Source organism: Lolium perenne, chromosome 6 (genome assembly GCF_019359855.2).
Source record: "Lolium perenne isolate Kyuss_39 chromosome 6, Kyuss_2.0, whole genome shotgun sequence".
In the NCBI taxonomy this organism is placed as follows: Eukaryota; Viridiplantae; Streptophyta; class Magnoliopsida; order Poales; family Poaceae; genus Lolium; species Lolium perenne.
This window is the reverse complement of record NC_067249.2, coordinates 234,630,646-234,702,734: the sequence shown is the minus strand read 5'-3', so window position 1 is coordinate 234,702,734 and position 72,089 is coordinate 234,630,646. Positions and strand designations below refer to the sequence as shown.

Sequence of the window (72,089 nt, the reverse complement as noted above, 5' to 3'; positions counted from 1 at the left end):
TATTGCAACAGCTGGTTCAACTTTTATTTGTTCTTCAGGTTCTATAGGTTTCTTTTCACTTTTATGAACCGCACTATTTATAACAGAGTACTCCTTCATTTTAGCAGGAAAAGGAGTTCTTTCAATATAAGCTTCAGGAATAACATGATCAACAGTTTCAACTACAACACATTTATTTATAGATGAATCAATTTTATCTTTATACGGTTCATGAAACTTATCAAAATTCTTCTTAGGCAATTCATAATGAGAGGCAAAAGCTTTATAAAGATTTGCAGCAACTTGAGAATCAAGACCATAAGTAGCACTCATATTACGAAATTTATCAATATTCATAAAAGCTTCAATGCATTTGTAATCATAATTTATACCTGATTCTCTATCTTTGTCGTTCTCCCATCCTTCAGTATTTTCTTGGATCCGATTAAGAAGGTCCCTTTTAAACTCTTCTTTGTTGCGCGTAAATGATCCAGAACAAGAAGTATCCAGCAAGGTCTTGTCTTCAAAAGAAAGTCTTGCATAGAAATTATCAATAATAACATTACCAGGAAGCTCATGAATGGGGCATTTGAGCATTAAAGACTTCAATCTCCCCCACGCTTGGGCAATACTCTCTCCATCATGAGGCCAAAAATTATATATGCGGTTCCGATCCTTATGAATTTCACTTGGAGGATAGAACTTAGAATAAAACCGGGGCACAATATCATTCCATTCAAGAGAATCCCCATCATCCAGTAATTTATACCAATGCGCCGCCTTACCAGACAACGATATAGAGAATAGTTTCTTCCTCACTTCATCCATAGCAATACCTGCACACTTGAATAAACCGCATAATTCATGTAAGAACAGTAAATGATCTCCAGGGTGGACAGTTCCATCTCCTGTATAACGGTTATCCACTACACGTTCAATAATTTTCATAGGTATTTTGTATGGTATCTCTTCCTCACCTGGCGCCTTATCCACTACCTTTGCAGTAGTAGTAGATTTTCCAAACAAACATTCGAGAGAAGATCTCTCCATAATGAATTATAGTAGCAGGCAGAAAAAAAATCAGCACTAACATTAAAAGTTTCCCTTACCAATTCCACTTACCAATAGCGCTTCACTCCCCGGCAACGGCCCCAGAAAATAGTCTTGATGACCCACAAGTATAGGGGGTGTATCGTAGTATCTTCGATAAGTAAGAATGTCGATCCCAACGAGGAGTAGAAGGTGTTGACAAGCAGTTTCGATGAAGGATTCACTGTAAATGCTCACAGACAAGTATTCAGGGGGTTTTGATGTAACAGATGAATAAAGTACGAGTAAGTAAAATGCGAGAGTAACAATTGCAGCGAGTGGCCCAATCCTTTTTAGCACAAAGGACAAGCCGGTTTGATTACTTATAATGACCAAACGTTCCTGAGGACACACGGGATTTCAGTCTAGTGCTTTCGCTACATACGGCTAATTAATCTTCATTGTTTTGATAAGTGTTGTGTGGGTGAACATATGCTAATGTACCGCCCTTCCTAGGACTAATACATACTTGTGATTATACCCCTTGCAAGCATCCGCAACTACAAGAAAGTAATTAAGATAAATCTAACCACAGCCTTAAACTCTGAGATCCTGCGATCCCTCCTGCATCGATATACCAACAGGGGCTCAGGTTTTTGTCACTCCGGCAACCCCGCAATTGGCAAACGAGTACAAGATGCATTCCCCTAGGCCCATAAAGGTGAAGTGTCGTGTAGTCGACGTTCACACGACACCACTAGAAGAATAACACCACAACTTAAATATCATAACATTGAATATTACTCAACCATACTTCACTACTAACATTTAGACTTCACCCATGTCCTCAAGAACTAAATGAACTACTCACGAGACATCATATGGAACATGATCAGAGGTGATATGATAATGAATAACAATCTGAACATAAACCTTGGTTCAACGGTTTCACTCAATAGCATCAATAACAAGTAGAAATCAACACCGGGAGAGTTTCCCCTATCAAACAATCAAGATCAAACCCAAATTGCTACAGCGGTGACGAGGTGCAGCGGTGGAGATGGCGGTGATGATGATGAAGATGATGGTGATGGTGATGGAGATGATGTCCAGCTCGATGACGGTGACGATGGCGTCGATTTCCCCCTCCGGGAGGGAATTTCCCCGGCGGATCTCAGCCTGCCGGAGAGCTCTTTTCTCTCTGGCGTTCTCCGCCCCGCAGAGGCGGCTGTAACTCTTCGCGAGGTATCCTCTGTGGCTTAGGTATTCGGGACGGAGGATTTCGCGAAGAAAAGGAGGCGAGAGGGGCTATGGGCCCCCTCCTCACTGGGAGGCGCGGCCAGGCCTTGGGTCGCGCCGGCCCATGGTGTGGGACCACCTCAGGTCCCTTCGGCTCCGCCTTCTGGCTTCCTTCGTCATCTGGAAAAATAGGATTTTTGGTATAATTTCCCTCGACTGTTGATCTTCCGAAATATTGCATTCTGACGGTGCTTTCCAGTAGAATCCTGGCTCCGGTGCTCGATCCTCCAATAATCATGAAACATGCAAAATAGATGAAATAACATAAGTATTATGTCCAAATATGAGATATATCAATGAATAACAGCAAATTATGATATAAAATAGTGATGCAAATTGGACGTATCATAACCCAATACACCACTGGTGCCATCCTCGATTCATCTACCCTCCTTCTTCCGGCGGCTCGACAGAATCCGGGCACCGACAATGCACCAGAGGATACTCTCTGATGGCGTGTAAGACACACGTCCGTTGGGAACCCCAAGAGGAAGGTGTGATGCGTACAGCAGCAAGTTTTCCCTCAGTAAGAAACCAAGGTTATCGAACCAGTAGGAGCCAAGAAGCACGTTGAAGGTTGTTGATGGCGGAGTGTAGTGCGGCGCAACACCAGGGATTCCGGCGCCAACATGGAACCTGCACAACACAATCCAAGTACTTTGCCCCAACTTAACAGTGAGGTTGTCAATCTCACCGGCTTGCTGTAACAAAGGATTAGATGTATAGTGTGGAAGATGATGTTTGCAAAGAACAGTAAGAACAAGTATTGCAGTAGATTGTATTTGATGTAAAAGAATGGACCGAGGTCCACAGTTCACTAGTGGTGTCTCTCCAGGAAGATAAATAGCATGTTGGGTGAATAAATTACAGTTGGGCAATTGACAAATAGAGAGGGCATGACAATTGATACGTCCATTTTGCATCACTTTTTCACATCATAATTTGTTGTTATTCATTGATATATTTCATATTTGGAGATGATACTTATGTTATTTCATCTATTTTGCATGTTTCATGATTATTGGAGGATCGCGCACCAGAGCCAGGATTCTGCTGGAAAAAGCGTCGTCAGAAGGCAATATTTCGGAGGATCAACAATTGCCAGAAATTATCTGAAAAATCCTATTTTTCCAGAAGACGAAGGGAGCTAGAAGGAGGAGCCGAGGAGGTCTGCCATGGGCCCACCTCATAGGCTGGCGCGGCCCAAGGCCTGGCCGCGCCGCCCTGTGAGGAGGGGGGCCACAGCCCACTCTGGCCCCCTCTCCTTCGCGTACATCTTCGTCCCGAAAACCTAAGACCTGGAGGATAGTTGCGAGGAGTCACAGCCGCCTCTGCGAGGCGGAAAACACCAGAGAGAAAAGAGCTCTCCGGCAGGCTGAAATCTGCCGGGGAAATTCCCTCCCGGAGGGGGAAATCGACGCCATCATCACCGTCATCGAGCTGGACATCATCTCCATCACCATCATCATCATCTCCATCATCATCACCGCCATCTTCACCGCTGCACCTCGTCACCGCTGTAACAATTAGGGTTGAATCTTGATTGTTTGATATGGGAAACTCTTCCGGTATTGATCTCTACTTGTTATTGATGCTATTGAGTGAAACCATTGAACCAAGGTTTATGTTCAGATTGTTATTCATCATCATATCACCTCTGATCATGTTCCATATGATGTCTCGTGAGTAGTTCGTTTAGTACTTGAGGACATGGGTGAAGTCTAAATGTTAGTAGTGAATTATGTTGGGTAATATTCAATGTTATGATATTTAAGTTGTGGTGTTATTCTTCTAGTGGTGTCATGTGAACGTCGACTACATGATACTTCAACTTTATGAGCCTAGGGGAATACATCTTGTACTCGTTTGCTAATTGCGGGGTTGCCGGAGTGACAGAAACCTAAACCCTCATTGGTATATCGATGCAGGAGGGATAGCAGGATCTCAGAGTTTAAGGTTGTGGTTAGATTTATCTTAATTACTTTCTTGTAGTTGCGGATGCTTGCAAGGGGTATAATCACAAGTATGTATTAGTCCTAGGAAGGGCGATGCATTAGCATAGGTTCATCCACACAACACTTATCAAAACAATGAAGATTAATCAGCTATATGAAGCGAAAGCACTAGACTAAATCCCCGTGTGTCCTCAAGAACGTTTGGTCATTATAAGTAAACAAACCGGCTTGTCCTTTGTGCTAAAAAGGATTGGGCCACTCGCTGCAATTGTTACTCTCGCATTTTACTTACTCGTACTTTATTCAACTACTACATCAAAACCCCCTGAATACTTGTCTGTGAGCATCTACAGTGAATCCTTCACCGAAACTGCTTGTCAACACCTTCTGCTCCTCGTTGGGATCGACATTCTTACTTATCGAAAATACTACGATACACCCCCTATACTTGTGGGTCATCAAGATGATACGTCTCCGACGTATCGATAATTTCTTATGTTCCATGCTACTTTATTGATGATATCTACATGTTTTATGCATACTTTATGTCATATTTATGCATTTTCTGGAACTAACCTATTGACGAGATGCCGAAGTGCCAGTTCCTGTTTTCTGCTGTTTTTGGTTTCAGAAATCCTAGTAAGGAAATATTCTCGGAATTGGACGAAATCAACGCCCAGCACCCTATTTTCACACGAAGCTTCCAGAACACCCGAGAGAGGACAGAGGGGGGCCACAGGCCCACCACACATGGGGCTGGCGCGGCCCAGGCCCTGGCCGCGCCGCCCTAGTGTCTGGTGGCACCAGACCCCCTCTGACGCCTCCCTTCCGCCTACTTAAAGCCTTCGTCGCGAAAACCCTATCACGATCGACGAAACCCGCAAAAAACCTTCCAGAGCCGCCGCCATCGCGAAGCCAAGATCTGGGGGACAGGAGTCTCTGTTCCGGCACGCTGCCGGGACGGGGAAGTGCCCCCGGAAGGCTTCTCCATCAACACCACCGACATCTTCATCAACGCTGCTGTCTCCCATGAGGAGGGAGTAGTTCTCCACCGAGGCTCGGGGCTGTACCGGTAGCTATGTGGTTCATCTCTCTCCTATGTACTTCAATACAATAATCTCATGAGCTGCCTTACATGATTGAGATTCATATGATGATGCTTGTAATCTAGATGTTGTTATGCTAGTCAAGTGAATTTTACTTATGTGATCTCCGGAGACTCCTTGTCCCACGTGTGTAAAGGTGACAGTGTGTGCACCGTGTGGGTCTCTTAGGCTATATTTCACAGAATACTTATTCACTGTTATGAATGGCATAGTGAAGTGCTTATTTATATCTCTTTATGATTGCAATGTGTTTTGTATCACAATTTATCTGCATGCTACTCTAGTGATGTTATTAAAGTAGTTTTATTCCTCCTGCACGGTGTAATGGTGACAGTGCGTACATCCGTGTTAGTACTTGGCGTAGGCTATGATTGTGATCTCTTGTAGATTATGAAGTTAACTATTGCTATGATGGTAGTGATGTGATCTATGCCTCCTTTCGTAGTGTGAAGGTGACAGTGTGCATGCTATGTTAGTACTTGGTTTGGTTATGTTGATCTGTCGTGCACTCTAAGGTTATTTAAATATGAACATTGAATTGTGGAGCTTGTTAACTCCGGCATTGAGGGTTCGTGTAATCCTACGCAATGTGTTCATCATCCAACAAGAGAGTGTAGAGTATGCATTTATCTATTCTGTTATGTGATCAATGTTGAGAGTGTCCACTAGTGAAAGTATGATCCCTAGGCCTTGTTCCTAAATACTGCTATCGCTGCTTGTTTACTGTTTTACTGCGTTACTACTGCTTGTTTACTGTCCTGGGCAAAGCACTTTTCTGGTGCCGTTGCTACTACTTATTTACACCACCTGTATTTCACTATCTCTTCGCCGAACTAGTGCACCTATTAGGTGTGTTGAGGACACAAGAGACTTCTTGCTTTGTGGTTGCAGGGTTGCATGAGAGGGATATCTTTGACCTCTTCCTCCCTGAGTTCGATAAACCTTGGGTGATCCACTTAAGGGAAAACTTGCTGCTGTTCTACAAACCTCTGCTCTTGGAGGCCCAACACTGTCTACAGGAAAAGGAGGGGGCGTAGACATCAAGCTATTTTCTGGCGCCGTTGCCGGGGACGAATCAAGACACTCCATCAAGCCCGTCAACCGCCATCAAACCTCCCACGTTAACCACGCGCCAGTTGTGGACAGCAAGCTATTTTCTGGCGCCGTTGCCGGGGAGGAAAGGTAAAAGGTACTCACACTCCGGATCTCGGCTACTAAGCTATTTTTCGGCGCCGTTGTAAGTACTCGAAGCTATTTCCTTTAGATCCTGCAATTGCAACTTTTTGTTTCTTGTTTACACTAGTTAGGCATAATGGAAAACAACAAAAATATGAGAGATCTTTATGAACTTTATCTTGAATTAGGACATGATGTGTTTGAAGAGAGAATTAAAAAACCCATGGAACTTTATATGCATGCTAATGGGAATGTTATTAATATGAATGCTTTGAACACTATTGTTGCTAATGCTATGGAAAATTCTAAGCTTGGGGAGGTCGGTTTTGATGAAAATGATCTCTTTAGCCCTCCGGGTATTGAGGAGAAAGTTTATGTTGATTATGATATGCCTCCTATTTATGATGATTATAATGATAGTAGCCTTTTGGTGCCACCTACTATGGAGGATAAATTTGATTATGATTACAATATGCCTCCTATATTTGATGATAGCTACTATGTTGAATTTGCTCCCACTACAATTAATAAGAATGACTATGCTTATGTGGAGAGTAATGATACTTTTATGCATGAGACTCATGATAAGAATGCTTTATGTGATAGTTATATTGTTGAGTTTGCTCATGATGCTACTGAAAGTTATTATGAGAGAGGAAAATATGGTTGTTGAAATTTTCGAAATTTTTGAAACTACACTTGTTTTATCTTCCTGATCTTGTCACTTTGCTCTTCATGAATTTATTTGTGTACAAGATTCCTTTTCATAGGAAGCATGTTAGGCTTAAATGTGCTTTGAATTTGCCTCTTGATGCTCTTTTTTTTTGCTTCAAATACTATTTCTTGCGAGTGCATCATTAAAACTGCTGAGCCCATCTTAATGGCTATAAAGAAAAGAACTTCTTGGGAGATAACCCATGTGTTATTTTGCTACAGTACTTTGTTTTATATTTGTGTCTTGGAAGTTGTTTACTACTGTAGCAACCTCTCCTTATCCTAGTTTTGTGATTTGTTGTGCCAAGTGAAGCCTCTAATCGAAGGTTGATACTAGATTTGGATTTCTGCGCAGAAACAGATTTCTATCTGTAACGAATCTGGGCTGTTTTCTCTGTAGGTAACTCAGAAAAATATGCCAATTTACGTGCGTGTTCCTCAGATATGTACGCAACTTTCACTAGTTTTGAGTTTTCTTATTTGAGCAACGGAAGTATTTAATAAAAATTCGTCTTTACGGACTGTTCTGTTTTGACAGATTCTGCCTTTTATTTCGCATTGCTTCTTTCGCTGTGTTGGGTGGATTTCTTTGTTCCATTACCTTCCAGTAGCTTTGAGCAATGTCCAGAAGTGTTAAGAATGATTGTGTCACCTCTGAACATGTGAGTTTTTGATTATGTACTAACCCCTCTAATGAAGTTTATGAGAAGTTTGGTGTGAAGGAAGTTTTCAAGGGTCAAGAGAGGAGGATGATATACTACGATCAAGAAGGGTGAAAAGTCTAAGCTTGGGGATGCCCCGGTGGTTCATCCCTACATATTTCAAGAAGACTCAAGCGTCTAAGCTTGGGGATGCCCAAGGCATCCCCTTCTTCATCGACAACATTATCAGGTTCCTCCCCTGAAACTATATTTTTATTCGGTCACATCTTATGTGCTTTACTTGGAGCGTCTGTTTGTTTTTGTTTTTGTTTGAATAAATGCTTGTGTGGGAGAGAGACACGCTCCGCTGGTTCATATGAACACATGTGTTCTTAGCTTTTAATTTTCATGGCGAAGGTTGAAACTACTTCGTTCATTGTTATATGGTTGGAAACGGAAAATCCTACATGTAGTAATTGGTAAAATGTCTTGGATAATTTGATACTTGGCAATTGTTGTGCTCATGTTTAAGCTCTTGCATCATATACTTTGCACCTATTAATGAAGAAATACATAGAGCATGCTAAAATTTGGTTTGCATAATTGGTCTCTCTAAGGTCTAGATAATTTCTAGTATTGAGTTTGAACAACAAGGAAGACGGTGTAGAGTCTTATAATGTTTACAATATGTCTTTTATGTGAGTTTTGCTGCACCGGTTCATCCTTGTGTTTGTTTCAAATAACCTTGCTAGCCTAAACCTTGTATCGAGAGGGAATACTTCTCATGCATCCAAAATCCTTGAGCCAACCACTATGCCATTTGTGTCCACCATACCTACCTACTACATGGTATTTCCTGCCATTCCAAGTAAATTGCTTCATGTGCTACCTTTAAACCTTCAAAATGCTTCTCAATTTGTGTTAATGTTTTATAGCTCATGAGGATGTATGTGGTGTTTTATCTTTCGATCTTGTCATTTACTTTTGACAGACTTTCACAATGGACTAGTGGCTTCATCCGCTTATCCAATAATTTTGCAAAAAGAGCTGGCAATGGGGTTCCCAGCTCCAATTAATTACAACTTGCATTAATAATTCTCTTCACATGTTTTGCTCTGATTCATCAGTAAGCAACTTAATTTTGCAAATAGACACTCCTTCATGGTATGTGAATGTTGGAAGGCACCCGAGGATTCGGTTAGCCATGGCTTGTGTAAGCAAAAGGTTGGGAGGAGTGTCATCAATAATGAAACTAAAATACATGTGTAAACAAAAGAGAAGAGGGATGATCTACCTTGCTGGTAGAGATAACGTCCTTCATGGGAGCCGCTCTTGAAAGTCTGGTTGACGAGGTAGTTGGAGTACCCATTACCATTCGTTGACAACAACAAACACCTCTCAAAATTTTACTTTTATGCTCTCTATATGATTTCAAAACTTTAAAAACTCTAGCACATGATTTAATCCCTGCTTCCCTCTGCGAAGGGCCTTTCTTTTACTTTATGTTGAGTTAGTTTACCTACTTCCTTCCATCTTAGAAGCAAACACTTGTGTCAACTGTGCATTGATTCTTACATACTTGCTTATTGCACTGTTATGAATGGCATAGTGAAGTGCTTATTTATATCTCTTTATGATTGCAATGTGTTTTGTATCACAATTTATCTGCATGCTACTCTAGTGATGTTATTAAAGTAGTTTTATTCCTCCTGCACGGTGTAATGGTGACAGTGCGTGCATCCGTGTTAGTACTTGGCGTAGGCTATGATTGTGATCTCTTGTAGATTATGAAGTTAACTATTGCTATGATGGTATTGATGTGATCTATGCCTCCTTTCGTAGTGTGAAGGTGACAGTGTGCATGCTATGTTAGTACTTGGTTTGGTTATGTTGATCTGTCGTGCACTCTAAGGTTATTTAAATATGAACATTGAATTGTGGAGCTTGTTAACTCCGGCATTGAGGGTTCGTGTAATCCTACGCAATGTGTTCATCATCCAACAAGAGAGTGTAGAGTATGCATTTATCTATTCTGTTATGTGATCAATGTTGAGAGTGTCCACTAGTGAAAGTATGATCCCTAGGCCTTGTTCCTAAATACTGCTATCGCTGCTTGTTTACTGTTTTACTGCGTTACTACTGCTGCGTTACTATCGCTTGTTCTTGTCTGGGCAAAGCACTTTTCCGGTGTCGTTGCTACTCGCTTATTTACACCACACCGTATTTCACTATCTCTTCGCCGAACTAGTGCACCTATTAGGTGTGTTGGGGACACAAGAGACTTCTTGCTTTGTGGTTGCAGGGTTGCATGAGAGGGATATCTTTGACCTCTTCCTCCCTGAGTTCGATAAACCTTGGGTGATCCACTTAAGGGAAAACTTGCTGCTGTTCTACAAACCTCTGCTCTTGGAGGCCCAACACTGTCTACAGGAAAAGGAGGGGGCGTAGACATCACAAGACTATTTTCTGGCGCTGTTGTCGGGGAGCGAAGCGCTATTGGTAAGTGGAATTGGTAAGGGAAACTTTTACTGTTAGTGCTGATTTTATTTCTGCCTGCTGCTATAATTCATTATGGAGAGATCTTCTCTCCAATGCTTATTTGGAAAATCTACTACTACTGCAAAGGTAGTGGATGAGGCGCCAGGTGAGAAAGAGGTTCCATACAAAATACCTATGAAAATTATTGAACGTGTTGTGGATAACCGTTATACAGGGGATGGAACTGTCCATCCTGGAGATCATTCTTGTTCTTACATGAATTATGCGGTTTATTCAAGTGTGCAGGTATTGCTATGGATGAAGTGAGGAAGAAACTATTCTCTATATCGCTGTCTGGTAAAGCGGCGCATTGGTATAAATTATTGGATGATGGGGATTCTCTTGAATGGAATGATATTGTGCCCCGATTTTATTCTAAGTTCTATCCTCCAAGTGAAATTCACAAAGACCGGAACCGCATATATAATTTTTGGCCTCATGATGGAGAGAGTATTTCCCAAGCGTGGGGGAGATTGAAGTCTTTAATGCTCAAATGGCCCATTCATGAGCTTCCTGGTAATATTATTATTGATAATTTCTATGCAAGACTTTCTTTTCAAGACAAGACCTTGCTGGATACTTCTTGTTCTGGATCATTTACACGCAACAAAGAAGAGTTTAAAAGGGACCTTCTTAATCGGATCCAGGAGAATACTGAAGGATGGGAGAACGACAAGGATAGAGAATCAGGTATAAATTATGATTATAAATGCATTGAAGCTTTTATGGATACTGATAAATTTCGTAATATGAGTGCTACTTATGGTCTTGATTCTCAAGTTGCTGCAAATCTTTATAAAGCTTTTGCCTCTCATTATGAATTGCCTAAGAATTTGTTTGATAAGTTTCATGAACCGTATAAAGATAAAATTGATTCATCTATAAATAAATGTGTTGTAGTTGAAACTGTTGATCATGTTATTCCTGAAGCTTATATTGAAAGAACTCATTTTCCTACTAAAATGAAGGAGTACTCTGTCATAAATAGTGCGGTTAATAAAAGTGAAAAGAAACCTATAGAACCTGAAGAGCAAATAAAAGTTGAACCTGCTATTCCAATAGTTAAAGATCTTGTGACTGAAAATGTGGAAGATGGTCATATTATTTTCTGTGAAGATGCTTCTAATATTGTTTCACACCCTAATAAGTCTAGGAAAGCTAGTGTTCCTATGCTATCAGTTAGAATTGGTGATCATTGTTATTATGGTTTATGCGATATTGGTGCAAGTATTAGTGCTATTCCTTATGAGCTTTACACGGAGATTATGCACGAAATTGGTTCTTGTGAACTTGAAGATATTGATGTGGTTATTTGGCTGGCTAATAGAGAAACTATCTCTCCAATTGGTATTGTTCGAGGTGTGGAAGTTCTATGTGGTAAGATTAAATATTCTGCTGACTTTTTGGTACTTGGTTCTGCTGCTAGTAAGTATTGTCCTATCATTTTTGGTAGACCTTTTCTAAATACTTGTGGAGCTGTTATAGATTGCAAGAAAGAGAAAATTTTGACTAAATTTGCTGGTGAATCTTATGAGTTTAATTTCTCCAAATTTGCCAAAACTCCTTATAAAGCTGATTCACCTAATAATGATTTTAGAGTTGAACAGTGTGCATCTATTGCTCTTGCTCCTAATAATCCTTTGCAGCAACATTTGGAGAATAGTGAGAATGAAGTTTTTAGGGAAGAAAGAAATGAGCTTGATGAAATTTTCCTTCGTCAACCTATACTTAGACATGATTTACCCGTAGAGGATCTAGGTATAACATTGCCACCAAAAGAAGATCATGTTTTTGATTTAAAACCATTGCCTGATGATCTTAAATATGCTCATATTGATGATAAGAAAATATATCCTGTTATTATTAGTTCTAAGCTTTCAGAGATTGAGGAAGAAAGGTTATTGGAAATATTGAAGAAACATCAAGGAGCTATTGGCTACACTCTTGATGACTTGAAGGGGATTTCTCCCTCTATTTGCCAACATGCCATTAATATGGAAGACGATGCAAAGCCTGTTGTTGAACATCAACGTCGTCTAATTCCTAAGATGAAGGATGTGGTAAGGAATGAGGTATTGAAACTTCTTGAAGCTGGTATTATATATCCTATTGCTGATAGTAGATGGGTTAGTCCTGTACATTGTGTTCCTAAGAAAGGAGGAATGACTGTTGTGCCTAATGATAATGATGAGCTCATACCTCAAAGAGTAGTTGTAGGGTATAGAATGTGCATTGATTATCGAAAAGTTAATAAGGTTACTAAGAAAGATCATTACCCTTTACCTTTTATTGATCAAATGTTAGAAAGGTTGTCTAAGAATACTCATTTTTGCTTTCTTGATGGTTATTCTGGGTTTTCACAAATTGCTGTTAAAACTAAAGATCAAGAGAAAACCACTTTCACTTGTCCCTATGGAACTTATGCTTATAGACGTATGCCTTTTGGTCTATGTAATGCTCCTGCTACTTTTCAAAGATGCATGTCTGCTATTTTTCATGGTTTTTGCGAGAGTATTGTAGAGGTATTAATGGATGATTTCTCTGTCTATGGGAATTCTTTTGATAATTGCTTGCGAAACCTTGATAAAGTTTTGCAGAGATGTGAAGAAACAAACCTTGTTCTTAATTGGGAGAAATGCCACTTTATGGTTAATGAAGGAATTGTATTGGGACATAAAATTTCCGAGAGAGGTATTGAAGTTGATAGAGCTAAAGTTGAAGCAATTGAGAAGATGCCCTATCCCAGGGATGTTAAAGGTATTCGTAGTGTTCTTGGTCATGCTGGATTTTATAGGAGATTTATTAAAGACTTCTCCAAGATTTCAAAACCTCTTACTAATCTTCTTCAAAAAGATGTACCTTTTGTTTTTGATGATGATTGTAAGGAGGCTTTTGAAACTCTAAAGAAAGCCTTAACAACTGCTCCTATAGTTGAACCTCCTAATTGGAACTTACCTTTTGAAATTATGTGTGATGCTAGTGATTTTGCTGTAGGTGCTATTCTAGGACAGCGAGTAGATAAAAAATTGAATGTTATTCATTATGCTAGTAAAACTCTTGATGCTGCTCAAAGAAATTATGCTACAACTGAAAAAGAATTGTTAGCTGTAGTCTTTGCTTGTGATAAGTTTAGATCTTATATTGTTGATTCAAAAGTTACAATCCATACTGATCATGCTGCAATCAGATACCTTATGCAAAAGAAAGATGCTAAGCCAAGGCTTATTAGATGGGTACTTTTGTTGCAAGAATTTGATTTGCATATTATGGATAGGAAAGGTGCTGATAATCCTGTTGCTGATAATTTGTCTAGATTGGAAAATATTGCTTATGATCCTGTTCCTGTTAATGATAGTTTTCCAAATGAACAATTGGCTGTAATAAAGGTGAGCTCGCGAGATAGTCCTTGGTATGCTCATTATGCTAACTTTATTGTTTCCAAGTACTTGCCTCCAACCTTTTCAGCTCAGCAAAGGAGGAAATTCTTTTATGATTTGAGGCATTATTTTTGGGATGACCCACACTTATATAAAGAAGGAGTGGATGGTATTCTGCGAAGATGTGTTCCCGAATATGAACAACAAGAGATATTGAGTAAATGTCATGGTAGTGCTTATGGAGGACATCACGCCGGAGATAGAACCGCGCAAAAGGTTCTACAATCAGGTTTTTATTGGCCAACTCTCTTCAAAGATGCAAGGAAGTTTATTTTATCTTGTGATGAATGTCAAAGGGTTGGTAATATCTCCAGACGCAATGAAATGCCTATGAATTATACTCTTGTTATTGAACCATTCGATTGTTGGGGATTTGATTTCATGGGACCTTTCCCCTCTTCAGAAGGTAACATTCATATACTTGTTGTTGTTGATTATGTTACTAAATGGGTGGAAGCTATACCCACAAAAAGTGATGATGGTGAGACTTCTTTAAGAATGCTTTTAGATATTATTTTTCCTAGATTTGGAGTTCCTAGATATCTTATGACTGATGGAGGTTCTCATTTTATTCATGGTGGTTTTAGAAAAACTCTTGCTAAATATGGTATTAATCATAGAATTGCTTCCGCTTATCATCCTCAAACTAGTGGGCAAGTAGAATTATCAAAAAGAGATTAAATCTATCTTGCAAAAGACTGTTAATAAATCTAAAAAGAATTGGGCTAGTAAATTAAAGGAAGCATTATGGGCTTATAGAACTGCTTATAAAAATCCCATGGGTATGTCACCGTATAAAATGGTCTATGGGAAAGCTTGTCATTTACCTTTAGAACTAGAGCACAAAGCTTATTGGGCTGTAAGAGAACTAAATAAAGATCCTAAACTTGCCGGTAATAAGAGATTGCTACAATTGAGTTCTCTAGATGAATGGAGGAGCGAAGCTTATGAAAATGCTAAGCTCTTTAAAGAGAAATTTAAGAAATGGCATGATAGATGAATTATCAAAAGAGAATTTAATATTGGGGATAAAGTCCTATTGTATCGGTCTCGTCTCAGATTTTTTGCAGGGAAATTACTCTCAAAGTGGGAAGGACCATATGTGGTTGAAGAGGTGTGTCGATCAGGAGCAATTAAAATTAGCTCTCTCCAAGGCAATGCCACACAAGTGGTGAATGGACAAAGACTCAAGCATTATATCTCAGGTGATTCTTATAATGAAGATGTTGATGTTATTCAAGTGGTAACTCCGGAAGCCTTCATCAAAGGTCAAATTGACAGTCCGGCAGAATTCGACTTTGAATAGGTAACAGTACTGGTAATAAAAGTTCGCGTTTTACTTTCCGAACAATGTTTTTGCTGTTTTTGGAAAATATGAAAAATTACGAGATCGAAACGGAGTGGAAGAGACGCACGAGGGGGTGCCCCCATAGGCCGGCGCGGGCCCCATCCTGGCCGCGCCGACCTATGAGGAGGCCACCTCGTTGCCCCTCTCCGGCTCTGGTCCGACCTGGTACTTTCCGTTTGTTGTAAAAACTCCTGCTATATAACCCCCCGGACCCCTGGAGGTCCGTATATCGTTTTCTCGACGTGTTTTGTTTCGAGCTGTTTCTGCCAGGATCTGTTTTCAATCTAGAAGCACCATGGTCTCCGACAACAAGGGCAAGGGGCTTTCGGATGAAGATATTCAAGATCCCGAGTGGAAAGAGGTGGACGAGAGCATCAATGAAGAAGATGAAGAAGAAGTGGAGGAAGACTCGCGTGCGCACCCGCATGTTACCATCGCAAGCATCAGGGTGGTGGAGAACCCTCTCAGTGCCAAGAGGAGCGCAAGAATTCGCACCGGAGGAAAGGTTCCACGTCACTACCTAGCTCCAAAGACATCTTCTCCAGGCACCTACAACCCCTTCCGCAATCTAATTTACAATAGTCAAATTGAAAGGACTCCCAAAGCAGCATTGCCTAGCAATTGGGATATAGATCGTTCTAACACTGTAGGAAGGATGAAGCCTGAAGCTGAAGAGTGGGGAAATAACTCTAAGAGTTGGGATTCGCCGTCGGACATACTTCTTAACCGCGTCGAGCACAATTCGGAGATGATCCGCAACCTCATGTACAAGATTGATGAGCTTCAGGAGCTTGTTGAGAAGCTTGTCAAGAATTCATCACCACCACCGCCGAAGGAGTAATTCATCATCGGTATTGGCATCCCCTTGGTTTGTTCCAAGCTTGGGGGAGTGCCGCGGTATCACATCATCACTATCTTTTACCTTTTACTATCAAGTAGTGTCATATCATGAGTAGGAAAGTTATCATATAAGATGGGTTGCAGTGTGGAAGTATCTCTCCTTTAGTTGGTTGTCTATGTATCCCTTGGTGTGAGTTATCGTTATGGAATATTAATGAGAAGTCTTATCATTTACATATTGCACATCTCATTTTAGTTTGCAATCTCTATTATATGATTGATCTTGTTATTAGTATTGGTATGACTTTGGGAGTATTGAGTAAATCTATTTGGTTTTGGCAAACTTAGCATTGGTCAATAGCAACAACGCTTTGAGGTTTAAGTAGAAAAGAGAAGTACATGTAGTTGTTTCATTGTCTTCCTTTCTTGCTAGCTTATAGCTTTTTATTCTTAAGTTAAAATTGTTTGTGCTTACAAGGAAGATGCATGATTGTTTCTATCACATGTAAATTTGTTTGTTTCCCTGAACTCTTATGCTTGCTAATTAACCTTGCTAGCCAAAGACCTTTACTGAGAGGGAATGCTTCTCGTGCATCCATACTTTAACCCAAACCTATGCCATTTGTGTCCACCATAACTACCTACTACATGGTATTTCCTGCCATTCCAAGTAAATACTTCATGTGCTACCTTTAAACAATTCAAAATTTACTATCTCTTATTTGTGTCAATGTTTTATAGCTCATGAGTAGTTCACCAATGGACTAGTGGCTTCATCCACTTATCCAATAACTTAGCAAAAAGAGCTGGCAATGGGATTCCCAGTCCCAAATTAATTGACTTTCATAATTTTACAAATAGACACTCCTCCATGGTATGTGATTGTTGGATGGCACCCGAGGATTCGGTTAGCTGTGGCTTGAGAAAGCAAAGGTGGGGAGGAGTGTCATCCAAATAAAACTAAAATAAAAAGGCACTCCTTCATGGTATGAGATTGTTGGCAGGCACCCGAGGATTCGGTTAGCCATGGTTTGTGAAAGTAAAGGTTGGAAGGAGTGCCAACTAAAAATAAAATTTATGGGAGCCGCTCTTCGAGAGTTTGTCTGGCAAGGGGGTTAGAGAACCCGCTACCATTCGTTGACAATAACGAACACCTCTCAAAACTGTACTTTTATACTGTCTATATGATTTCAAAAACTGAAAAAGCTCTAGCACATGATTTAATCCCTGCTTCCCTCTGCGAAGGGCCTGTCTTTTACTTTATGTTGAGTCAGTAAACCTATTTCCTTCCATCTTAAGCAAGCATTTGAGTTGTTGTGATCAAACTATTTATATTGTGATTTACTTCATCATGTCTTTTATTCTCCCTTGTTTAGTACAAGTTTTATCCGAATGAATATAGCTTTGAAAGTTATCAATGATTATGAGAAGATTATTATAATTGAGTATGCAAGTTGTGCCATATTAGCTTTAACATAATATGTTAATTGTTCTCTGACCAAGAACGAAGTTTGCCATCACCAACTATGATTTCTTATGCACCTTTATTTGTGATTACCCTCTACTTGTTTCAAGTTGAATTATATGAGGAAGTTGTTCATTAGAATGTCTTGTGTGAATTGATATGATGCTTCTTGTCCGTATTTCATTTATCGACTCTTCACTCCATAAACATGTGGTCCTGTTTACCGAGTTCAGTTTCGCTTGGGGACAAGCGAAGTCTAAGCTTGGGGGAGTTGATACGTCCATTTTGCATCACTATTTCATATCATAATTTGCTGTTATTCATTGATATATTTCATATTTGGAGATGATACTTATGTTATTTCATCTATTTTGCATGTTTCATGATTATTGGAGGATCGCGCACCGGAGCCAGGATTCTGCTGGAAAAAGCGTCGTCAGAAGGCAATATTTCGGAGGATCAACAATTGCCAGAAATTATCTGAAAAATCCTATTTTTCCAGAAGACGAAGGGAGCCAGAAAGAGGAGCCGAGGAGGGCCGCCATGGGCCCACCTCATAGGCTGGCGCGGCCCAAGGCCTGGCCGCGCCGCCCTGTGAGGAGGGGGCCCACAGCCCCCTCTGGCCCCCTCTCCTTCGCGTACATCTTCGTCCCGAAAACCTAAGACCTGGAGGATAGTCGCGAGGAGTCACAGCCGCCTCTGCGAGGCGGAAAACACCAGAGAGAAAAGAGCTCTCCGGCAGGCTGAAATCTGCCGGGGAAATTCCCTCCCGGAGGGGGAAATCGACGCCATCGTCACCGTCATCGAGCTGGACATCATCTCCATCACCATCGTTATCATCTCCATCATCATCACCGCCATCTTCACAGCTGCACCTCGTCACCGCTGTAACAATTAGGGTTGAATCTTGATTGTTTGATAGGGGAAACTCTTCCGGTATTGATCTCTACTTGTTATTGATGCTATTGAGTGAAACCATTGAACCAAGGTTTATGTTCAGATTGTTATTCATCATCATATCACCTCTGATCATGTTCCATATGATGTCTCGTGAGTAGTTCGTTTAGTTCTTGAGGACATGGGTGAAGTCTAAATGTTAGTAGTGAATTATGTTGGGTAATATTCAATGTTATGATATTTAAGTTGTGGTGTTATTCTTCTAGTGGTGTCATGTGAACGTCGACTACATGATACTTCACCTTTATGGGCCTAGGGGAATACATCTTGTACTCGTTTGCTAATTGCGGGGTTGCCGGAGTGACAGAAACCTAAACCCCCGTTGGTATATCGATGCAGGAGGGATAGCAGGATCTCAGAGTTTAAGGCTGTGGTTAGATTTATCTTAATTACTTTCTTGCAGTTGCGGATGCTTGCAAGGGGTATAATCACAACTATGTATTAGTCCTAGAAAGGGCGATGAATTAGCATAGGTTCACCCACACAACACTTATCAAAACAATGAAGATTAATCAGCTATATGAAGCGAAAGCACTAGACTAAATCCCCGTGTGTCCTCAAGAACGTTTGGTCATTATAAGTAAACAAACCGGCTTGTCCTTTGTGCTAAAAAGGATTGGGCCACTCGCTGCAATTGTTACTCTCGCATTTTACTTACTCGTACTTTATTCAACTGCTACATCAAAACCCCCTGAATACTTGTCTGTGAGCATCTACAGTGAATCCTTCACCGAAACTTCTTGTCAATACCTTCTGCTCCTCGTTGGGATCGACATTCTTATTTATCGAAAATACTACGATACACCCCCTATACTTGTGGGTCATCAACAATGCACATACATATCATGATGACTAGTGTGGAATTCAATTGGGCATTACGACAAAGTACATAGACCGCTATCCAGCATGCATCTATGCCTAAAAAGTCCACCTTCAGGTTATCATCCGAACCCCTTTCAGTATTAAGTTGCAAACAATAGACAATTGCATTAAGTATGGTGCGTAATGTAATCAACACAAATATCCTTAGACAAAGCATTGATGTGTTATCCCTAGTGGCAACAGCACATCCACAACCTTAGAACTTTCTGTCACTGTCCCAGATTAAATGGAGGCATGAACCCACTATCGAGCATAAATACTCCCTCTTGGAGTTACAAGTATCAACTTGGCCAGAGCCTCTACTAGCAACGGAGATCATGCAAGATCATAAACAACACATAGATGATAGATTGATAATCAACATAACATAGTATTCCATATTCATCGGATCCCAACAAATGCAACATGTAGCATTACAATTAGATGATCTTGATCATGTTAAGCAGCTCACAAGATCGAACAATGATAGCACAATGAGGAGAAGACGACCATCTAGCTACTGCTATGGACCCATAGTCCAGGGGTGAACTACTCACACATCAATCCGGAGGTGATCATGGCGATGAAGAGTCCTCCGGGAGATGATTCCCCTCTCCGGCATGGTGCCGGAGGCGATCTCCTTAATCCCCCGAGATGGGATTGGCGGCGGCGGCGTCTCTGGAAGGTTTTCTGTATCGTGGCTCTCGGTACTGGAGTTATTTATCGACGAAGGCTTCTTATAGTCGGAGAGGTAGGTTTAGGGGCGACGCGAGGGGCCCACACAACAGGGCCGCGCGGCCAGGGCCTGGGCCGCGCCGCCCTGGCGTGTCGCCGTCTCGTCGCCCCACTTCGTTTCCCTTTCGGTCTTCTGGAAGCTTCGTGGAAAAATAAGACCATGGGCGTTGATTTCGTCCAATTCCGAGAATATTTTCTTACTAGGATTTCTGAAACCAAAAACAGCAGAAAACAGCATAAATATGACATAAAGTATGTATAAAACATGTGAGTATCATCAATAAAGTAGCATGGAGCATAAGAAATTATAGATACATTTGAGACGTGATATGAGAGCAGTAGTAACAGTAACACAGCAGCAGTAGTAGTAACACAGAGGTAATGGCACCAGAAGATAGTTAATACTACTTCTAATGACATGTAGAACGAGTATATGATGATGAGAGATGGACCGGGGTTCCCAGCTATCTACACTAGTGGTAACTCTCCAATAACAAGTGTTGGGTGAACAAATTACAGTTGGGCAATTGATAGGATTGAAAAAGCATTAAGAAAGAACATCAAGATTATTAATTATGTAGGCATGTTTTCCACATATAGTCATACGTACTCGCAATGAGAAACTTGCACAACATCTTTTGTCCTACCAGCCGGTGGCAGCCGGGCCTCTAGGAAATCTACTGGAAATTAAGGTACTCCTTTTAATAGAGTACCGGAGCAAAGCATTAACACTCCGTGAAAACATGTGATCCTCATACCTAAGCCTTCCCCTCCAGTTGTCCCAATTTCTGTCACTTTGGGGCCTTTGGTTCCAGACATAGACATGTGCATACAACTTGTAGATACAATCTAAGCAATAAGTATAGAGCTTAAATCTAAGATCATGCCACTCGGGCCCTAGTGACAAGCATTAAACACAACAAGATTGCAGCAACAATAACTTCACAAACTTTATAGATATACTAATCATAATGTAACAATCCATCGGATCCCAACAAACACAACACCGATTACATCAGATGAATCTCAATCATGTAAGGCAGCTCATGAGATCATTGTATTGAAGTACATGGGGGAGAGAATACCAACTAGCTACAGCTAGAACCCGTAGTCCATGGGGAACTACTCACGGAGCATGATGGAGGCGATGGCGTTGATGGAGATGGCTTCCGGGGGCACTTCCCCGTCCCGGCAGGGTGCCGGAACAGAGACTTCTGTCCCCCGAATTGGAGTTTCGTGATGGCGGCGGTGCCCCTGGAGTCTTTCTGGAGTTTCATCAATTGGTATCGTGTTTTTAGGTCGAAAGGGCTTAAATAGGCGAAGAGGCGGCGCAGGAGGGGCGACAGGGTGGCCCCACACCAGGCCGGCGCGGCCAGGGTGTGGCCCGCGCGGCCCACACGTGTGGTGGCCCCCTGGCTCTCCTCCGACTCTCCTTTGGTGTTCTGGATGCTTCCGGGAGAAATAGGATGTTTGGCGTTGATTTCGTCCAATTCCGAGAATATTGCCCGAACAGCCTTTCTGGACCCAAAAACAACAGAAAACAGGAACTGGCACTGTGGCATCTTGTTAATAGGTTAGTTCCAGAAAACGCATAAAAACATTATAAAGTGCAAGCAAAACATGTAAGTATTGTCATAAAACAAGCATGGAACATCAGAAATTATGGATACGTTAGAGACGTATCAGCATCCCCAAGCTTAGTTCCTACTCGTCCTCGAGTAGGTAAACGATAAAAAGAATAATTTCTGTAGTGACATGCTACTTACATAACCTTGATCATACTATTATAAAGCATATGAGATGAATGAAGTGACTCAAGGCAATGATCTATAGTTGCTAACAAATAGATAACATATAGCAAAACTTTTCATGAATATACTTTCAAGACAAGCATCAAAAGTCTTGCATAAGAGTTAACTCATAAAGCAATATATTCAAAGTAAAGGCATCGAAGCAACACAAAGGAAGATTTAAGTTTCAGCAGTTGCTTTCAACTTTCAACATGCATATCTCATGGATAATTGTCAACACAAAGTAGAATAATAAGTGCAATAAGCAAGTATGTAAGAATCAATGCACAGTTGACACAAGTGTTTGCTTCTAAGATGGAAGGAAGTAGGTAAACTGACTCAACAAAAAGTAAAAGAAAGGCCCTTCGCAGAGGGAAGCAGGGATTAAATCATGTGCTAGAGCTTTTTAAAGTTTTGAAATCATATGGAGAGCATAAAAGTAAAATTTTGAGAGGTGTTTGTTGTTGTCAACGAATGGTAATGGGTACTCCAACTACCTCGTCAACCAGACTTTCAAGAGCGGCTCCCATGAAGGGCGTTATCTCTACCAGCAAGGTAGATCATCCCTCTTCTCTTTTGTTTACACACGTATTTTAGTTTTATTATGGGTGACACTCCCCCCAACCTTTGCTTACACAAGCCATGGCTAACCGAATCCTCGGGTGCCTTCCATCAATCTCATACCATGGAGGAGTGTCTATTTGCAAAATTAAGTTGCTTACTGATGAATCAGAGCAAAACATATGAAGAGAATTATTAATGAAGTTAATTAATTGGGGGCTGGGAACCCCGCGCCAGCTCTTTTTGCAAAATTATTGGATAAGCGGATGAAGCCACTAGTCCATTAGTGAAAGCTGTCCAACAAGATTGAAAGATAAAACACCACATACTTCCTCATGAGCTATAAAACATTAACACAAATAAGAGATGATAAATTTTGAATTGTTTAAAGGTAGCACATGAAGTATTTACTTGGAATGGCAGAAAATACCATGTAGTAGGTAGGTATGGTGGACACAAATGGCATAATTTTTGGCTCAAGGATTTTGGATGCACGAGAAGCATTTCCTCTCAGTACAAGGCTTTGGCTAGCAAGGTTGTTTGAAGCAAACACAAGTATGAACCAGTACATCAAAACTTACATAAGAACATATTGCAAGCATTATAAAACTCTACACTGTCTTCCTTGTTGCTCAAACACTTTTACCAGAAAATATCTAGACCTTAGAGAGACCAATCATGCAAACCAATTTCAACAAGCTCTACGATAGTTCTCCACTAATAGGTTTAAACTACATGATGCAAGAGATTAATCATGATCTACTTGAGAGCTCAAAACAATTGCCAAGTATCAAATTATTCAATACAATATGAGGCATTTTCTTTTTCCAACCAAATAACCATAAGTGCAATAGCTTCCAACTTTTATCATTGAACATTAAAAGTAAAACGAAGAACAGGTGTTCATATGAAAAAGCGGAGCGTGTCTCTCTCCCAAACAAGGATTGCTAGGATCCGATCTTATTCAAACATAAACAAACGAAAATAAAAGCACACAGACGCTCCGAGTAAAGCACATAAGATGTGACCGAATAAAAATATAGTTTCAATAGAAGAAACCTGATAAGTTGATGAAGAAGGGGATGCCTTGGGCATCCCCAAGCTTAGAAGCTTGAGTCTTCTTGAAATATGCAGGGATGAACCACGGGGGCATCCCCAAGATTATACTTTTCACTCTTCTTGATCATATATCATCCTCCTCTCTTGACCCTTGAAAACTTCCTTCACACCAAACTTCTCATAAACTTCATTAGAGGGGTTAGTACTCAAAAAACTTGAATCCACCTTGGTCCTGTAGTGACACATTTCAAGAACTCAATAAAACATTAGCTACAGCTCTCCACGTCTAGAAAACCTCGCTTAAAGTCCACAAGAGACAATGCAAAAAACAGAGACAGAATCTGCCAAAACAGAACAGCCAGTAAAGACGAATTTTAAAGAGGTACTTCCGTTGCTCAAATCAGAAAACTCAAAACTAATGAAAGTTGTGCACATATCTGAGGAACACGCACGTAAATTGACAGATTTTTCTGAGTTACCTACAGAGAAAACAGCCCAGATTCCTGACAGATAGAAATCTGTTTCTGCGCAGAAATCCAAATCTAGTATCAACCTTCGATTAGAGGCTTCACTTGGCACAACATTGCAATAAAATAAAGATAAGGATAGGTGGCTAAAGTAGTAACAACTTCCAAGACACAACAAAACAGTAGCAAAAATAAAAGACATGGGTTATCTCCCAAGAAGTGCTCTCTTTATAGCCATTAAGATGGGCTCAGCAGTTTTAATGATGCACTCGCAAGAAATAAGAGTCGAAGCAAAAGAGAGCATCAAAAAGCAAGTTCAAAACTCATTTAAGTCTAACCCTCTTCCTATGCATAGAAATCTTGTACACAAATAAATTCATGAAGAACAAAGTGACAAGCATAAGAAGATAAAACAAGAGTAACTTCAAAATTTTTAGCATATAGAGAGGTGTTTTAGTACCATGAAAATTTCTACAACCATATTTTCCTCTCTCATAATAATTTTCAGTAGCCTCATGAACAAACTCAACAATATAACTATCACATAAAGCATGTCTTTCATGATCCATAAACACATAATTTTTATCAAGCTCAAAAATAGTGGGATTAAAACTTGCAAACCCACTTTTATCAATAATATAACAAGATGCTTGATCATTCTCAAGAGATATGGGACTCCAAGATAAAGTCAAGAATTCTCCAATCCCATTTTCATTAGTAGTACAATTAATAGTATCAAGTAACATAGGACCATCATCTAGAGCTTTATCATAAACATTTGCCAAGCAAAATTCTTTAGTACCATGCATTTCGACATCAGGCACAAACAAAGCATTATCATAAGATTTATCAAAGTAGCATGGATTATCATAAATAACAGTAGCATAATTATTCTCACAAGTTTTACTCATAGGGAATATTTCAAGAGAATCCGCAGGAACATAACATTGAACCTCCTTTGGTAAGCATGGAGGACAATCAAATAGTGTAAGAGATAAAGAGTTACTCTCATTAGAAGGTTGGCATGGGTAGCTAATCCATTCTTCCTCCTTTTGTTCATCACTCTCCTCTTCTTTTTCATCCAATGAGCTTTTAGGTTCATCAATTTCCTCCTCTTTTTCATCCAATGAGCTATCAGGTTCATCAACTTCTTCTTCCACAGGTTCCTGCAAATTGTGAGTGCATTCTTGTGCATTAATGAGTCTCTCTTTATAATCAATGATATAAGGATTATCAGTGTAACTTTCATTGCAAAAATTAAGGATAGAAGAGACATAATCTTTAAGGTCCTTACAAACAACACAAGTTTCATAATTTTTAGCCATGAAGGATTCTATCTCAGAGGCTCCCATAAATAAGACAAATTGTTCTACCTCTTCGAACCCAAGATGAATATAGCTATTCCAATTATAGTTCTTAATTAAAACTTCTTCACTAAAGCCACATTGAAATTTCAGATGTTTAGTATCCTCTTTAGAGCAACAATTTATATCATGGCGTTTAAGCAAAATTTTAGCAATTGTATTCAATTTTTCTATCATAGCACTCATTACTTTACCAGTTCTTGATTCTCTATAATTATTATAATATTCTATAAGCTCCAAGTAAGTTGTGGGTTCTCCCATAATAGCAGTTTTTAATTTTTAGGTTTTTCAAATTTTTATGGATTTTTGGGTATATGAGAAAAATAAAACAAGACAAAAACAAACTAGATAAAAGTAAACTAAGCAAACTAATACTAGACAGAAATAAACTAAGCACAAATAAACTAGACAAAAGTAAACTAAGCAAAACAAAATAAAAGAAAATAAAAACAGAGAGAGAGGTAGAGTGTACTCCCCAGGTGAACTTATGAGTAGAGCTATGCCTCCCCGGCAACGGCGCCAGAAAATAGTCTTGATGACCCACAAGTATAGGGGATCGCAACAGTCTTCGAGGGAAGTAAAACTCAAATTTATTGATTCGACACAAGGGGAGGTAAAGAATACTTATAAGCCTTAACAACTGAATTGTCAATTCAGCTGCACCTGGAAAAGCACTAGTAACATGGGTGATGTGAAAGTAGCAGTGATATGAGAGCAGTAGTAACAGTAACACAGCAGCAGTAGTAGTAACACAGAGGTAATGGCACCAGAAGATAGTTAATACTACTTCTAATGATATGTAGAACGAGTATATGATGATGAGAGATGGACCGGGGTTCCCAGCTATCTACACTAGTGGTAACTCTCCAATAACAAGTGTTGGGTGAACAAATTACAGTTGGGCAATTCATAGGATTGAAAAAGCATTAAGAAAGAACATCAAGATTATTAATTATGTAGGCATGTTTTCCATATATAGTCATACGTGCTCGCAATGAGAAACTTGCACAACATCTTTTGTCCTACCAGCCGGTGGCAGCCGGGCCTCTAGGAAATCTACTGGAAATTAAGGTACTCCTTTTAATAGAGTACCGGAGCAAAGCATTAACACTCCGTGAAAACATGTGATCCTCATACCTAAGCCTTCCCCTCCAGTTGTCCCAATTTCTGTCACTTTGGGGCCTTTGGTTCCGGACATAGACATGTGCATACAACTTGTAGATACAATCTAAGCAATAAGTATAGAGCTTAAATCTAAGATCATGCCACTCGGGCCCTAGTGACAAGCATTAAACACAACAAGATTGCAGCAACAATAACTTCACAAACTTTATAGATAGACTAATCATAATGTAACAATCCATCGGATCCCAACAAACACAACACCGATTACATCAGATGAATCTCAATCATGTAAGGCAGCTCATGAGATCATTGTATTGAAGTACATGGGGGAGAGAATACCAACTAGCTACAGCTAGAACCCGTAGTCCATGGGGGAACTACTCACGGAGCATGATGGAGGCGATGGCGTTGATGGAGATGGCTTCCGGGGGCACTTCCCCGTCCCAGCAGGGTGCCGGAACAGAGACTTCTGTCCCCCGAATTGGAGTTTCGCGATGGCGGTGGCGCCCCTGGAGTCTTTCTGGAGTTTCGTCAATTGGTATCGTGTTTTTAGGTCGAAAGAGTTTAAATAGGCGAAGAGGCGGCGCAGGAGGGCGACAGGGTGGCCCCACACCAGGCCGGCGCGGCCAGGGTGTGGCCCGCGCGGCCCACACGTGTGGTGGCCCCCTGGCTCTCCACCGACTCTCCTTTGGTGTTCTGGATGCTTCCAGGAAAAATAGGATGTTTGGCGTTGATTTCGTCCAATTCCGAGAATATTGCCCGAACAGCCTTTCTGGAACCAAAAACAACAGAAAACAGGAACTGGCAGTGTGGCATCTTGTTAATAGGTTAGTTCCGGAAAACGCATAAAAATATTATAAAGTGCAAGCAAAACATGTAAGTATTGTCATAAAACAAGCATGGAACATCAGAAATTATGGATACGTTGGAGACGTATCAGCATCCCCAAGCTTAGTTCCTACTCGTCCTCGAGTAGGTAAACGATAAAAAGAATAATTTCTGTAGTGACATGCTACTTACATAACCTTGATCATACTATTATAAAGCATATGAGATGAATGAAGTGACTCAAGGCAATGATCTATAGTTGCTAACAAATAGATAACATATAGCAAAACTTTTCATGAATATACTTTCAAGACAAGCATCAAAAGTCTTGCATAAGAGTTAACTCATAAAGCAATATATTCAAAGTAAAGGCATCGAAGCAACACAAAGGAAGATTTAAGTTTCATCAGTTGCTTTCAACTTTTAACATGCATATCTCATGGATAATTGTCAACACAAAGTAGAATAATAAGTGCAATAAGCAAGTATGTAAGAATCAATGCACAGTTGACAGAAGTGTTTGCTTCTAAGATGGAAGGAAGTAGGTAAACTGACTCAACATAAAGTAAAAGAAAGGCCCTTCGCAGAGGGAAGCAGGGATTAAATCATGTGCTAGAGCTTTTTAAAGTTTTGAAATCATATAGAGAGCATAAAAGTAAAATTTTGAGAGATGTTTGTTGTTGTCAACGAATGGTAATGGGTACTCCAACTACCTCGTCAACCAGACTTTCAAGAGCGGCTCCCATGAAGGACGTTATCTCTACCAGCAAGGTAGATCATCCATCTTCTCTTTTGTTTACACACGTATTTTAGTTTTATTATGGGTGACACCCCCCCAACCTTTGCTTACACAAGTCATGGCTAACCGAATCCTCGGGTGCCTTCCATCAATCTCATACCATGGAGGAGTGTCTATTTGCAAAATTAAGTTGCTTACTGATGAATCAGAGCAAAACATGTGAAGAGAATTATTAATGAAGTTAATTAATTGGGGGCTGGAAACCCCGCGCCAGCTCTTTTTGCAAAATTATTGGATAAGCGGATGAAGCCACTAGTCCATTAGTGAAAGCTGTCCAACAAGATTGAAAGATAAAACACCACATACTTCCTCATGAGCTATAAAACATTAACACAAATAAGAGATGATAAATTTTGAATTGTTTAAAGGTAGCACATGAAGTATTTACTTGGAATGGCAGAAAATACCATGTAGTAGGTAGGTATGGTGGACACAAATGGCATAATTTTTGGCTCAAGGATTTTGGATGCACGAGAAGCATTTCCTCTCAGTACAAGGCTTTGGCTAGCAAGGTTGTTTGAAGCAAACACAAGTATGAACCAGTACATCAAAACTTACATAAGAACATATTGCAAGCATTATAAAACTCTACACTGTCTTCCTTGTTACTCAAACACTTTTACCAGAAAATATCTAGACCTTAGAGAGACCAATCATGCAAACCAATTTCAACAAGCTCTACGATAGTTCTCCACTAATAGGTTTAAACTACATGATGCAAGAGATTAATCATGATCTACTTGAGAGCTCAAAACAATTGCCAAGTATCAAATTATTCAATACAATATGAGGCATTTTCTTTTTCCAACCAAATAACCATAAGTGCAATAGCTTCCAACTTTTATCATTGAACATTAAAAGTAAAACGAAGAACATGTGTTCATATGAAAAAGCGGAGCGTGTCTCTCTCCCAAACAAGGATTGCTAGGATCCGATCTTATTCAAACATAAACAAACGAAAATAAAAGCACATAGACGCTCCGAGCACCGACAATGCACCAGAGGATACTCTCCTCTACGCCGCCGCCAAGCTCTGCCTCTCCGCCGACCCGCTTCACCGCTCCCGAGCAAGAACCCTAATTTTGTTCCCCTCTCCTCTTTCTGTCTTGCGAGCGACCAACGCAGCAGGTTTAACAAGTTAACCCCCTTTCGGCGCCTCGCCCACAGCTGACAAGAATCCCGGTTGATATTTGCCACGTAAGCGGCTTTCACCCCTAAAATTAGCTTAAGGTTTGATTTGGACCGGGATTTGTTAGTTCAGGGTGCAAACGACAGGGATTTGAACGACGGGTTTGATTCGTCGAACCACTACGAATTCAAGGTTTAAAATTGACTGTTTTCCTTTCTATTTTATTATTTGCGGGGAAGTGATCATATAACCAAATGGCACCTGCAGTCTGCAGTCTTTTCCCTTTGGGTTGAAATCCTCCAATTTTCTCTAGCAGGAGTATATAATTTTGGATCCTGAAAACAGAGCAAAATATCTCGCAATATTAGGACACGAAAATATCTGATGTGGCAGTTTCAGAGATAACGCATGCGCGGCCTTCACTCTTTTCTCGTCTTCGCACGAACGGTCACAACCCACTACACAGTACACACCCACCCAAACCAAGGAGCTGGCCGTCCGCCATGGAGTTGCTCCTTTTCCCTTCTCGAGCTACCATCTCCCGCCGGCTCCTTCCAACCTGCCCCCTCCGCCGCGCCGGCGCGACCTCCTTCCGTTCATCATCCAGCTCCGGCAACGTCGAGGCCACCACCGACACTACGGCGACGACAGCGTCCGTGGCCAAGAACCGCCAAGAATGGCGCGCGGGCGGGACGACGTTCGGGCTGGGCCTGGACCTGTCCGAGGAGATGAGGCGGGAGATGCTGTGGCGGATGCTGGTGCCACCCGCTGCGGCGGTGGCGGCGGAGGCCGTGTTTCTGGCGGTGCTCAACAGCGGCGCGGCTGTGGTGGACGCGCCCGCGTGGGCCGGGAAAGCGGGCTCGGCGGTACTGTTCGTGGCTGGGCTGCTCGGGTCCCAGTACGGGTTCTTCTCGTCGAGGTGGGGCGTCGGGGAGGAGGCGGGGTCCGTGGTCGGCTGGAAGCTCGCCGTCCGGCACTGGAGCGCGCTGTCCGTGGTCAGGGGTTCGTCAGTAGAAGAAGACGACGATGAGGAGGAGGAGGAGGACGACGATGAGTGGGAGTACTACGACGATGATGAGGAGGAAGAAGATGACTGACGACTAGGCAGATGAGGCGATAGGGAAAAGTTTGTAAGTTGGGGCAGTTCTTGGCTTTGCTGTAAATAGAAGAATGGTTACAGGTAGGTAGCATTTGAGCTTAATTACGAGCGTGTTTTGCATTAAGAACATAGAAATTCCACACGAGTTTTCTGTGTATCATGTCCGTGCAAAAATATTTTGAAAACAGAATAATCAGAAGATACATATTAGTGCGGTCTAAACTCTAAAATGTTCACTCTGGTGGTGTTAATCTGCTGGTATCGTTGCTTCTGTGTAAATTTTTAACTTAAAATTCAGCCAAACAGTCATCGATGAAGCCTGTAATTGGCTGAGCTCCCCCGTCTTTGCCTTCTAGCATTTATCTATGGTGTTGATGCCCAGATCCTGAATCTCTTTGCAAGTTAGCGTTGGTTCTTAGTTTCTTGCTGTGTTTCACTCTGTTCTGACTCTATTTTTGGTCCTCGGGAGATCAATAGCGGATCAATCAAAGATTTTTTTTTTTTGAATAACAACAGGAGAACTGTTATATTCATCACAATAGAGGAGAAGGTCAAGACGACCGATTGACCCAGTTTATGAGGAAAACCGAGCCCAAAAACCGTACAAAATGACCCCATTTTTGAGGAAAAAAAGGGTCGAAAAACCGCACAAACAATAGGGCCTCGTCGCCCACACGACACAAAGCCACCATTGCACAAAACAAACGCATCCGTGCCCGGAGCCGCCACTCCGGCTTCCCCTGCTCGGTTTCGAGCCGCAACGCCGCATGGACTAGACACCTCGTAGCCCAGGCTACACTAGACGACCATCCGCAGACCACGAACGTCGCGCCAAAAGATCCGGGGCCGCCGCCCCGACATGCCAGCCAGACCGACCATCCGATCGCGCCGACCGGGCCGACGGACTCGCTACCCACGTAGCACGAGCACGCCACCCTTGCCTTGTTAGACCACAACCACACCCCATGCGCCTGTAGTTGCAAGGCCGTTCGAGGCCGCCGCCTCGACGCACCATCCACCGTCCGGAGCCGCTGCCCCGGCGTCCACCATCTTCGGCCGCAAGGCAACCATGCCTAGTTGATGCAAACCTACCACACCACAAGTGTCGAGGCCTCCAAAGGCGGCGCCTTCAACAAGGTAGCGGCATAAATGTCGCCGTCGCCTGCTCACGAGGAGCTCAGATTTTCACCAGGAGGACACCAGACACCCGCGACAGCAGGAGATGTAGCTCACAAAGACGCCTTCAACAAGGAGTACGGCTCCCGTGGGCACCGTCGTCATCGGCACCTACTTACTCAGGATAGGTGCAAAGCTTTCGCCTGTCATGCCATCTCCGCCATCGAGCTCTCTTGAAGCTCGAGTTGAAGGAGCGCAGCCAACAGAGCATGTGACCTTGCCGCCGACCACCAGACGCCCCCACCCGACGCAGAAGCCAAAACCAGTACTGCACACTGCTTCAAACAACTGCCGGAGCACCAGATCGGGATGGGAGCCGTCAAAGATCTGGTCCCCAGCCGCCGCGCCGTCGAGGAGCCGCGCCATGGGCCCGCAAGGCCCAGATCGGCTGCCCGCAGCGACCCCGACGCCTCCACCGCGCCAGGGATGAGGGACCCCTGGCCGCCAGCGCGCTTGCGCGTCTACGCGCAGAACCGGAGCAGGGCCTCGTGCCACCACGCAAAGTGTACGGCCCGCGTGGCCCGGATCCGGGCCCGCGCCACCGAGCGCAAGAAGAACGCAGCCCGCGCCTGCCGACCCCGTCGCCTGCAGGAGCCCCCGCCGCCACGCCGACGCCCGCACGAGGCCGCGCACAACCACCGCAGGCCGCGGCCGCCGCATCCCGAGGCCGCTTCCCGGCGCGGCGAAGTCGCCCGCTCGCTTGAGCGGGACCGCGACCTGACGCTCGCTTGAGCGCCGCCGGCAGTAACCGCACAAACGCTCGCTTGAGCGCGGCCTTCCATGGCGCAGGCGTCGACGGGCGGCGAACAGCTGGAGGCGGCCGAGGGCGCGACGCCACGGCGAGAGGCGACGACCTCCGGGGTCCGATGCGACGTCTTCCCTCCGAGGCGGCCGCGCGAGATCCCGAGAGGCATAGAACCTCGCCGCCCCCTTCATCGGCGACGGACGGCTTCGCCGCCGGCTGCCTCGGGAGACGACGAGGGAGAGGGCCGGGGTCTAGGTGGCGGCGGCGGGAGGTCTAGGTTTTGGCTCCCCTGTCGCCTGATCAATCAAAGATCATGGGGGGCATTATATCAATTTTCAGATCAAAGATGTGTCATGCATATAATATAATTCTACGTATTATGTAGGGTGATTTTCTTTCAAAGGCACAAGAAAGATGGGACATAAGATCAATCCGCCCTCAACAGAGATCTATTCTATTCTATTATATATTAAAAGCAAAATAAGGATGTTTAATAGAGCCACCACGTTAATCCACATCATCTAAATTAATTTTGATAGTTAGATCTAAAATATATGGCTGAGATTTTATGAAAGATTAGTAGTCACGTAACGTTTTTTTGACATGATTTATGTACCGCAACAACACGGCTGGAACGTGATAGACCAAAAGAAGGAAAACTGCCTTACTACATCTATTCAAAAACCAGCCGGAATGATTTACGTGCCGTAACTTGGCCAGACTCTCACAGCTGTAAAAAACATTGCGTCAACCATTTAAAAACCAGCCTCGGCTAGAGCGTGCTAGATGTAAAGAAAACTTAAACGAACCTGGATTCCGTCCCTAACTAAGCCATCGACACGGCCTCCAATGAAAGTAACCGCACATGGCCCTCAATAAAAACATAGCAACGGTGCAAGTTAGAGCATCTCCACCGGCGGCCCCCATAGCGGTCTCGATAGCATTTTGGGGGCCAAGCCAAAATAGGCTCGCACGGCTCTGGTGATTTTTCGAGCCCAATAGAATCGTCGACAACCCCGTGCCAGCCCCTTCGCGAAGGGCGCGAATCGGACGCGTCGGCGCCTCACGGAACGACGGTTTTCGCGGGTAAGGGCGCCTTGTCAGCGTGAGGACGCGGCGGTTCGCATCGTAAACAACGTGGGGAGGTTGGTCATCGGCGTTAATGGCCTTACGGCGAGGGGGGCGACTGGCCACCTGGAGTCCACCTACCTTACCCACGCGCCTTCAATGCGCGTCCGCCGCCTCCCCTAAAACCCTACCGGCGCGCACTTCTTGCTTTTCCCCGCCGTCCAACCCTAGACGCCGTCTTCCAACCTCCGCGCAAACCTCCCACGCACCCCGCCGACGATGGCGCACAACGACCAGGCCGGCGGCAGCGATGGTGGCGTGCTCCGCTCGACGCGGCTTAGCTTCATGCAAGTTAGAGCATCTCCACCGTCGGCCCCGATAGCGGTCCCGATAGTGTTTTCGGGGAAGCGAAAATAGGCTCGCACTATTTCGCTCCAAACGGCGCCGGTGATTTTTCGAGCCCAATAGAATCACCGACAACCCCGTGCCGGCCTCTTCGCGAAGGGCGCAAATCGGGCACGTCGGCGCCTCGCGGAACGATGATTTTCGTGGGTAAGGGCTCCTTGCCAGTGAGAGGACGTAGCGGTTTGCATCGGAAACGACGTGGGGAGGTTGGTCATCAGTGTTAATGGCCTTACGGCGAGGGGGGCGACTGGCCACGCGGAGTCCACCTACCTTACCCACGCGCCTTCAATGCGCATCCGCCGCCTCCCTTAAAACCCTACCGACGCGCACTTCTTGCTTTTCCCCGTCGTCCAACCCTAGCCGCCGTCGTCCAACCTCCGCGCAAACCTCCCACGCACCCCGCCGACGATGGCGCACAATGACCAGGCCGGCGGCAGCGACGGTGGCATGCTCCACTCGACGTAGCTTAGCTTCAACGAGGCCGACGTACTGTACTGGCACTGCATCCCCGTGCCGTATAGTTGAAGTTGCCGCACGGCTCACACGTCTCCAACGGCGGCTTCGCCGTGCCTCCGCCGCCACCGCCAGGAGCACAGACGCGGGCCCTTCCCAGGGAACGGTGGAACCAGATGACGCCGGAGGAGAGGAGCCTGCTCCATCGATGAAGACTACCGGCATATCGCGATCGACCCGCGGCAGGCGGTGGTGTGGTCCGCCAGGGACCACGGCGCCAACTACGTCGACCTCGCCGGACCATCCGAGCTGCCGGCGCCAAAGGAGGAGAAGGCCGACGAGGAGGAGGCCAACGAGGATGGCAGCTGGTCCTTCAGGCCATCCAGCTACGACAGCGACGACCTGGACTTCAGCGCCTTCGACTCCCGGCTCACCTAGATGTTTTATTTAGTGTTTTAGTTTAAATTCGCGCTAAATTTGTACAATTTCGTTCGAACTTCGTATGAATATCGTTTTAAAATTTTGATTTTGAAATTCAAAATCTATCGGGACCGTCGGTTTGGAAGTGCCGGTGTGGGAGCAGCATCCCCAAATAGAGGATTCTCTACTGGCGCCCCCATACGGCAGTGCGACGCCTATTTAGGGGCTGCTGGTGGAGATGCTCTTAGCTATCTCAGTGGATCATCATATGGTAGTTGTGCCAAAAAAGAAAAACCACCATATGAAAATTGAAAACATGGAAAACAACCCAATTGAGATCTTCCAAAAATAGCTAGCTACCATAGATGGATTGTGATAGTTGCAAAAGAAAATATAAAGTGTAAACTAAGCCGATCCTTTCTTTGTTTTAATTTACCCTCTGATTCTAAGTTTAGTTAAAGTCAAAATTTTAAAATTCTACAAAATATGTAGGAACAAATATCAACTTCTATGATACCAAATTAATATAATATGAAAATAAACTTTATTATGATTATAATAATAATAATTGTTTTGTATTTTAGTTGTTTATATTTTCTATATATTTGGTTCAACTTTATAAAGTTTAATTTTAACTAACCGAAAACATAAGGTAATTATGAATGGATGGAGTAGAGATTGTGCTCCAGAAGTCCGCTCCCTTTAATTTACCACTTCTATTATATCTAGCGACGGTAAAAATCGCTAGCGAGCGTCGTTACATCCATGCATGTCAGTGAGTGACCGTGAACACTGCCACAATAATCTAAAGATATACATGGTTGGATCTGAAGTGTGTAACTAGGATGTAATGCGATTAACTGATAGTCACATCTCAAAACAAGATTAATTGATAGTCATATAAATGTGTACCTCCATGTGATACAAAATGGAGTAAGTATAGAAAATTAATGAGAACTATATATCTTTTTTTTTTAACAAGGAGTGCCCCGAAGGGCTAGGAAGCTTCTCATTAAAACCAAGCGGTGGAGGTACAAATTATTACAAAGGACCCCATAAGATGGAACAAAACATATAGGTCCCCAACATTTACAGAAAAGACCTCACTGAGAGATTGAGAAGCGTAATCGGATCCTTCTCTTTCTCCACTGCCGAGCCAGAGGTCCGCTACGCCACCGTCATGCGAAGAGGCGGGGAGGGAACCACTTGCCTCTACGCAGCCGTAGTATGCGGCTGCGGACCTCAGGAAGGGCCTCACAAAGGAGGTTGATTCGCCGGTATCCTTCGCCGGCTTTTGGATAGGCCATGGCTTGGCCTTGGATGTCGGACGGCTACCATCCGCCGCCGAGATGATGCTCAAGAAAATAGCTTCCCAACTCCACTGCAGTTTGGCGCTGCTGGAGGCAGAGGATTCTTTGCCAACAGGAACCGCCGAAGGGAGAACAGACTCCGACATCTCCCGAAGCTGTCGTCGAGCTTGAAGATGCACCATGCTGCCGAGCTCATCTCCCCCGCCACCACTGCCGGCCAAGAGAGCAGAGACAGCACAACGACCTTGGAGAAGACCACAGCAACGCTTATCGAGAGGGTCCGTCACGGAAGCAACCTCAGCAGTCTTCCACCGCGGAAGAACTGCAGAGGACTTCCTGGACGACCGATTGGCACTGCGCCACCGCACCAAATCGGAGGAGAACCCCCACCATCCTTCAGCTCCACCTACTGCATCACTGTACTCCATCTCTCCCACGGCCGGCCAGGAGATGGAGAAACAGCACCGCAGCACGGCAGATCTGGAGAACGCTGAGCTTATTGATGGAGATCCCTGGATAGAGGACGCCTCTCACCCACTCCTGCCATCGGAGCAGAGGAAGAAATCCCACCAGGCTGCACCAGATCTTGCCCAAAATTACCGGTGCCCTACTCCTAACTACTGGCAACTCGCCAAAACTAGACCTACCTATGTACAGAAGGTCCGGGCACCCTCTCTCCCCTCTACTACGGCCGGCAGAGCCGCCGGAGAGAGAGAGGAGAGGGCCCGGAGAGAGGGCGGCGACTTTCAAGGGGATAAGGAGAGAGAGATTCGAGAGGAGGAAGAGCGGTGGGTATTGGTGAGAACTATATATCTGATGTATCGTCTTTACTATAAGGTAAACACTATACAACGGAGTCTGATGGGAATCAATACATCGGACCGGGTGGCTGTCCTTGATTATGCTTTATGCTTTACTTTTGTAGGAACAAATGTCAACTTCTATGATTCCAAATTCATATAATATGAAAATAAATTTTATTATGATTATAACAATATTTTTTTGTATTTTAGTTGTTGATATTTTTATGTATATTTGATTCAACTTTATAAAGTTTAATTTTACCTAACCCAAAATATAAGGTAATTATGAATGCACGGTGTAGAGATTGTGCTCTAGAAGTCCGCTCTCTTTAATTTACCACTTCTATTATGTTCAGCGATGGTAAAAACCGCTAGCGAGCGCAGTTACATCCATGCGCATGTACACTGCCACAATAATCTAAAGAGATACATGGTTGGATCTGAAATGCATAACTAGGATCTAATGCGGTTAACTGATAGTCACATCTCAAAACAAGATTAATTGATAGTAATATAAATGTGTAATTCCGTGTGACACAAAATGAAGTATAGGAAATTAATAGGAACTATATTTCTGATGTATCATCTTTACTATAAGGTAATCACTATACAATGGAGTTCAATGGAAATCGATACATCAAACCGGCTCGCTGTCGTTGATTATATATAATAACCACATCTAATTGATCTTAGTAGCTTCAATGTCATTGGGCGAGAAACTATTACGTAGACATAAACATATAGTTTTTCTGAAGTCGAAATTAATCAAAAATCAACAAGTATAAACTATGTTCTGACCTCACACTAGAGTAACATCAAATAAAAACCAAATTCAATTATTTGTACTTATTGAATACATTCAGATAAAAAATACATATGTGGTCATCCGTCCATTTGTTTAGATTGCAACACTAATCATTCACCTACATTGAAAATTAATAAATATATTTTGCACATAAACAATATTGTATCAACCAAAATATTTATGATAACTAGAATCATCTAAATTATAGTCACATAATACTCGAAGCTTCTACAAAACAATAAAATATTATATATATATATATGTACTTCTAGATGATGCCCTCGCATTTGCGAGGGCCACTGTGCTAGTTTCCCTAAAGATCCCTCGTCAGATATCCCCTCCTTTACCTTTTTTTTTTCCTTTCTCTGGGCATGCTATCCAACTTGGCTCGCCATACTTGCTTGACTGTCGAAAAAACAATGTGGTCCATTGAGGGCGTAACAGATTTTTTTCGATAAAGAAAATATATTAATATCAAAACGATACCAATTACACCCAGCCTCTGCAACAACGCACCATCCTAATGGCACTACGGATGCATACAAACAAAAAAATGAAAAGTAAACTAAGAAACAAAAGTCCCGCGGGCCTAACAACATCAGTACATCCACCACCAAGACAACACCTGAAGTACAGACTCTCCAAAAACGACGCCTCCAAGAAGGGAACAGTGCGCTAACACTATCGTCGCCCGATCAAAGATCTTAGATTTTCACCCTGAAGATAGTCTCCGCTCTCAAAACAATGCCTCCAACAAGGTCATTGTCAGGCACAACCAGTTAAGGCCAGACCTTGGGTTTTCACCCTGAAAGGTAGAACTCTGAACTTCACCTGTGTTGTCGCTCCCACTTTCATACCGCTGCTGTGAAGCCCGGAACACCAAGCAAATCCCTCAACAGCGTGGAGATTTGAACCTCCCTCAGCTAGTCATCCCCTCCAGCCTTCATGAACTTCCCTTCTTCCGACTTTCATCATGGATCCATAGTCACTTGATGTCAACACAGAAAAAGAGCTTCGCGCCGCTCCCTCCAGAACCAATCGGTCGGAATAAAAGCATGGGTGCGCACGACCGAATACCACCGATCCAGCAAACTCCAGGCAAAAAACACTGTTACATTCGCCGGCGGAGCCTTCCGGAACTCGACACTCCGGCTAGATCACGAGTCCAGGCCTCCAGTAGGTCTTCCTCTTCACGCAAGAGAGACCTAAGGACCACCACCTTTATTCAGGTCGGACCCCCACGTCGGCGACCGTCCCGGGTTGGCCATGCCAACCCTCCACCGGTGACTCCGTCGCCGGCTTCCAAGCATCTCCATCTCGCCGCCGGAACGCGGTGATAGATCGATAGATCCACCACCACCAACCGCAGGCCGACCCTCTCCGGCGAAGAAGAAGGCCACCTCCACCATCGTACCCAAGGCTGCTGCCCCGGGCGACCTCGTGTCGCGGGTGAAACCCGAGATCGCCTCCACTCACCGGCAAGAGGCGGGTAGGAAATTGGTGCAGGCCATGAGCCTGGCCGCCGCCCACCACCAACCCCTGCCGGAGTGCTGCGGAGCCGGCGGGAGGAGGGAGGCCGCAACGCTGGCCGCCGCCGCCCATCCCACGCGCCGGCCGCCAGGGGAGCTGACGGGAGAAGGGGCGCAGCGCAAGCCGCCGCCGCCCGACTCATCCGCGCGCCCGCCATACATCGAGGAGGGAGATCCGGCCGCCGTCACCAGGCGTCGACGAGGAGGAGCCCCCGCCGCCGCCACGCCCCGTGGGACTTTCCCCGGTGGCGCTACCGGCGGCGGCGGCGGTTAGGCTGGGGTGCGGGAGGAGGGTTAGGGTTAGGGGCGGTTAGGCTGGGGTGCGGGAGGAGGGTTAGGGTTAGAGGCGTAACAGATACAAGGTATTTTCCGTACTGCGACACCACCGCAGTACATGGGAGGTGGTGGGACCTCCTGGCCGTCCCACGTAGCCTATGGTGGCGTGTGCGGAGGAAGCGGTGGTGGCGACAGCAGGGAGGCGGTGTGCTCCGCCACCATAGCCGAGAGCAGGACGATGTCCTCCAGCCCTGGCCAGCTGTACTTGGCCTCCTTGTCGGCCAATAACGTTTGCAGGGTGGTGGGCATGGTTGCCTCCTCATTGTAGCCGTCGGGGACGACTGCCTCTTGTCGTCCTCCTCGTCGTCCTTGTTTTCGTCGCCCTCCTCGTCGTAGAAGACCTCGTCTTAGCTACCCGGAGCGACTACCTTGATGGCAAACGCTATCACCGGTTAATCTTCTGTCATTGGGTCGCTTTCAAGTGGGCCCGCGACACGCGTGTTGTCCGTGAAGTGTCTGCACCGACGCATCGGTTTACCAAAATTGGGGCACCGATGGGTCACGGCAGATGGGGCCAGTCTGTCTGCGTCGCCCCGCTGGAGCGTGCGCGATGTCCTTCTATCCCCGCGGACCGAATCAGACAGCCAGAACCGTTTGGGTCGGCCCGGTGGAGATGCCCTCATATTGAACACATCCGTGTAAGAGCATATTCTGTCACGTCCACCAAAGCGTCCCGAAATATTTTTGGCGCGCGCCGGCCCCAGTCGCACGCCCCAAGGGCCTTTTCGCCCGGCGCGGCCCAATACGGTGTCCGGCGCCCCGAGGCCATCCTCTCTCCACAAGGGACGTTGCGGGCGCGCCGGACAAAGCGCGGAAATGAGTTGCGGGTAGCGGACCCAACGTGTCATTGACACATGAAGCAAATTTAATTAGTCTCCCGCCACATTGCGCCGTCCCACCATTTACTGCCGCTAGCCACACATTTATCCACCCTGCCAAAAGATTTCATTTGCCCCTCTCCCACCGATTCATTTCTCCCTCCCGCCGTCGTTACTCTTTGCCAGCAAGACAGTCGTCGCCAATCGTAGCCATGACACTGGTAGTCCCCAAAAAACTGGCCAAGAAATTAGCCACCAAGCCACTAGGCAAGGAGGCAACGAAGAAGGGGCCGAAGGCGCCCTTCAAAAAGCCGCGGAAGGCGCTAGCGCCGAAGGCGAAGCCAGAGTCATGGACCGAAGAACGTTGGTAGGAAGGCTGCCTATGACACGAGTTGTCAAGGGCGGAGCGGATGGTGGAGCAAGCAAGGAAGACATCGACCTCGGTTGCGAACCAGAAGGCCGCGTTGGCTGCATGTGCCAATACGAGTGCTGCGGGCCCATGGAGTTGTTCGTCGATGGCGTACATACCCGGAATGGCGTTCCCATCGACCCCCGGTTTCTTGGGAGAGGCCTCTGAGGGTGAGCGTCCGGGGAAGAGGGTTCCTGCCAAGGTTATGTGATATGCTCCTATAATACCACGGCTGAAACGTTTGTTCATAAATAAAGAGCATGCTAAGTTGTTGCCATGGAATATAGAGCACGCTAAGTTGTTGTGATGTTGAGACACCCCGCTGATGGGTCGCAGTGGAGAAAAATCTAAGAAAATTCCCGAACTTTGCAAATGACGCAAGAAACTTAAGGTTTGGCCTAAATACAGATGACATGAAAACAAGGACACATAGGATAACTTGCTAATGTTATTACAGAAGCAAAAAAAATTTTGGAAATATTCTCTCCTTACAACTTCGAGTGAGTGTTACTGTCTTATACACATTCGGTATCAGCTTACTCATGTTAAGTTGTCTAATTCCGCAAGTTATGCGTGTGTAGCTTTCACTATATTATTTAATCATTCAGTTTGACAAAGCAGTAGTAATTTTCATGGACTCGAAACGTAAAGACAATGGGGATCTTCTGTTCAGCTTGACGAACCTGACTTTTGCTCCATAGGTAATTTCAATCAATATCGCCCTGTATCGACATATTCTGTTCTCATTTCTTGATATCAAGTAATTAGTAACTCATTTACTCATTTTTCTTTGTCGGAAAGGGCTTGAAAACGGTTCATCCAGACTTCTAGGGGTGAATGGAAACCGGAGCTTACATTTCAAGATCATGTTGTAAGTAGTACTTTGGCTATGTCCGCGAATCTCTTTAATTTTTTATTTCAATACCATGCATTAGCATGCTTGATTATTAGTTTGATTGAAATATTTTTTGTAAAGTGTTTGAAACAGGAAGCCGGGGATAACTTATGTGGATAATTTCGCGAGATGGTGTGTCACCGGGAGGCGGAAAAGGCTATACATGCCCTTCATGTACGTGAACAATCTTTCACAATCTTATTTTATTACCATCAATTATGTTGAGTTACATTCATATATATTGATCTCCTTTTTAAAATTAGATGGAACGCATGCGGGACACTCTCCTAATAGTGGATCGCTTACGAGCAATTCAAGAGGAATTGGTGAGATTCTAAGTTTGGGAGGTCATAGCTCCAACTAGAGCATACCATCGGGAGTTAATATTTGACATTATGGATAGAAAATAGAGATGGTAAAGAGGATCGATTCTATATTGTAACTATGCATTAGGTGTACTATGTTTCATGACGATATCTATATACTCATGACAATATTGTGGTTCCTTAAATAATGTATGCATGCAGATTTGAATGAATAACATAAAAGGAGTATAGCTCACTTGGTTAGGAAAGTGGATGTACAATCCAGCCACCAAGGATCAAGTCTCCACTAATGCAGATTTGGGTTCTTATTATTTTAAAAAATCCACTATAGGAGCATCTCCTACCGTACTCATTTCAAAAAAAAAACATAAACCCTGAAACTCTGTCCCGGTTTAAATACCTTTTGTCCCGATTGAGCAGTTCTGGTTGCCTAACCAAAACTAAAGGTCTCTACCGCGGCAAAGATTATTAGTCTTGGTTCGTAGCCGCATCATGTGAAGGACCCTTTAGTCCCGGTTTAAATACCTTTTGTCCCGATTGAGCAGTTTTGGTTGCCTAACCAAGACTAAAGGTCCAAACAAGCTGAGACTACAGGCCCTTTTTCTACTAGCCTAATGACATATATTTGAGTAAGACACATTTGGGATTTGGTTTTTTTTACATACGATGCGCGCTCTGATCGACTTCTTTCGATGTACCAAATACGGACCAAGGTAGCATCACGTCCTGTGTGGAAGAGGATGATGTTTGCAAATTTATAAAAAGAAATTGGCGTATCAAACACGGACCGAGAATCCGAGATACCATCACGTCTTATTGCAAAATTATAGTAGAGAGAAGATGTGGTCAGGCCCGGCGCTGAGCCAGTGCCACCGGTGCGGGCGCACTAGGCCCCCGGTCGCTAGGGGCCCCAACTAGGTATATTAGGTACATGTTGGCCATTTGCTTGAATTTTCTTTACCTAATCAAAATCAGCCCACGCTCAATATCAGCAGAAGCTTTTGGAGGCATTAATTGCCGGCACATGTACGCGTGCTTGAGCTATATTGCTGAAGAAAAAGAGGCATCAGCCACATTTACTAAGTCCAGGTTCTCATCGCATTGACTCTCCCCTTGCCTCCTCGTTCTCCTCTCCTGTTTTCCAATCACCACCGGGGCATCAATGATGGAGCGGCTCTCTGGCGTCGATATTTTTAGCGATGAAGAAAATAATGGAGAGGATCATACAGAATACTTCATTTATTCATCCGATTCGATTCGTTCTCAATTTCTCCTTCCTCATTCCCTAATCTTCATAGGCTTGAGAGAGACAAAAGTTTGAAGAAAGAAGCATGGGAATCTACAGCTACATGCAGCAGAGGCTTGGCGGCCAGCTCAGGGGCGAGCGGTGGCTAGCAAGGAGGGGCTATCGGCCGGCGCGACGGCGCGCGGCAGTCAGCAGGAAGGGGCCAGGGCGGTGGTACGGCAAGCCGGCGGCAGCAGTATAGGTGGCCTTTTTCTGGTTTTGCACCGGGCCCCTGAAATGTCAGGGCCGGCCCTGGATGTGGTATAGAAGATATGAAGGCGTGTCAGTGTACGGGTTTAAGAGGTTGAAGTGGTACCTACCTCTTTGTCACAGCCTACATCCATACGGTAAGCAGCACTCTCCCCACTGAAAACTCAATATAGTTCATCTGCTCCACAAAACTGAACACTTGAGCTCCGTTAGCAAACTCAAACCTTGATATATGCATATGCAGTGTTAGCTATTCCTAAGGAAAATTATAAGAAAAATGCGAATAAAGAGCATAAGAAACTCTCTTAGAGTTAATGTGGGACGTTGTGTTGGCAGATCAAATTTGTGGCATAGAATGTTAGAGGCGTTTTTTAAAGGCACAAGAAAGATGGGGCGTAAGATCAGTTAGCCCTCATCAGAGATTTCACTAAAATATCCATTGTCTGAGATCACCTCGTTTCCTTTCTCTTTCCCTGCTCACACATTCAACTTGGCATTCCTGTGGGCACTAGAATAAGAAGAACAATACAATGCGGTCCAGTAATTTGTGCATGGTGGCATTGGTTTTGTTCACATCAACATGAGTTCTGCCAAGTTGTTGTAAACATATGGTCAAAAACGAAATTTACTAAAGTAATTCATTCAAAGAAAAAGTATGAGTGTGCACATAGAGTAGAGAGTGTCCCATGTTTCATTGGAGGAAGCCATCACGAACTGGCAATGTTATGCTAGATTGTAACGAGGCTTGGAGAGTGTAGGGGATCACGTCAAAGTAGGCGAAATGCCTCCCTTGGTATCCAAGCATGCCTGTAATTGGATTGGCCGGGATACCGCAAGTCCTTCATATGGAACTCATCCTGGTAAGTTTTGGTTTTGAGATTGTAACGTCTGGTACTAAAATGCCAGTCCTTAAAAACTATCTCATCATCAAATACGGCAATTGGATTGAAATAAGGGCCGGGGGACTGCACGAGCATTGATGCTGTTTCCTTTCTGTTTTTCTAGTCAGGCAATTCAACTTTGTTTTCCTGTGGGGATTGTAATAAGAACATAACAATGTGGTCCACTAGAGCGTGTATATGTTGGCATTGGTTTTGTTCACATCAACATCTAGAGTTCTGCCAAGTTTTCACAAATGCATGGTCAAAAACTAAATTTACTGAAGTAATAATTCATCCAAAGTTAAAAAGTATGAGCGTGTACATAGAGCAGAGAGTGTCCGGTAGTTCATTAGAGGAAGCAACAAAATCTTTGACAAACTGTGGCAATGTTATGCTAGATTGGAACGAGGCTTGGAGTGTAGGGGAGCACGTCAAAGTAGGCGAAGCGCCTCCCTTGGTATCCAAGCATGCCTGTGATTGGATTGTGATACCGCAAGTCCTTCATATGGAACTCATCCGTGTAAGTTTTGGTTTTGAGATTGTAACGTCTGGTACTAAAATGCCAGTCCTTAAAAACTATCTCATCATCAAATACGGCAATTGGATTGAAATAAGGGGGACTGCACGATATAGCATTGATGCTGTAACGTTGATTCCATTGTGGGTTCATGGTGTTGTCGCACATCCACAACTCGATCGTCTTCATGTCGGCCCCATCAAGCGCCAAACAAAGCTCCCCACGTATCTCAGCTAAAGCGCACCATACGTAGTACAGCCTCTGATAGCAAGAAGGTGGCGGCGGCATTACCTCAAACGCCTCGTCTTCCAAGCTAAAACGGAGGAAACCTGGCGGTTTCTGGCCGAGGACATGCTCGTTGATGGACCAGAGAAGAGAACCCTTGTAGAAGGTCGCCGTATGTCTTGTCAACATAGGGTATGGCGGATCTTTTGTCGTCTCACGCCAATGCTGGTCGGTTCCAATAGTGAACACTTCCATCCCGGTGGTGTAGAGACACTCGCCTGACCCAGGCGCATAGATAGAACGGTAGAAGAAACGAGCCACTTTATAGGCGTTAGAGCGAGGGTCATGCCCGAAACCGAACGACTGGTGGTAGAGGGGGACGTTGGGCCCTGGTGGCGGTGGCTCGGCGCCGGGGCTCCACGGTAGTGTTAAGGTGCGCCGTGTTGCCGGGTTGAGGACGCGCACGGCGGCCTCGCTGGGCAGCAGGATCAGCCCGTCACAGTGCGCGAGCCCGTGCATAATCACGTCGGAGGACATGTCGGTGGCGTGCACGACGGGAAGGGCGGCGCCCTGCCGGCTGTCCTCCCACCGGTACAGGATGACCGTGTCTGAGTGCACCTTGCCGTCCTGCAGAGTCTGGGGGGAGACGAGCAGGCACGGCTTCACGGACGCGTCGAGGGAGATGGTGGATCGCCACGCCTTGCAGACGCGACTGAACCGCAGCAGCGACTCCACCGGCAGATGGGAGAGGATCACCTCGACGAGCTCGTGAGGTATGTGCGGCGTACTCGTCTTCTTGCTCTGCCTCTGGGCTGCTGGCGGTGCTGTCTCGTCGTCGTCCATGGCCGGACGCCAGGTAGATGAATCTCTCGCCGTAATGTACGGGTCCTTTCCTTTCTTCGGAACGATCTGGTGTTCGCGAGGGTTTACAGAGTTTACCTATCGGATGAACGAGTGATGTCCGGCTCGAACAAGTATGGGCTACATACAGTTCACGGATAAGGCCCACGAAGTACTCAAGGCCAGCTTGTGTGACTTGCCGTTCGTACTCAAGGCCACGGTAATCACCCTCAAAAAAAAAGTGCACGATAATCATTGCTTGATGAAGATGTAGTACTCCCTCTCTGTGCTAAAAAAAAGTGTCCTAGTTATCTAGATACGAATGTTTTAGTTTAATTTTAGTTACAAATACATCCATATCTACAAAATATTAAGGCATTTATCTTAGGATGGAGGGAATACATGATTATCATGAATGACGCTTCTGCCGGCAACTTCTAATCTTCTGGAAAACAAATCTTAAACGTTATTAATTCCATGTGGCGGTGTGGCACTTCGGTATGCACTTAACGAATCCTTGCTACTCACTCCCTCCCACGAAAGTTGTGTTTGATTTGTTAAAATTTATATGTATCTAGACACTAAATTTAAACAAATTTAATACAAAATTCAAGGACAAAGGGAGTACTACTGATTTTTCAATAGCGATATGATAAATAAAATTGGAAACCCATGTGCAGCCCTTTTTTATGAAACTTCAAAAAAAATTAAGCTTCGTAATATTCTGCAAACCAATACCTGGAACTAGATAATATCCTATTCTATCATTGTTTAAGTGTTTAGAACGAAATACATTGTATTTCGCCCTACCTAAAAAAATGAAAAAACTTACAAAATGACAAAATCTAGATATCAACGTTCATTGTTCATCGTTGACAAAATCGGCGATTTACACAAAAATAACCCTTTGTTGCAACTATAGCACAGACTAACTCTCCGGGCAAAATATTTCACATATCTAACCCTTTTGTGTGGCGCCCCTCTCATGGGCGCCACACATGCCCGAGTGGCGCCCGTGCCTTCGGCGCCACTCTCCCAGCCGACGTGGCGCCCTCGATGCTGTGCTGGTGCGCCGTTCCGACGTGGCAGGATGTGTGGCGCCGCTCCCATCGGCGCCACACATGCACTTGTAATTGCCCAAAACATACTGTAAGACAAATCGCCTGGGACTTAGCCGTTTTGGCGAGGCTCTATGTGTGGCGCCGATGCCACGGGCGCCACACAAACAGCCTCGCCAAAACGCCTAAGGACCAAGCGCCCGGAGCCCCTTGATGTTTTCGACATATAATCAACATATGTGGCGTCGATGCCATGGGCGCCACATAGTGAGGTGTGACGCCAGTGTGAGGGGCACCACTTGTTGACTTGTGTTAAAACCATGAACATTCTTGCCTTAGTTAAACAGTTTTGAACACAACAATACCAATTTCATACACATAGAATATACACATATAACACATCATAGCTCACATCGTAGCACGTAGATTCAAACAACAAGTAGCAACAATAGACATGGTTCGAAATGACATATAATTCACAACACGTAGTAATGATATAGAGTATAGAACACGTAGCAATGAAGATAGAGTTCACAACACAAATCCATCTATCCTCGATGTCCCCTCCTCACGGGCTGCTTCCGGACGGCCATCCTTTTCGTCCGCTGCCGTGGCCCTTGTTGTTGTTGCTCCTGCTCCTGCTGCTCTTCCTCCTCTGAAGATAACGGTTCATCGTTCCTCATCCTCCTCAATGATGATCTCCGCGGCGGCGCCTCATCCTCCTCAATGACAACCTTCTTTTCTCGGTTGACATATTCTTCTGGAGTGTATCGGTTTGGAGCCTTGCCCCTTGGCTTCAACTGATAAGCAGACCGTGTGGCTTGCTTCTTGCCGCGACTAATGCTTTGACTCAAAATTTCCTCGTCGTCAGGAATCTTCACAAACATGAACACATGAGATTACAAAAGTTGAAATTAGTAAGAACATGTTTGACAGCAACAAAATAGTCCATACCTCCGGCTCTTCAGAAGAGGATGTAGGAATTTCGACGTCGCGGCAACCTAGCAAGTTGGCCAACCGCCGCATCTTTCGTGCAGTGTTCTGCGTCATGGAACTCATGGTTACAAAGCCACCCGAACATAATAGCGTACATTCATAGTTGGTGATCATACCTTAATGAAATGTCGCAACGGTCCGATAGGCTTTTCATCTCTATAGCTCTGATCCCAAACAACCTATCTTGTGGTGAAAGCCGCCATCAACATTCGCGTAGAGAGGTGCTTCCCAAAAAGGGAGGGGAAAACGAGATGATTGCTTCGCCCAGTAAACTATGCTTGCTCTGATGACCTGGCCTTTCTCCCGTTAAAAGGTGGGTACCTTTCCCTTTGATTTTCTTACGTGAGTTCTTGGTAATAGTGTAGGATTGAATTTCATCAGCTTCTTTCTTCATCTAAGCTTTTGTGAATCACTGTAAAAAACATCAGGCTAATTCCATGTCCTTCTTTGTTCTAACAGCATTGACATGAGACTTCTTAAAATATTTGTCACTAACTTGTGGGATATCATCAGTTCAAAAGCGGGAAATTGGCCAAAAAATTGCTCGTTTGTTAAACAGTAAGCACACTTCTTCCAACTCCATTGGGAACTTTGATGAAGAAGATATTCGCAGTGTCATCAAGAAAAAAAAAAAGGTCTTTGATGAAGAAGATATTAGCAGTGTCATCAAGAAAAAATAGTGGTTTAAGATGATACCTTTGAATTATTACTCATTAGCCAGGAAAAGGCACTCTCCATTGCGGCCATGCTTGATTATATAATGAGCTAGTACAAAAATTTATTGCAGATGCGTCCATGCTTGACTATATAATGAGCTACACAAATTTCCTGCAGGATCTTACTGAGTAAAGTTCAGATCACCAAATTGCTCCCAACAGCCATAAGATATGAAAGCTAGCAAGAAGAATAAGGAAGCCCAGATGCGCTGCATAAATACACTGATTTAGTTCTTATAGGCATAACAACAAACACTTGTTAGGCATCAAAATCTCAGAGCAATTAATATTTCTGAAGTTTTTGTGGCAACCGTGATACTCTAGGCTGGGACGAAGAAAGGTTGGTGGAGTGGCGGGGCAAAAAAGTGTTGTGTGGGAGGCGATTCATCCCATCCTCCTGCAAGCCAACCTCCGGTCAGCTGTGCTCGCGGCCACCCCTCTAACAACCACGCTGAGCAGCTTTTCCTGTGAGGCAACTGACCTCATCATCCTGAGGATCCATGTCTATATAAACTAAGAGGACCAGAAATTGCTAAATCGAAAAATAGATTCATCCAAAATGTAGGAAATTAGGACAACGCACATCAAATATTAAGAGATGGAAATAGCAAATAGAAAGTCATAAGAAGCAAGTAACGAATTTGGCGCCGGCGCCGATAGCATCCAGAATCACAATTTCATTTAAGCGAACGAAAAAAAAGAACAATAAAATAAAACCGAGTGCAGAAGGCAAAGAATAGAGGAGAAATCATACCAGCAAGATGATGACGCGAAGAAATCCCCGCCTCCCAATGTCAACTGCGTAGGCGATTTGCCCCCAGCAGCCCCTCCTGCTCCGGCGTGAATCCTCTTGCAGCCCCTTCCAGTCCGGATAGCAGGCCTCTTCCAGCCCCTCCTGCTCCGGCGTGATGTCCTCCATCTCCGCCTTATCGATCTCCCTCACAACTAATGGCGGCCAGCCCTCGAACGTCTCCAGCCGGCTGCTGCCTCCAACGGCGAGCACGTCTGACTGACTCCCGTGTCCAGTGCCAACCGCCTCCGCTTCCTCGCATCGAGCTTGCCTAGTGCCGCTCCATCCTCGCCACTGGCCCCACACGCGTCCACCACCACACCATCAGGTGAGGGGATGCAGCAGGAAGCCGGAGCAGGGACGGCGGGAGCACCTCGGCAACGGCCATGGCGTTGGAAGAGGCCTGACTAATACCATCCCACCGGCCATGGAGAAGGTCAGCCAGGAATCTCGGGAGGGAAAAAATTGCCCCGAGAAAATGGGACGGTGGAGGCTGATTGAGTTTGATCTGTAGATGGAAAAAAATCTCCATCTAGGATTCTAGGGAACCTGTTGGGGACGCCTCCAAATTGGAATGGGCAAGTTGGGGTGGAAAAATCTAGACGTATGGTAGAAGAGTATCCCAACGTGGGGCAGAAGAGCTAGAAACGTCCCATGTGATGGTCCGTAAGAAGTTGCCACCGTAACCACCCATGTGAGGCACGCGTGGCACGTACACGAATGATCCCACCGATAAAAGCTAAGAAGGAACGGAAAGAGCCACAATCACCGAAAGATTACCAGCACTTTAAGGAAACAACGCGCAGTAGCCGGTAGCCGGTAACCTCCCACGCAGGAAAAAGGAGAAGGGAAAACAAACCAGTTCACATATTAAGGAAAGTCATAAACAAAGAGGCTACGTGTCACACGGTAATTGAAAGAAAGAAGAGATAATTTACATGTCTACAGTGCTACAATCGCTAACAGCGCAAGAAGTTGTTTAACTTTTATATAGGGTATAATTAGTTGTACTTCTTATATTAAAAATATATAAAATGTTTTCAGAAAAGAAAAGTGATTGGAAAGATGAGTAATGGTGAAGTGGGGGTCGACCTTGAACAATTGTGTTCATGCCTGCGAAACCAAAACAATTCTTTCCATGGAAGCTTTTCATTAAAAACTTGTAAATAGTGTATATAGTGTACATATCCCGCTGTAAATAGAATGTATAGATAACCCTTGGTTTGTTATGCAAGTTTATCACTATGCTGCCTAGAAGACAGATTTCATGTGCTCCACTGTAGAAAATTTTAAAAATCACCAGAACGTGATCTTGATCTGAAATTTCTTGAGTGCATATTAGTGCTTGCTATCTAACTTTCGTTAGTTCTGACTTTTCTGATTTGGGGTACGTAGACAGATCTAATAATTCAATTTTTACGGACTGATTCTGTTGAGACAGATTTCCTGTGTTGTGCTGCAAAAATTCGTGAAAAATCTCAGTATGGCATTTTGATCTGAATTTTTTGTGTGTATAGACCTGAGGTTATGATCTGTCTTTCATTAATCATGAGTTTTTCGATTTGAGCTACGTAACTATCTCATTGAGTGACATCTTTACAGAGTGTTCAGTTTTGACAGATTTCTATTCTCTTTGTTTAAATATTGTACTTAGGATTCAAAGGTTTACTTCGTTTTCGACGTACGATTGAAATAATAAGAAACCTCAGTATTACAGTGGCTAAATATTTGATAGATTTTATAGAAATTAGGGATACTTGAACACTTGTGGATTTTATTTAATGGGTACTAACCTACTAATGAGTTTTGTGAAGCTTTATGTGGATGCAGTTTTTAAGTTCCAATCAATATGATGATATGAGATGAGCAAGAGGATGCAAGAGCTCAAGCTTGGGGATGTGTAGATGGATCCCAAGAGAATATTCAAGAAGATGCGAATATCTAAGCTTGAGGATGCCCAAGGCATCCCCCTATTCATCAACCAACATGAGGTTCTCTCCTTCAAACTCAATATTACCCATCCACATGTAAGCATTATATATAGTTGCTTTTATTATCCTTGGTTTTATCCTATATAGTTTTATTAGGTTCTTTATTTGGTCTTGTTTCTTTATCAGTTTCATTTATAATTGGAAAACAACAAAAAAAAAAGGGGTTTGAGAGCTCCATCAAATAATCATGCCCATCTTAAATGGCTATAAAGAAAGAGCTTTATGGGAGACAACCCAATATGTTTATATTTCTGTTATTTACTATTTTGTTGAGTCTTGGAAGTCATTACTACTGTAATGACCTTTCCTTATCATGTTTGTTTTGTTTTTGTGCCAAGAATTGACTCTAATGGTAAAAAAGTGGTATTTGGGAGATTTGCAATCTTGTTTACTGTTTCTGGTTCGTCACGAGAAAAATCTCCAAAAATCACCAAAAGGTAAGTTTGAGCTGCCAATTTACGAGCATCTTCCCCAGGTATTTATCTAACTTTCATTAGTTCATAGTTTTTCGAGTTACGCAGCGTAACTATTTTAAAAAAATCAATTTTTACGAATTGTTATGTTTTGATAGATTCTTGCACTGTTTTGCATTTGCTTCTTTTTGCCCACCTTTTTGAGTTCTCTTGATCAAAGAACCTTATTGAAGTTGTGCTACAGTAGCTAATGCTTATTAAAATGCTTTTCATATGTCATATTGAACTTTGTAGAATTGATTAATATTATCATTGCTCTAACGCTGCTAATGAGATTTGTGATGAGTTTTGTATGAAGGAAGTTTTCAAGTGTAGGAAAGAAGAATGATGAGATGAGATGAAGAATGGATAAAAGCTCAAGCTTGGGGATGCCCATGTCACCCTAAGATATATTCAAGAAGTACAAGCGTCAAATCTTGGGGATGCCCAAGGCATCCCCTTCTTCATCAATAAAAATACCAGGTCCTGTTTCTGTTCACTATATTTCTATTGCTTCATATACTATGTGTTATTCTTGGAGCGTCTTTATCTTCTGTTGTGTATTTTATTTTCAATAAAGTGGGCACCATCATACCATGTTTGTTTGGGAGAGAGACACACTCCTTTTAATTGTATGAACGCTCTGATTTTCACTCTTATTGTTCAACGAGCGTTTTATTTTTGCTAGTATTGCGTTTAGCTCTGGTTTTTCACTTCTATTTTGTTCAGGGCTTGTTAGTATGCTTCAGTTATATATGATTAGCTCTCTGATCTTTAATGAATATTATAAATGAGAGTTGTTTCAAATAAGTTGATTGGTGTTGGGTACGAGTAAAAAGGTTTCATATTAATAGTGATGCAAATGGAAGATCTCCTCTGATGTTTCAATTGGGTTGAATTGATCATTTAGTTTAGACTTTTAATATCACCATATGCTTTAATTAATAAGTTTTGTCGCTATGCATGATTATGACCATTATTGCTCTCTTAGTTGGTCGCTATCTTTCTTCTTGCTAGCCTTCATTCTGTACTGAGTATGATCTCTACTCGTGCATCCAACCACCAAAAACCAAAATATGCCAGAAGTGTCCACCATACTGACACACGTACAGCACGCGACCGTTGGGAACCCCAAGTGGAAGGTGTGATGCGTACAACAGTAAGTTTCCCTCAGTTAGAAACCAAGGTTTATCGAACCAGTAGGAGTCAAGAAGCACGTTGAAGGTTGATGGCAGCGAAGTGTAGTGCGGCGCAACACTAGGGATTCCGGCGCCAACGTGGAACCTGCACAACACAACCAAATTACTTTGCCCCAACGTGACAGTGAGGTTGTCAATCTCACCGGCCTGCTGTAACAAAGGATTAGATGTATAGTGTGGATGATGATTGTTTGCAGAAAACAGTAGAACAAGTATTGCAGTAGATTGTATTCGATTAAAAGAATGGACCGGGGTCCACAGTTCACTAGAGGCGTCTCTCCGATAAGAATAAGCATGTTGGGTGAACAAATTATAGTTGGGCAATTGATAAATAAAGAGGGCATGACCATGCACATACATGATATGATGAGTATAGTGAGATTTAATTGGGCATTACGACAAAGTACATAGACCGCTATCCACCATGCATCTATGCCTAAAAAGTCCACCTTCAGGTTATCATCCGAACCCCTTCCAGTATTAAGTTGCAAAAAACAGACAATTGCATTAAGTATGGTGCGTAATGTAATCAACAACTACATCCTTAGACATAGCATCGATGTTTTATCCCTAGTGGCAACAGCACATCCACAACCTCACTGTCCCAGATTTAATGGAGGCATGAACCCACTATCGAGCATAAATACTCCCTCTTGGAGTTACTAGCAAAAACTTGGCCAGAGCCTCTACTAATAACGGAGAGCATGCAAGATCATAAACAACACATAGGTAATAGATTGATAATCAACATAGCATAGTATTCTCTATTCATCGGATCCCAACAAACACAACATGTAGCATTACAGATAGATGATCTTGATCATGTTAGGCAGCTCACAAGATCCAACAATGAAGCATAATTAGGAGAAGACGACCATCTAGCTACTGCTATGGACCCATAGTCCAGGGGTGAACTACTCACTCATCACTCCGGAGGCGACCATGGCGGTGAAGAGTCCTCCGGGAGATGATTCCCCTCTCCGGCAGGGTGCCGGAGGCGATCTTCTGAATCCCCCGAGATGGGATTGGCGGCGGTGGCGTCTCTGGAAGGTTTTCCGTATCGTGGCTCTCGGTACTGGAACTATTATCGACGAAGGCTTCTTATAGTCGGAGAGGTAGGTCAAGGGGCGACGTGAGGGGCCCACACACTAGGCCGGCGCGGCCAGGGCCTGGGCCGCGCCGCCCTAGCGTCTGGCCGCCTCGTCGCCCCACTTCGTTATCCCCCGGTGTTCTGGAAGCTTCGTGGAAAAATAAGATCCTGGGCGTTGATTTCGTCCAATTCCGAGAATATTTCCTTACTAGGATTTCTGAAACCAAAAACAGCAGAAAACAACAACTGGCTCTTCGGCATCTCGTTAATAGGTTAGTGCCGGAAAATGCATAAATATGACATAAAGTATGCATAAAACATGTAGGTATCATCAATAAAGTAGCATGGAACATAAGAAATTATCGATACGTTGGAGACGTATCAGCATCCCCAAGCTTAGTTCCTGCTCGTCCCGAGTAGGTAAACGATAACAAAGATAATTTCTGGAGTGACATGTCATCATAACCTTGATCATACTATTGTAAGCACATGTAATGAATGCAGCGATCAAAACAATGGTAATGCAATGAGTAAACAAATGAATCATATAACAAAGACTTTTCATAAATTGTACTTTCAAGACAAGCATCAATAAGTCTTGCATAAGAGTTGACTCATAAAGCAATAATTCAAAGTAAAGGCATTGAAGCAACACAAAGGAAGATTAAGTTTCAGCGGTTGCTTTCAAGTTGTAACATGTATATCTCATGGATATTGTCAATGTAAAGTAATATAACAAGTGAAATATGCAAGTATGTAGGAATCAATGCACAGTTCACACAAGTGTTTGGTTCTTGAGATGGAGAGAAATAGGTGAACTGACTCAACATAAAAGTAAAAGAAAGGCCCTTCGCAGAGGGAAGAATTGATTGCTATATTTGTGCTAGAGCTTTTGTTTTGAAAACAAGAAACAATTTTGTCAACGGTAGTAATAAAGCATATGTATCATGTAAATTATATCCTACAAGTTGCAAGCCTCATGCATAGTATACTAATAGTGCCCGCACCTTGTCCTAATTAGCTCGGATTACCTGGATTATCACCGCAATACATATGTTTTAACCAAGTGTCACAAAGGGGTACCTCTATGCACTTTGTACAAAGGTCTAAGGAGAAAGCTCGCATTGGATTTCTCGCTTTTGATTATTCTCAACTTAGACATCCATACCGGGACAACATAGACAACAGATAATGGACTCCTCTTTAATGCTTAAGCATTCAACAACAATTAATTTTCTCATATGAGATTGAGGATATTTGTCCAAAACTGAAACTTCCACCATGGATCATGGCTTTAGTTAGCGGCCCAATGTTCTTCTCTAACAGTATGCATGCTGAAACCATTCAACTCATGGTAAATCGCCCTTACTTCAGACAAGACGGACATGCATAGCAACTCACATGATATTCAACAAAGAGTAGTTGATGGCGTCCCAAGGAACATGGTTATCGCACAACAAGCAACTTAATAAGAGATAAGATGCATAAGTACATATTCAATACCACAATAGTTTTTAGGCTATTTGTCCCATGAGCTATATATTGCAAAGGTAGAGGATAGAATTTTAAAGGTAGCACTCAAGCAATTTACTTTGGAATGGCGGAGAAATACCATGTAGTAGGTAGGTATGGTGGACACAGGTGGCATAGTGTTTGGCTCAAGGATTTTGGATGCATGAGAAGTATTCCCTCTCGATACAAGGTTTTGGCTAGCAAGGTTATTTGAAACAAACACAAGTATGAAGCGGTACAGCAAAACTCACATAAAAGACATATTGTAAACATTATAAGACTCTACACCGTCTTCCTTGTTGTTCAAACACTTTACTAGAAAATATCTAGACCTTAGAGAGACCAATTATGCAAACCAAATTTTAGCAAGCTCTATGTATTTCTTCATCAATAGGTGCAAAGTATATGATGCAAGAGCTTAAACATGAGCACAAAAATTGCCAAGTATCAAATTATTCAAGACATTCTACCAATTACTACATGTAGCATTTCCCGTTTCCAACCATATAACAATTTAACGAAAAAGATTCAACCTTCGCCATGAATATTATGAGTAAAGCCTAAGGACATATTTGTCCATATGCAACAGCGGAGCGTGTCTCTCTCCCACACAATGAATGCTAGGATCCATTTTATTCAAACAAAACAAAAACAAAAACAAACCGACGCTCCAAGCAAAGTACATAAGATGTGATGGAATAAAAATATAGTTTCACTAGAGGAACATGATAATATTGTCGATGAAGAAGGGGATGCCTTGGGCATCCCCAAGCTTAGACGCTTGAGTCTTCTTGAAATATGCAGGGGTGAACCACCGGGGCATCCCCAAGCTTAGAGCTTTCACTCTCCTTGATCATATTGTATCATCTCCCTCTCTTGATCCTTGAAAACTTCCTCCACACCAAACTCAAAACAACTCATTAGAGGGTTAGTGCACAATCAAAATTCACATGTTCAGAGGTGACATAATCATTCTTAACACTTCTGGACATTGCACAAAGCTACTGAAAGTTAATGGAATCGAAAAATCCATCAAGCATAGCAAAACAGGCAATGCGAAATAAAAGGCAGAATCTGTCAAAAACAGAACAGTCTGTAAAGACAAATTTTATTGAGGCAACAGACTTGCTCAAATGGAAATGCTCAAATTGAATGAAAGTTGCGTACATATCTGAGGATCACACACGTAAATTTGCATAATTTTCTGAGTTACCTACGGAGAATTAGGCTCAGATTCGTGACAGCAAAGAAATCTGTTTCTGTGCAGTAATCCAAATCTAGTATGAACCTTACTATCAAAGACTTTACTGGGCACAACAATACAACAAAACTAAGAAAATGAGAGGTTTCTACAGTAGTAACAACTTCCAAGACTCAAATATAAAATAAAAGTGCAGTAGTAAAATCATGGGTTGTCTCCCATAAGCGCTTTTCTTTAACGCCTTTCAGCTAGGCGCAAAAAGTGTGTATCAAGTGTTATCAAGAGACGAAGCATCAACATCATAATTTGTTCTAATGATAGAATCAAAAGGTAACTTCATTCTCTTTCTAGGGAAGTGCTCCATACCTTTCTTGAGAGGAAATTGATATTTAATATTACCTTCCTTCATATCAATGATAGTACCAACAGTTCGAAGAAAAGGTCTTCCCAATATAATGGGACAAGATGCATTGCATTCAATATCCAAGACAACAAAATCAACGGGGACAAGGTTATTGTTAACGGTAATGCGAACATTATCAACTCTCCCCAAAGGTTTCTTTGTAGAATTATCAGCAAGATTAACATCCAAATAACAATTTTTCAATGGTGGCAAGTCAAGCATGTTATAGATTTTCTTAGGCATAACGGAAATACTTGCACCAAGATCACATAAAGCATTACAATCAAAGTCATTGACCTTCATCTTAATAATGGGCTCCCGACCATCCTCTAGCTTCCTAGGAATAGAAGCTTCGCGTTCTAATTTCTCTTCTCTAGCTTTTATGAGAGCATTTGTGATATGTTTCGTGAAAGCCAAATTTATAGCACTAGCATTAGGACTCTTAGCAAGTTTTTGTAAGAACTTTATAACTTCAGAGATGTGGCAATCATAAAAATCCAAATCATTATAATCTAAAGCAATGGAATCATTGTCCCCAATGTTGGAAAAAAAATTCAGCAGTTTCAGCAGTTTTAGCAGTTTCAGGCAGTTTTTCACGCTTTGCATTAGAAGTGGAAACATTGCCAACACCAATTCTTTTACCATTAGTAGTAGGAGGTGCAGCAACATGTGGAGCATTAGCGTTACTAGTGGTGGTAATAGTCCAAATTTTAGCTATATTATCTTCTTTGGCATTTTCTTCTTTTCCCACCTAGCACGCAATTCGGCCATCAATCTTATATTCTCATTAATTCTAACTTGGATGGAATTTGCTGTAGTTACAATATTATTATTATTATTATTTTTATTAGGCATAACTTTTGATTTCAAAAGATCAACATCAGCAGCAAGACTATCGACTTTAGAAGCAAGTGTATCAATTTTCCCAAGCTTTTCTTCAACAGATTTGTTAAAAGCAGTTTGTGTACTAATAAATTCTTTAAGCATGGCTTCAAGTCCAGGGGATGTATTCCTATTATTGTTGTAAGAATTCCCATACGAATTACCATAGCCGTTGCCATTATTATAAGGATATGGCCTATAGTTGTTACTAGAATTGTTCCGATAAGCATTGTTGTTGAAATTATTATATTTAATGAAGTTCACATCAACATGTTCTTCTTGAGCAACCAATGAAGCTAACGGAACATTATTAGGATCAACATTAGTCCTACCATTCACAAGCATAGATATAATAGCATCAATCTTATCACTCAAGGAAGAGGTTCTTCGACAGAATTTACCTTCTTACCTTGTGGAGCTCTTTTCGTGTGCCATTCAGAGTAATTAATCATCATATTATCAAGAAGATTTGTTGCGTCGCCTAGAGTGATGGACATAAAGGTACCTCCAGCAGCTGAATCCAATAGGTTCCGCGAAGAAAAATTCAGTCCTGCATAAAAGGTTTGGATGATCATCCAAGTAGTCTGTCCGTGGGTTGGGCAGTTTTTAACCAAAGATTTCATTCTTTCCCATGCTTGGGCAACATGCTCATTATCCAATTGTTTAAAATTCATTATGCTACTTCTCAAAGATATAATTTTAGCAGGGGGATAATATCTACCAATAAAAGCATCCTTGCATTTAGTCTATGAATCAATACTATTCTTAGGCAGAGATAGCAACCAATCTTTAGCTCTTTCTCTTAATGAGAAAGGAAACAATTTTAATTTTATAATGTCACCATCTACATCCTTATACTTTTGCATTTCACATAATTCAACAAAATTATTAAGATGGGCAGCAGCATCATCAGAACTAACACCAGAAAATCGCTCTCTCATAACAAGATTCAGTAAAGCAGGTTTAATTTCAAAGAATTCCGCTGTAGTAGCAGGTGCAGCAATAGGTGTGCATAAGAAATCATTATTATTTGTGGTTGTGAAGTCACACAACTTAGTATTTTCAGGAGTACCCATTTTAGCAACAGTAAATAAAGCAAACTAGATAAAGTAATTGCAAGTAACTAATTTTTTTGTGTTTTTTTAATATAGCAAACACGATAGCAAATAAAGTAAAACTAGCAACTAATTATTTTGTGTTTTGTTTTAGTGCAGCAAACAAAGTAGTAAATAAAAGTAAAGCAAGACAAAAACAAAGTAAAGAGATTGGAGGTGGAGACTCCCCTTGCAGCGTGTCTTGATCTCCCCGGCAACGGCGCCAGAAATTTACTTGCTGGCGCGTAGTTGACGTGGGAGTTAGAAATCTTTGTGGTGTAACTTTTCTTCAGGTCCCCGGGAACGGCGCCACAAATTTAGCTTGACACGCGTACAGCACGCGACCGTTGGGAACCCCAAGTGGAAGGTGTGATGCGTACAGCAGTAAGTTTCCCTCAGTTAGAAACCAAGGTTTATCGAACCAGTAGGAGTCAAGAAGCACGTTGAAGGTTGATGGCGGCGAAGTGTAGTGCGGCGTGATACGTCTCCGACGTATCGATAATTTCTTATGTTCCATGCCACATTATTGATGATATCTACATGTTTTATGCATACTTTATGTCATATTTATGCATTTTCCGGCACTAACCTATTAACGAGATGCCGAAGAGCCGATTCTTTGTTTCTGCTGTTTTTGGTTTCAGAAATCCTAGTAAGGAAATATTCTCGGAATTGGATGAAATCAACGCCCAGGGGCCTATTTTCACACGAAGCTTCCAGAAGACCGAAGGGAAGATGAAGTGGGGCCACGGGGCGCCGCCACACTAGGGCGGCGCGACCCAAGGGGGGCCCGCGCGGCCCTAGCGTGTGGGGCCCCTGTGACGCCTCCTGACCTGCCCTTCCGCCTACATATAGTCTTCGTCGCGAAACCCCCAGTACCGAGAGCCACGATACGGAAAACCTTCCAGAGACGCCGCCGCCAATCCCATCTCGGGGGATTCAGGAGATCGCCTCCGGCACCCTGCCGGAGAGGGGAATCATCTCCCGGAGGACTCTACACCGCCATGGTCGCCTCCGGAGTGATGAGTGAGTAGTTCACCCCTGGACTATGGGTCCATAGCAGTAGCTAGATGGTTGTCTTCTCCTCATTATGATTCATTGTCGGGTCTTGTGAGCTGCCTAACATGATCAAGATCATCTATCTATAATGCTATATGTTGTGTTTGTTGGGATCTGATGGATAGAGAATACTATGTTATGTTGATTATCAATCTATCTATGTGTTGTTTATGATCTTGCATGCTCTCCGTTACTAGTAGAGGCTTTGGCCAAGTTGATGCTTGTAACTCCAAGAGGGAGTATTTATGCTCGATAGTGGGTTCATGTCTCCATTGAATCTGGGGGAGTGACAGAAACCCCTAAGGTTGTGGATGTGTTGTTTCCACTAGGGATAAAACATTGATGCTATGTCCGAGGATGTAGTTATTGATTACACTACGCACCATACTTAATGCAATTGTCTGTTGTTTTCAACTTAATACTGGAAGGGGTTCAGATGATAACCTGAAGGTGGACTTTTTAGGCATAGATGCATGCTGGATAGCGGTCTATGTACTTTGTCGTAATGCCCAATTAAATCTCACTATACTCATCATATCATGTATGTGCATTGTCATGCCCTCTCTATTTGTCAATTGCCCAACTGTAATTTGTTCACCCAACATGCTATTTATCTTATGGGAGAGACACCTCTAGTGAACTGTGGACCCCAGTCCATTCTTTAACATCGAATACAATCTACTGCAATACTTGTTCTACTGTTTTCCGCAAACAATCATCATCCACACTATACAGCTAATCTTTTGTTACAGCAAGCCGGTGAGATTGACAACCTCACTGTTTCGTTGGGGCAAAGTACTTTGGTTGTGTTGTGCAGGTTCCACGTTGGCGCCGGAATCCCTGGTGTTGCACCGCACTACATCTCGCCGCCATCAACCTTCAACGTGCTTCTTGAATCCTACTGGTTTGATAAACCTTGGTTTCTAACTGAGGGAAACTTACTGCTGTACGCATCACACCTTCCACTTGGGGTTCCCAACGGTCGCGTGTTGTACGCGTGTCAAGCTAAATTTCTGGCGCCGTTGCCGGGGAACTGAAGAAAATAAGATTTCTAACTCCCACGTCAACTACACGCCAGCAAATAAATTTCTGGCGCCGTTGCCGGGGAGATCAAGACACGCTGCAAGGGGAGTCTCCACATCCCAATCTCTTTACTTTGTTTTTGTCTTGCTTTATTTTATTTACTACTTTGTTTGCTGCACTAAATCAAAATACAAAAAAATTAGTTGCTAGTTTTACTTTATTTGCTATCTTGTTTGCTATATTAAAAACACAAAAAAATTAGTTACTTGCATTTACTTTATCTAGTTTGCTTTATTTACTATTGCTAAAATGGGTACTCCTGAAAATACTAAGTTGTGTGACTTCACAACCACAAATAATAATGATTTCTTATGCACACCTATTGCTCCACCTGCTACTATAGCAGAATTCTTTGAAATTAAACCTGCTTTACTGAATCTTGTTATGAGAGAGCAATTTTCTGGTGTTAGTTCTGATGATGCTGCTGCCCATCTCAATAATTTTGTTGAACTTTGTGAAATGCAAAAGTATAAGGATGTAGATGGTGATGTTATAAAATTAAAATTGTTTCCTTTCTCATTAAGAGGAAGAGCTAAAGATTGGTTGCTATCTCTGCCTAAGAATAGTATTGATTCATGGACTAAATGCAAGGATGCTTTTATTGGTAGATATTATCCCCCTGCTAAAATTATATCTTTGAGGAGTAGCATAATGAATTTTAAACAATTAGATACTGAGCATGTTGCACAAGCATGGGAAAGAATGAAATCTTTGGTTAAAAATTGCCCAACCCATGGACTGACTACTTGGATGATCATCCAAACCTTTTATGCAGGACTGAATTTTTCTTCGCGGAACCTATTGGATTCAGCTGCTAGAGGTACTTTTATGCCCATTACTCTTGGCGAAGCAACAAAGCTTCTTGATAATATGATGATTAATTACTCTGAATGGCACACGGAAAGAGCTCCACAAGGTAAGAAGGTAAATTCTGTCGAAGAAACCTCTTCCTTGAGTGATAAGATTGATGCTATTATGTCTATGCTTGTGAATGATAGGACAAATATTGATCCTAATAATGTTCCGTTAGCTTCATTGGTTGCTCAAGAAGAACATGTTGATGTAAACTACATTAAAAATAATAATTTCAACAACAATGCTTACCGGAACAATTCTAGTAACAACTATAGGCCATATCCTTATAATAATGGCAACGGCTATGGTAATTCTTATGGGAATTCTTACAACAATAATAGGAACACACCCCCTAGACTTGAAGCTATGCTTAAAGAATTTATTAGTACACAAACCGCTTTTAACAAATCTGTTGAAGAAAAGCTTGGGAAAATTGATATACTTGCTTCGAAAGTCGATAGTCTTGCTGCTGATGTTGATATTTTGAAATCAAAAGTTATGCCTAATGAAAATCATAATAATAAAATTGTTACTACAGCAAATGCCATCCAAGTTATAATTAATGAGAATAAAGGATTGATGGCCGAATTGCGTGCTAGGTGGGAAAGAGAAGAAAATGAAAAAGAAGATAATATAGCTAAAGTTTGGACTATTACCACCACTAGTAATGCTAATGCTCCACATGTTGCTGCACCTCCTACTATTAATGGTAAAAGAATTAGTGTTAGAAATGTTTCCACTTCTAATGCAAAGCGCGAAAAACTGCCTGAAACTGCTAAAACTGCTGAAACTGCCTGTGATAAAACTGCTGAAACTTTTTCCAACATTGGGGACAATGATCCCATTGCTTTAGATTATAATGGTTTAGACTTTGATGATTGCCACATCTCTGAAGTTATAAAGTTCTTACAAAAACTTGCTAAGAGTCCTAATGCTAGTTCTATAAATTTGGCTTTCACAAAACATATTACAAATGCTCTCATAAAAGCTAGAGAAGAGAAACTAGAACGCGAAACTTCTATTCCTAGGAAGCTAGAGGATGGTTGGGAGCCCATCATTAAGATGAAGGTCAATGACTTTGATTGTAATGCTTTATGTGATCTTGGTGCAAGTATTTCCGTTATGCCTAAGAAGATCTATAATATGCTTGACTTGCCACCATTGAAAAATTGTTATTTGGATGTTAATCTTGCTGATAACTCTACAAAGAAACCTTTGGGGAGAGTTGATAATGTTCGCATTACCGTTAACAACAACCTTGTCCCCGTTGATTTTTTTATCTTGGATATTGAATGCAATGCATCTTGTCCCATTATATTGGGAAGACCTTTTCTTCGAACTGTTGGTGCTATCATTGATATGAAGGAAGGTAATATTAAATATCAATTTCCTCTCAAGAAATGTATGGAACACTTCCCTAGAAAGAGAATGAAGTTACCTTTTGATTCTATCATTAGAACAAATTATGATGTTGACACTTCGTCTCTTGATAATACTTGATACACACTTTCTGCGCCTAGCTGAAAGGCGTTAAAGAAAAGCGCTTATGGGAGACAACCCATGTTTTTATTACAGTACCTTTATTTTATATTTGAGTCTTGGAAGTTATTACTACTGTAGCAACCTCTCCTTATCTTAGTTTTATGCATTGTTGTGCCAAGTAAAGTCGTTGATAGTAAGGTTCATACTAGATTTGGATTACTGCGCAGAAACAGATTTTTTTGTTGTAACGAATCTGGGCCTAATTCTCTGTAGGTAACTCAGAAAATTATGACAATTTACGTGAGTGATCCTCAGATATGTACGCAACTTTTATTCAATTTGAGCATTTTCATTTGAGCAAGTATGGTGCCTCTTAGAAATTCGTCTTTACGAACTGTTCTGTTTTGACAGATTCTGCCTTTTATTTCGCATTGCCTGTTTTGCTATGCTTGATGGATTTTTCGATTCCATTGACTTTCAGTAGCTTTGTGCAATGTTCAGAAGTGTTAGGAATGATTATGTCACCTCTGAACATGTAAATTTTAATTGTGCACTAACCCTCTAATGAGTTGTTTTGAGTTTGCTGTGGAGGAAGTTTTCAAGGATCAAGAGAGGGAGATGATACAACATGATCAAGGAGAGTGAAAGCTCTAAGCTTGGGGATGCCCCGGTGGTTCACCCCTTCATATTTCAAGAAGACTCAAGCGTCTAAGCTTGGGGATGCCCAAGGCATCCCCTTCTTCATCGACAACATTATCAGGTTCCTCTAGTGAAACTATATTTTTATTCCATCACATCTTATGCACTTTGCTTGGAGCGTCTGTTTGTTTTTGTTTTTGTTTTGTTTGAATAAAATGGATCCTAGCATTCTTTGTGTGGGAGAGAGACACGCTCCGCTGTTGCATATGGACAAATATGTCCTTAGGCTTTACTCATAATATTCATGGCGAAAGTTTCTTCTTCGTTAAATTGTTATATGATTGGAATCAGAAAATGCTACATGTAGTAGTTGCTATAATGTCTTGGATAATGTGATACTTGGCAATTGTTGTGCTCATGTTTAAGCTCTTGCATCATATACTTTGCATCTATTAATGAAGAAACACATAGAGCTTGCTAAAATTTGGTTTGCATAACTGGTCTCTCTAAGGTCTAGATAATTTCTAGTATTGAATTTGAACAACAAGGAAGACGGTGTAGAGTCTTATAATGTTTACAATATGTATTTTATGTGAGTTTTGCTGCACCGCTTCATCCTTGTGTTTGTTTCAAATAGCCTTGCTAGCCTAAGCCTTGTATCGAGAGGGAATACTTCTCATGCATCCAAAATCCTTGAGCCAACCACTATGCCATTTGTGTCCACCATACCTACCTACTACATGGTATTTCTCCGCCATTTCAAAGTAAATTGCTTGAGTGCTACCTTTAAAATTTCTATCCTCTACCTTTACAATATATAGCTCATGGGACAAATAGCCAAAAAACTATTGTGGTATTGAATATGTACTTATGCACTTTATCTCTTATTAAGTTGCTTGTTGTGCGATAACCATGTTCCTGGGGACGCCATCAACTACTCTTTGTTGAATATCATGTGAGTTACTATGCATGTCCGTCTTGTCTGAAGTAAGGGAGATTTACCCCTAGAATGGTTAGAGCATGCATAATGTTAGAGAAGAACATTGGGCCGCTAACTAAAGCCATGATCCATGGTGGAAGTTTCAGTTTTGGACAAATAGCCTCAATCTCATATGAGAAAATTAATTGTTGCTAAATGCTTATGCATAAAAGAGGAGTCCATTATATGTTGTCTATGTTGTCCCGGTATGGATGTCTAAGTTGAGAATAATCAATAGCGAGAAATCCGATGCGATCCTTCTCCTTAGACCTTTGTACAGGCGGCATAGAGGTACCCCTTTGTGACACTTGGTTAAAACATGTGTATTGCAATGATAATCCAGGTAATCCGAGCTAATTAGGACAAGGTGCGGGCACTATTAGTATACTATGCATGAGGCTTGCAACTTGTAGGATATAATTTACATAACAGATATGCTTTATTACTACCGTTGACAAAATTGTTTCTTGTTTTCAAAATCAAAGCTCTAGCACAAATATAGCAATCAATGCTTCCCTCCGCGAAGGGCCTTTCTATTACTTTTATGTTGAGTCAGTTCACCTATTTCTCTCCATCTCAAGAAGCAAACACTTGTGTGAACTGTGCATTGATTCCTACATACTTGCATATTGCACTTGTTATATTACTTTACATTGACAATATCCATGAGATATACATGTTACAAGTTGAAAGCAACCGCTGAAACTTCATCTTCCTTTGTGTTGCTTCAATGCCTTTACTTTGAATTATTGCTTTATGAGTTAACTCTTATGCAAGACTTATTGATGCTTGTCTTGAAGTACTATTCATGAAAAGTCTTTGCTATATGATTCATTTGTTTACTCATGTCATTTACATTGTTTGGATCGCTGCATTCATTACATATGCTTACAATAGTATGATCAAGGTTATGATGGCATGTCACTCCAGAATTTATCTTTGTTATCGTTTACCTGCTCGGGACGAGCAGAAACTAAGCTTGGGGATGCTGATACGTCTCCGACGTATCGATAATTTCTTATGCTCCATGCCACATTATTGATGATATCTACATGTTTTATGCATACTTTATGTCATATTTATGCATTTTCCGGCACTAACCTATTAACGAGATGCCGAAGAGCCGATTCTTTGTTTCTGCTGTTTTTGGTTTCAGAAATCCTAGTAAGGAAATATTCTCGAAATTGGACGAAATCAACGCCCAGGGGCCTATTTTCACACGAAGCTTCCAGAAGACCGAAGGGAAGACGAAGTGGGGCCACGGGGCGCCGCCACACTAGGGCGGCGCGGCCCAAGGAGGGCTCGCACGGCCCTAGCGTGTGGGGCCCCCGTGACGCCTCCTGACCTGCCCTTCCGCCTACATATAGTCTTCGTCGCGAAACCCCCAGTACCGAGAGCCACGATACGGAAAACCTTCCAGAGACGCCGCCGCCGCCAATCCCATCTCGGGGGATTCAGGAGATCGCCTCCGGCACCCTGCCGGAGAGGGGAATCATCTCCCGGAGGACTCTACGCCGCCATGGTCGCCTCCGGAGTGATGAGTGAGTAGTTCACCCCTGGGCTATGGGTCCATAGCAGTAGCTAGATGGTTGTCTTCTCCTCATTATGATTCATTGTCGGGTCTTGTGAGCTGCCTAACATGATCAAGATCATCTATCTGTAATGCTATATGTTGTGTTTGTTGGGATCTGATGGATAGAGAATACTATGTTATGTTGATTATCAATCTATCTATGTGTTGTTTATGATCTTGCATGCTCTCCGTTACTAGTAGAGGCTTTGGCCAAGTTGATGCTTGTAACTCCAAGAGGGAGTATTTATGCTCGATAGTGGGTTCATGTCTCCATTGAATCTGGGGGAGTGACAGAAACCCCTAAGGTTGTGGATGTGATGTTGCCACTAGGGATAAAACATTGCTGCTATGTCCGAGGATGTAGTTATTGATTACATTACGCACCATACTTAATGCAATTGTCTATTGTTTTCAACTTAATACTGGAAGGGGTTCGGATGATAACCTGAAGGTGGACTTTTTAGGCATAGATGCATCTTTGGATAGCGGTCTATGTACTTTGTCGTAATGCCCAATTAAATCTCACTATACTCATCATATCATGTATGTGCATTGTCATGCCCTCTCTATTTGTCAATTGCCCAACTGTAATTTGTTCACCCAACATGCTATTTATCTTATGGGAGAGACACCTCTAGTGAACTGTGGACCCCGGTCCATTCTTTAACATCGAATACAATCTACTGCAATACTTGTTCTACTGTTTTCTGCAAACAATCATCATCCACACTATACATATAATCCTTTGTTACAGCAAGCCGGTGAGATTGACAACCTCACTGTTTCGTTGGGGCAAAGTACTTTGGTTGTGTTGTGCAGGTTCCACGTTGGCGCCAGAATCCCTGGTGTTGCGCCGCACTACATCTCGCCGCCATCAACCTTCAACGTGCTTCTTGACTCCTACTGGTTCGATAAACCTTGGTTTCTAACTAAGGGAAACTTACTGTTGTACGCATCACACCTTCCACTTGGGGTTCCCAACGGTCGCGTGTTGTACGCGTGTCAAGCTAAATTTCTGGCGCCGTTGCCGGGGAACTGAAGAAAAGAAGATTTCTAACTCCCACGTCAACTACACGCCAGCACGGCGCAACGCCAGGGATTCCGGCGCCAACGTGGAACCTGCACAACACAACCAAATTACTTTGCCCCAACGTGACATTGAGGTTGTCAATCTCACCGGCTTGCTGTAACAAAGGATTAGATGTATAGTGTGGATGATGATTGTTTGCAGAAAACAGTAGAACAAGTATTGCAGTAGATTGTATTCGATTAAAAGAATGGACCGGGGTCCACAGTTCATTAGAGGCGTCTCTCCGATAAGAATAAGCATGTTGGGTGAACAAATTATAGTTGGGCAATTGACAAATAAAGAGGGCATGACCATGCACATACATTATATGATGAGTATAGTGAGATTTAATTGGGCATTACGACAAAGTACATAGACCGCTATCCAGCATGCATCTATGCCTAAAAAGTCCACCTTTAGGTTATCATCCGAACCCCTTCCAGTATTAAGTTGCAAACAACATACAATTGCATTAAGTATAGTGCGTAATGTAATCAACAACTAAATCCTTAGACATAGCATCGATGTTTTATCCCTAGTGGCAACAACACATCCACAACCTTAGAACTTTCTGTCACTGTCCCAGATTTAATGGAGGCATGAACCCACTATCGAGCATAAATACTCCCTCTTGGAGTTACTAGCAAAAACTTGGCCAGAGCCTCTACTACTAACGGAGAGCATGCAAGATCATAAACAACAGATAGGTAATAGATTGATAATCAACATAGCATAGTATTCTCTATTCATCGGATCCCAACAAACACAACATGTAGCATTACAGATAGATGATCTTGATCATGTTAGGCAGCTCACAAGATCCAACAATGAAGCATAATTAGGAGAAGACGACCATCTAGCTACTGCTATGGACCCATAGTCCAGGGGTGAACTACTCACTCATCACTCCGGAGGCGACCATGGCGGTGAAGAGTCCTCCGGGAGATGATTCCCCTCTCCGGCAGGGTGCCGGAGGCGATCTCCTGAATCCCCCGAGATGGGATTGGTGGCGGCGGCGTCTCTGGAAGGTTTTCCGTATCGTGGCTCTCGGTAATGGAACTATTATCGACGAAGGCTTCTTATAGTCGGAGAGGTAGGTCAAGGGGCGACACGAGGGGCCCACACACTAGGCCGACGCGGCCAGGGCCTAGGCCGCGCCGCCCTAGCGTCTGGCTGCCTCGTCGCCCCACTTCGTTTATCCCCCGGTGTTCTGGAAGCTTCGTGGAAAAATAAGATCCTGGGCGTTGATTTCGTCCAATTCCGAGAATATTTCCTTACTAGGATTTCTGAAACCAAAAACAGCAAAACGACAAGCGGCTCTTCGGCATCTCGTTAATAGGTTAGTGCCGGAAAATGCATAAATATGACATAAAGTATGCATAAAACATGTAGGTATCATCAATAAAGTAGCATGGAACATAAGAAATTATCGATACGTTGGAGACGTATCACATACCTACCTATATGTGGTATTTCACCGCCACTCCAAGTAAATTTACATGTGCTACCTTTAAAATCTTCAAAATAATTCCTTGTTTTTGCAATACATAGCTCATGGGAAAGTAGCCTAAAAACTATTGTGGTAATGAATATGTCGCTTATGTATCTTAGTTCTTATAAGTTGCTTGTTGAGCGGTAAACATGTTTCTGGGGACGCCATCAACCTGTTACACCTTTGTTAAATATCATGTGAGTTGCTATGCATGTTCGTCTTGTATGAAGTAAGGGAGATTTCTCATGATTAAATGGTTTGAGTATGCATATTGTTAGAGAAGAACATTGGGCCGCCAACCAAAGCCATGTATCATGGTGGAAGTTTCAGTTTGGACATTAGTCCTCAAATCTCTTATGAGAATATTATCGGTTGTTGAAAGCTTTAAGCTTAAAGAGGAGTCCATTTGTCTGTTGTCCATGGTGTCCCGGTATAGATGTCTAAGTTGAGAATAATCAAAAGCGAGAAATCAAATGCGAACTTTCTCCTTAGACCTTTGTACAGGTGGCATGGAGGTACCCCTTTGTGAAACTTGGTTGAAACATATGTAATGCGATGATAATCCATGGAAATCCGAGCTAATTAGGCAAGGTGCGGGCACTATTAGTATTCGATGCATGATGCTTGCAACTTGTCCTCAAGAACTAAACGAACTACTCACGAGACATCATATGGAACATGATCAGAGGTGATATGATGATGAATAACAATCTGAACATAAACCTTGGTTCAACGGTTTCACTCAATAGCATCAATAACAAGTAGAAATCAATACCGGGAGAGTTTCCCCTATCAAACAATCAAGATCAAACCCAAATTGTTACATCGGTGACGATGTGCAGCGGTGGAGACGGCGGTGATGATGATGGAGATGATGATGATGGTGATGGAGATGATGTCCAGTTCGATGACGGTGACGATGGCGTCGATTTCCCCCTCCGGGAGGGAATTTCCCCGGCGGATCTCAGCCTGCCGGAGAGCTCTTTTCTCTCTGGTGTTCTCTGCCCCGCAGAGGCGGCTGTGACTCCTCGCGACTCTCCCCCTGGAGCTTAGGTTTTCGGGATGAAGAAATACGCGAAGGAGAGGAGGCCAGAGGGGGTTGTGGGCCCCCTCCCCACAAGGCGGCGCGGCCAGGCCTTGGCCCGCGCCGGCCTGTGAGGTGGGCCCACGGTGGCCCTCCTCGGCTCCCCCTTCTGGCTCCCTTCGTCTTCTGGAAAAATAGGATTTTTCATATAAATTCTGTCAATTGTTGATCTTCCGAAATATTGCATTCTGACGGTGCTTTTTCCAGCAGAATCCTGACTCCGGTGCGCGATCCTCCAATAATCATGAAACATGCAAAATAGATGAAATAACATAAGTATCATCTCCAAATATGAAATATATCAATGAATAACAGCAAATTATGATATAAAATAGTGATGCAAAATGGACGTATCAGTAAGGAATGAGGTATTAAAACTTCTTGAAGCTGGTATTATATATCCTATTGCTGATAGTAGATGGGTTAGTCATGTGCATTGTGTTCCTAAGAAAGGAGGAATGACTGTTGTACCTAATGATAATGATGAGCTCATCCCTCAAAGAGTAGTTGTAGGGTATAGAATGTCCATTGATTATCGAAAAGTTAATAAAGTTACTAAGAAAGATCATTACCCTTTGCCTTTTATTGATCAAATGTTAGAAAGTTTGTCTAAAAATACTCATTTTTGCTTTCTTGATGGTTATTCTGGGTTTTCACAAATTGCTGTTAAAACTAAAGATCAAGAGAAAACCACTTTCACTTGTCCCTATGGAACTTATGCTTATAGACGTATGCCTTTTGGTTTATGTAATGCTCCTGCTACTTTTCAAAGATGCATGTCTGCTATTTTTCATGGCTTTTGCGAGAATATTGTAGAGGTATTCATGGATGATTTTTCTATCTATGGGAATTCTTTTGATAATTGCTTGCGAAAGCTTGATAAAGTTTTGCAGATATGTGAAGAAACTAACCTTGTTCTTGATTGGGAGAAATGCCACTTTATGGTTAATGAAGGAATTGTATTGGGACATAAAATTTCCGAGAGAGGTATTGAAGTTGATAGAGCTAAAGGTGAAGCAATTGAGAAGATGCCCTATCCTAGGGATGTTAAAGGTATTCGTAGTGTTCTTGGTCATGCTGGGTTTTATAGGAGATTTATTAAAGATTTCTCCAAGATTTCAAAGCCTCTTACTAATCTTCTTCAAAAAGATGTACCTTTTATTTTTTATGATGATTGTAAGGAAGCTTTTGAAACTCTAAAGAAAGCCTTAACAACTACTCCTATAGTTGAACCTCCTGATTGGAACTTACCTTTTGAAATTATGTGTGATGCAATTGATTTTGCTGTAGGCGCTGTTCTTGGATAGCGAGTAGATAAAAAATTGAATGTTATTCATTATGCTAGTAAAACCCTTGATGCCGCTCAAACAAATTATGCTACTACTGAAAAAGAATTGTTAGCTGTAGTTTTTGCTTGTGACAAGTTTAGACCTTATATTGTTGATTCAAAAGTTACAATTCATATTGATCATGCTGCAATTAGATACATTATGCAAAAGAAAGATGCTAAGCCAAGGCTTATTAGATGGGTGCTTTTGTTGCAAGAATTTGATTTGCATATTATAGATAGGAAAGGTGCTGATAATCCTGTTGCTGATAATTTGTCTAGATTGGAAAACATTGCTTATGATCC

General features: G+C 42.7%; 2 protein-coding genes and 1 long non-coding RNA gene across 8 annotated transcripts; 1 reads left to right on the top strand and 2 right to left on the bottom strand.

Annotated features, from left to right (window-relative positions):
* The first annotated feature begins 29,638 nt into the window (after positions 1-29,638).
* On the top strand, positions 29,639-30,458 carry LOC139832917 (uncharacterized). Its single transcript, XM_071822920.1, has one exon. It carries the CDS (start codon positions 29,706-29,708, stop codon positions 30,297-30,299), a length of 594 nt encoding a protein of 197 aa, XP_071679021.1. The 5' UTR covers positions 29,639-29,705; the 3' UTR covers positions 30,300-30,458.
* Positions 30,459-44,569: 14,111 nt separating this feature from the next.
* LOC127310014 (putative F-box protein At2g02030) lies at positions 44,570-45,760 on the bottom strand. The gene has a single exon (XM_051340719.1). It carries the CDS (start codon positions 45,758-45,760, stop codon positions 44,570-44,572), a length of 1,191 nt encoding a protein of 396 aa, XP_051196679.1.
* A 1,415-nt stretch (positions 45,761-47,175) lies between these two features.
* LOC127306022 (uncharacterized) lies at positions 47,176-50,001 on the bottom strand. Of its 6 annotated transcripts, XR_011747769.1 has the most exons (6): positions 49,282-49,999; positions 48,508-48,992; positions 48,308-48,400; positions 47,928-48,223; positions 47,770-47,856; positions 47,176-47,690 (listed from the first exon to the last, which is right to left on the bottom strand). It is a non-coding gene; the product is annotated as an uncharacterized lncRNA (long non-coding RNA). The 6 variants fall into 6 exon arrangements; XR_007854323.2 differs by having other exon boundaries at positions 47,928-48,736; positions 48,839-48,992; positions 49,282-50,000; XR_007854322.2 differs by having other exon boundaries at positions 48,308-48,992.
* Positions 50,002-72,089: the final 22,088 nt, after the last annotated feature.

Excerpts from the sequence above, each read along its gene's own strand:
- LOC139832917 (XM_071822920.1), top strand. The coding sequence starts at position 29,706 with ATGGAGTTGCTCCTTTTCCCTTCTCGAGCTACCATCTCCCGCCGGCTC.
- LOC127310014 (XM_051340719.1), bottom strand. The coding sequence starts at position 45,760 with ATGGACGACGACGAGACAGCACCGCCAGCAGCCCAGAGGCAGAGCAAG.